At 31.6% G+C, this 72089-nt stretch overlaps 1 protein-coding gene, 1 long non-coding RNA gene and 1 other non-coding gene across 11 annotated transcripts; 1 reads left to right on the forward strand and 2 right to left on the reverse strand.

Annotated features, from left to right (window-relative positions):
- Nucleotides 1-25872: 25872 nt before the first annotated feature.
- LOC139856397 (small nucleolar RNA R71) lies at nucleotides 25873-25979 on the forward strand. The gene has a single exon (XR_011761880.1). It is a non-coding gene; the product is annotated as a small nucleolar RNA R71 (small nucleolar RNA).
- A 17756-nt stretch (nucleotides 25980-43735) lies between these two features.
- Nucleotides 43736-47972, reverse strand: LOC139851650 (calmodulin-binding protein 60 B-like). Of its 2 annotated transcripts, none has more exons than XM_071840746.1 (8): nucleotides 47811-47972; nucleotides 47447-47522; nucleotides 47172-47224; nucleotides 46602-47056; nucleotides 46053-46213; nucleotides 44981-45181; nucleotides 44698-44863; nucleotides 43736-44579 (listed from the first exon to the last, which is right to left on the reverse strand). In XM_071840746.1, exons 1-8 carry the CDS (start codon nucleotides 47897-47899, stop codon nucleotides 44155-44157), a joined length of 1626 nt encoding a protein of 541 aa, XP_071696847.1. In that variant the 5' UTR covers nucleotides 47900-47972; the 3' UTR covers nucleotides 43736-44154. The 2 variants fall into 2 exon arrangements, with proteins under 2 accessions (XP_071696847.1, XP_071696846.1); XM_071840745.1 differs by having other exon boundaries at nucleotides 46602-47086.
- An 8763-nt stretch (nucleotides 47973-56735) lies between these two features.
- On the reverse strand, nucleotides 56736-59101 carry LOC139852077 (uncharacterized). 8 transcript variants are annotated; one of them, XR_011760918.1, is made up of 5 exons: nucleotides 58862-59101; nucleotides 57544-58647; nucleotides 57369-57460; nucleotides 57182-57277; nucleotides 56736-56989 (listed from the first exon to the last, which is right to left on the reverse strand). It is a non-coding gene; the product is annotated as an uncharacterized lncRNA (long non-coding RNA). The 8 variants fall into 8 exon arrangements; XR_011760915.1 differs by having other exon boundaries at nucleotides 57186-57449; XR_011760912.1 differs by having other exon boundaries at nucleotides 57182-57449.
- Nucleotides 59102-72089: the final 12988 nt, after the last annotated feature.

Raw genomic sequence — 72089 nt, forward strand, 5'->3', positions numbered from 1 at the left:
ATTATTATTATTATTATTATTATTATAATTATTATTATTATTATTATTATTATTATTATTATTATTATTATTATTATTTCTTAAAATATTTTTATTTCAAATCGAATAATTACTTAAAAATAAATTGCAAAGCCATTATGCAATTATTTGAAATTGCATTTTCAAAATCGAAGAATTACTTAAAAAAATTACAAAGCTATTATGCCATTTTTTGAAATTGCATAATTATTATTCAAAATTTAATAGTTATATTTTGAAAAGAAAAGGAGGGAAATAGTCAAATTGACTCCTACGAAAAAACATTTCTTGCACATATTTTTTTATAATAATAATATTATCCATTTATCACTTTGTTAAAATAACTAAATTCCGCCGCATCATGCGAACGTTTTAACTAGTTTTTTTTTGTAAGTGAGAAAACCCTCATATGAACGAGCACATTGGATCTCCCATAGAAGGTAAAACCTCGGGTAATCAAGCCCCCCGAGCGCGAGACCTGGTACAGGGTGAATTGCGCATTATGCGCACCCTCTAGTCACACTCCCTTTTTGAACAATTTGGTATAGCCAGGAATTGAACCCGGGTGGTGTGCTTCATTGGACAACTCAGTGGCCACTCAGGTAAGCCTGAATGGTTTCATGCGAATGTTTTAACTAGTTTTTTTGGGTAAGAGATATCAAGCATTGTATTGTATCACATATATTATACATATAAATAGTTTTTATCAACTAATTTAACGTACTACATATTTATACTGTTAACAACATGTTAGAAGTCATCAACATGGGTCAGAGCCCACTCACTCAATCATATCTAGACCAAGTGTCTCATTTATTGTATATTTATCTATTAAACTTTTTGATATTACAGAATAGATGTTAATGACATGTACTATTGATGTTATGCGAGGTGTATACGAAATAGTTATATTTTTATTGCGAAATACTATTAAATACGATACAATTTTACACAAGTTATTTATTTATTTATAGAGTGGATATACCTAAACCTTGCTACAACACTATAGGTAGTGTACCTAATCGTACAGTAGTGTAGTTTTTAGTAAGTCCGGTTCGTTCCACAGGGAGCTAGTCAAGTTTAACGCTATATTTATTTTAAACTATATTTGTATAAAAATATATATATAAGTAATATTATTATTGTTATAAAAAGGGGGTTTTACCGTTTAATGACCGGTTTGTCGATTTTATGTCTTAAGTCACAATTAAAACCTAATATAAAATATTAAAAATAAATATAACTTAATTTAAAGCGTAAAGTAAATGACGATAATTAAAGTGCGATAAATTAAAGTGCGTTAAATAAAATGACGATAAATAAAATTGCGATGATTAAAAAGTACGATAATTAAAAGTGCGATAAGATATAAAATAAAGAAATTATGCTTATTTAAACTTCCGTAATCATGATGTTCGACGTGTTGATTTAAGTTTATTACCATGGGTTAATTGTCCTTTGTCCTGGATTATTCAATATGTCCATACGGCTTTTGTCCATAACAGTCCATCAGTCATAAATATAAAGTGCGAGTGTCCTCATCAAATTATCCTTATATCCGAAGTCAAATATTTCAACTAATTGGGGATTTAAACTGTAATAAGGTTTAATACATTGTTAATGATTACACCAGGTTATCGACTGTGTGCAATCCAAGGTTTTAATACTTTATTAACAATTACGCCAAGTGTCCTTGTATGTAATCCACCCTGTTTTAATGAGTCCATTGACTATTAATCCATTCCCGTGTACGGTTAAATGAGCGATTATTAGTATTTATAAATATCCCGCCCATCATGTCCGATCGAGTGTATATGGTTATTTTTAGATACGTCAAATTGTAAATCTCTATATTAAATTAACAAATTATCATTCAATTAAACAAATATAAAGCTCATTAATAGTCCATAGTCCAATTTCCACAAGTGTCGGTCTTTTGTCCAAACCCCAATTATGGTACAAAGCCCAATAACCCCGTCTTTAATATTTAGTCTAACATCATGATTACTTCAATTTAAATAAGCATAATAATAACTTAGCTACGAGACATTAATTTAAAAAGGTTGAACATAACTTACAATGAGTATTAATAGCGTAGCGTTACACGGACAGAATTTCGACTTACAAACTTAAAACATTCGCCACTATAACCTTATTATTATTAACTTAAAATTAAAATTATAATTAAATTATAAATATATATATATATATATTGAGAGATAGAGAGTAGATAGAAAAAGATGTATATAACTCGTCGAGCAAACTGACTTTTTATAGAACCTGGCCAACTACAGTAGCTCATGTGATCGGATGAGTTTTGTTCTTCCGGGCCATGCGATTGCATGGCCAGCTGGATCCAGCCCACATGCTTTTGTTTGCTAGTTTGTCGACGTTATATAATAATATATAATTATATATATATAATTTTATATAATTTTATATATATTATATTATATTCTTGTACATAGTAGACTTGTAATTTTAGGTCCGTTGCGTCGCGCGTTGATAGTTGGTTCATGTCTCGGTTCCGGATTTTCGAACATCCTTTCGTACGATTTAATATCTTGTACTTTGCGTTTCGCGGCTCGTACTCTTGTAACTTTTAGACGTTTCTCATCAATAAATTGAACCTCTTGGATTGTACTTTGTACTTTTTAGCGTTTTGGTCATTTGCGTCTTCAAATCATCGAATCTGTCTTTTGTCTTCACTTTTTATTATTTAAACGAATATCACTTGTAAATAGAACAATTGCAACCAAAAGCTTGTCTTTCTTGAAGGATAATGCTATGAAATATATGTTCGTTTTTAGCATTATCAAATATTCCCACACTTGAGCGTTGCTTGTCCTCAAGCAATATAGAACTTGAATATAACTTTACTAGAATCACTTCTTTATTCTTCATACTTTGTACATCAGTGATTTTAATACGGCGGTATGAACAATGGAAGTAACGATGTGGTTTACAGTCCCACATGACTAAAAAAATTAAGATCCTTTAGGAAATTGGATCTTTATGAAAACATTTGATCTTTTTGAAAATTCAATCTAGCTTTTACCCTAGATAAGTTTTCAGGAATAACCCTTTACCGGTGTTTGCAAAATGTTTGTGTGGGTTTTGTGGGTTTCAGATTTTAAAATCTTAGCTTAAAACTTATGATTTTGTGTTACCCACTTGCTAACCTTGTATTGGAAAAGCAACACGTCCAGTATACTTGCTCCGTATATTACCTTTCGGTAAACTATCGTCCGGTTGTAAAGGAAAGCGTTGAACAAGCAACTGTTAAGGCAATGTCCCGTGACATGCTTTTGATTATGGTCTATATCGTGTCGGATGCAATTACTATCCTTTGTAGGAGCAACAGTAAAGATCACCCTATAGTTTTTCGGTCTGACACAAGGTCCTGTCTTCGACCATGCTATGCAATGTAGTGACCCGAACTTTTCCATGTTTATATATATTAAATGAAATTGATATTTATATGATTAAGTGTTTCCAATATGTTAAGTAATCAAACTTGTTAAGACTTGATTAATTGAAATAGGTTTCATATAGACAATTGACCACCCAAGTTGACCGGTGATTCACGAACGTTAAAACTTGTAAAAACTATATGATGACATATATATGATTATATATATAGTTAACATGATATTATGATAATTAAGCATCTCATTAGGTATTTTAACAATGAGTTATATACATAAAATTGAGTTTATTGAATTAAGAACCTCGAAACGATATATATAACGATTATCGTTATAACAACGTCTTACTAAATAAATATGAATCATATTAAGATATTGATACACTATGTTTAATCATGATAAATGATAAGTAAACATGTCATTAAGTGTATTAACAATGAACTACATATGTAAAAACAAGACTACTAACTTAATGATTTCGAAACGAGACATATATGTAATGATTATCATTGTAACAACATTTAACTGTATCTATATCATACTAAGATATATTAATATATCATAATATCATGATAATGTAATAATTTACATCTCTTTAGATATAATAAATAATGGGTTAACAACATTTAACAAGATCGTTAACCTAAAGGTTTCAAAACAACATTTACATGTAACGACTAACGATGACTTAACGACTCAGTTAAAATGTATATACATGTAGTGTTTTAATATGTATTCATACACTTTTGAAAGACTTCAAGACACTTATCAAAATACTTCTACTTAACAAAAATGCTTACAATTACATCCTCGTTCAGTTTCATCAACAATTCTACTCGTATGCACCCGTATTCGTACAATACACAGCTTTTAGATGTATGTACTATTGGTATATACACTCCAATGATCAGATCTTAGCAGCTCATGTGAGTAACCTAACACATGTGGGAACCATCATTTAGCAACTAGCATGAAATATCTCATAAAATTACAAAAATATTAGTAATCATTCATGACTTATTTACATGTAAACAAAATTACACATCCTTTATATCTAATCCATATACCAAAAACCAAAAACACCTACAAACACTTTCATTTTTTAATTTTCTTCATCTAATTGATCTCTCTCAAGTTCTATCTTCAAGTTCTAAGTTTTCTTCATAAATTCTATAAGTTATAGTTTCATAAAATCAAGAATATTTCCAAGTTTGCTAGCTTACTTCCAATCTTGTAAAGTGATCATCCAACCTCAAGAAATCTTTCTTATTTACAGTAAGATATATTTCTAATACAAAGTAATACTCATATTCAAACTTTGATTCAATTTCTATAACTATAACAATCTTATTTCGAGTGGAAATCTTACTTGAACTTGTTTTCGTGTCATGATTCTGCTTCAAGAACTTTCAAGCCATCCAAGGATCCTTTGAAGCTAGATCTATTTTTCTCATTTCTAGTAGGTTTATCCACAAAACATTAGGTAGTAATGATGTTCATAACATCATTCGATTCATATATATAAAACTACTTTATTCGAAGGTTTAAACTTGAAATCACTAGAACATAGTTTAGTTAATTCTAAACTTGTTCGCAAACAAAAGTTAATCCTTCTAACTTGACTTTTAAAATCAACTAAACACATTTTCTATATCTATATGATATGCTAACTTAATGATTTAAAACCTGAAAACACGAAAAACACCGTAAAACCGGACATACGCCGTCGTAGTAACACCGCGGGCTGTTTTGGGTTTGATAATTAAAAACTATGATAAACTTTGATTTAAAAGTTGTTCTTCTGAGAAAATGATTTTTCTTATGAACATGAAACTATATCCAAAAATGTTTTTCAAAATGGTCATCAAGACGTCGTTCTTTCGACTGAAATGACTACCTCTTACAAAAATGACTTGTAACTTATATTTCAGACTATAAACCTATACTTTTTCTGTTTAGATTCATAAAATAGAGTTCAATATGAAACTATAGCAATTTGATTCACTCAAAACGGATTTAAAACGAAGAAGTTATGGGTAAAACAAGATTGGATATTTTTTGATTGTTGTAGCTACGGGAAATATTGTAACAATTCTATACAAATCATATCCTAGCTAACTTATATTGTATTATACATGTATTCTAATATATTATGTAATCTTGGGATACCATAGACACATATGCAAATATTTTGACATATCATATCGACCCATGTATATATATTATTTGGAACAACCATAGACACTCTATATGCAGTAATGTTTGAGTTAGCTATATAGGGTTGAGGTTGATTCCAAAAATATATATACTTTGAGTTATGATCTAGCCTGAGACGTGTATACGCTGGGTCGTGGATTGATTCAAGATAATATATATCAATTTATTTCAGTACATCTAACTATGGACAACTAGTTGTAAGTTACTAACGAGGACAACTGACTTAATAAACTTAAAACATCAAAATGTATTAAAAATGTTGTAAATATATTTTGAACATACTTTGATATATATATGTATATATTTGTTATAGGTTTGTGAATCGACCAGTGGTCAAGTCTTACTCCTGACGAAGTAAAAATCCGTGAAAGTGAGTTATAGTCCCACTTTTAAAAATCTAATATTTTGGGATGAGAGTACATGCAGTTTTATAAATGTTTTACGAAATAGACACAAGTAATTGAAACTACATTATATGGGTGAATGATCGAAGCCGAATATGCCCCTTTTGCTTGGTAACCTAAGAATTAGTAAACCGATCTACTAATTGACGCGAATCCTAAAGATAGATCTATTGGGTCTAACGAACCCCATCCAAAGTACCGGATGCTTTAGTACTTCGAATTCGTTTTTATCATGTCTGAAGGATTTCCCGGAATGATCGGGGATATTTTTATATGCATCTTGTTAATGTCGGTTACCAGATGTTCACCATATGAATGATTTTTTATCTCTATGTATGGGATGTATATTGAAATATGAAATCTTGTGGTCTATTATTTCGATTGATAAATATATAGGTTAAACCTATAACTCACCAACATTTTTGTTGACGTTTAATGCATGTTTATTCTCAGGTGATTATTAAGAGCTTTCGCTGTTGCATACTAAAATAAGGACAAGATTTGGAGTCCATGCTTGTATGATATTATGTAAAAACTGCATTCAAGAAACTTATTTTTGATGTAATATATTCTTATTGTAAACCATTATATAATGGTCGTGTGTAAACGGTATATTTTAGATTATCATTATTTGATAATCTACGTAATGCTTTTTAAACCTTTATCGATAAAATAAAGGTTATGGTTGTTTTAAAAATGAATGCAGTCTTTGAAAAACGTCTCATATATTGAGGTCAAAACCTCGTGACGAAATCAATTAATATGGAACGTTTATAATCAATATGAACGGGACATTTCAGTTGGTATCCGAGCGTTGGTCTTAGAGAACCAGAAATTTGCATTAGTGTGTCTTATCGAGTTTGTTAGAATACATTAGTGAGTCTGGACTTCGACCGTATTTTCTTTAAAAACGATTGCTTAACACTTTTGCTGGAAACTATATATTATTAACATGTAAATATTATGTGATATATTAACCTCTTAATGTATTTGATATTGTATGATAGATGTCTACCACTAGTACAAATCCAATCGATTCACCTAATAATAATGAAGAGTCGATTATATTTTGGGAAGATTCACAAATTCCCGAAGAGGAACCGGAAGAAGAGGAACCGGAAGAGGAGGAACCGAAAGAGGAGGAACCGGAAGAGGAGGAACCGGAAGAGGAGGAACTGGAAGAAGAAGAGGTTTCGGAGGAAGAAATATTGATACCTATAGTAAATCGATTAAATAAAAGAAAATCCTCAACCAACAGACCAAAGTTAATAATGGTCAATGGTGTTTCCGCCGATGAAGCAAAATATTGGGAAGATTATCAATTTTCCGATGAATCGGATCCCGATGAGGATTCCGATGATGTTATAGAAATTACCTCGACCAAATTTAATAAAGCAAAAGAAAATAATAAGGGAAAAGGTATAAAAATAGTGAAACCCAATTCCAACCCCGATGAACTTTATATGTATCGGCAACATTCGTATTTCCTAAAATGTAACAATGACCCGGGAACCTCTAAACCACCAAGTTTTTCTAAATCATTGTGGAAAATGACGGCTCTTATTAGAGGAACACCATATATTCCTAGAAAATTAGGAAAACGAACCAAGTCCGAAGAAGAAGAAGAAACCAGTGATTCAGATTAGAGGGTTGTAATCATGTTGTGTATTATATGTATTGTAGTGTGCTTGTACTTTTATGTTCTATGTAAAAATTGCGTGTATTGTTTGTTAATTATCTTTTACGAATCTAATCCTTGTCTATTTTACAGTATAAAAACAAAATGGACGTTAAGGGTAGACAACCAAATATTTTAGAAGATCTACCAGAGGATATGATTGAGAAAATCTTGTCTAGAGTCGGTCAGAATTCATCAGCACAATTAATTATGGCAAAATTAACTTGTCAAACATTTGAAAGACTTTCCAGAAATGCCTTAGTTTATAAAAGGCTTTCCTTTGATAGGTGGGGTATATCACATTGGGGAGACCGTAAGTTACGACGTGTTTTCTTTAAAGCATTAAATGCGGGGAACTCAAATGCAATTTTACGCTACGGGTTAAGAACCTATTTTGACTCAACATATCCCAACATAGGATTTCGTGAATTAGAAAGAGCTTCTAACATGCAACATAAAGAAGCATGTTATGCTTACGGGTTAGTGATGTTCGCTTCTTACCAAAGTGATAAAAAGAACATCGGATTGCAGCTTTTAAATAAAACCTTCCCACAAGTGACGGATTCAGTAGTTGGGGTGAGAAACAAGGTTTTTAGATTATTACGGGGCTGTTGGACATTACGAAACCCTCGTCCTTTTGACGACATTACAACATGCTGCCTAGCCAATGGTCATAACGGTTATTTTCCACAAGACCAAGGATGGGAAGTCGTCTTAGTATGTGACGACCCGTCCAAATCCACTTGGACGAATACATCATTCATTGATTTCATAGTGAGGTTTTGACCTCTATATGATACGTTTTGTAAACATTGCATTCTTTTTAAAAGGTACACAATAAATGAATATCAATTTCTAAGGTTTTCAATGTTTGATGATTTCTACATATAGACAATCACCATAAATAATAGTTTACCATAATACATCCGTTGACAATGCAGTCAAAATAAGATACACGGTGACGATTTTGTGAATGCAAAGTTTTCTTGAATAAAGCATGTATGACTCCATGCACATAGCTTGTATCACATATAAGCAAACAGCAGAAGACTTCTAGAAACCTGAGAATAAACATGCTTAAAAGTGTCAACACAAAGGTTGGTGAGTTCATAGTTTTAATGTTGCGCATAATAAAGGTGGATCACAAGATTTCAGTTGTTCAATCCAGAAACGTTTATCAAAATATTCTACGAAATTGAGCACCCTGGTAACTAAACTTAACGTATATATAATTTGTACCCTTTGTATAATCATCTTAATAATACACGCAAACCAACGTATACGCTTCTCAAATAGCATACGTCCATTAAAAGGCTAGTGCTCTAGCTCGGACGGGGATATCAAGCCCTATGGATCCATATACTACTACTCGCGCCCACCAGTTCTTATAACTGGCAGTTAACAGTTACCAAAGCTAAGGGATTTTCGGTTCAAACTCAGTGTAGAATTTAGTATGTACTTGTATCCATTGCGTTTAAAATAAAGTGCATGTATTCTCAACCCAAAAATATATATTGCAAAAGCAATTAAAAAGGGATCAATGAAACTCACCTTAGCAGCATATAAAGTTGTTCACCAAAATGTGACCGAAACTCGGATTACCAAATAATCGTAGATCTCAACGTATCAGTATTGAGATTCAATATTGTAGGAAAGTACGTAGATGTAACGGAGATGATAAACACTAGGTTTGATTCACAAATATACCCCCGAACATTACCCATAACCTCCTTGGCAATAACCCATAATTTCCTTAGCTCTATCCCGCTTGAAAACCATTTTGAAAGTGACATGCTCATAACCTCGTCGTAGTATTTATGTATAAATGGTAATAATACTAATAATGATAATAAGATTAACAATAATATTAATCTTTAATACTAATAATAATAATAATAATAATAATAATAATAATAATAATAATAATAATAATAATAATAATATATGATAATAAAATAAATAACAGAGGGAGTAATATAAATTTTATGTGTGTGTTTCCCTCGAGCCAAGACTGTCGAAATATATAGATGTGGCCAGGATTTTTATCCCATGCGATCGCATGGTTATTGTGAGGGGAGGCCATGCGATCGCATGGCTCCTTTTTTCAGCCCACATGCATTTGTTTGTTACCTCGTCGACATAATAAATATTACGTAAATCGAATATTAAAATTTTAAAAAGTCGTATTTATTAAATACTTCAGGGGTATTCTATGTAACTTATAATTAATAATTTCTATCATGTCGTTTTCATGTGAATAGTAAATGAATTAATTTAAATTCAACTATTTAAGCTACACGTTGTACGTTGTGCTTTACAAATTGTACATTATTAATTTAACTTCGTTTCTTAAAAAAAATTACAAAAATTATATCATAAAAATAAAATGACTTAATACGTAAAAAATTTAATTTGAAATAGCATCGTTTAATAGTAAATTTTTAATCATTTCGTATATAAATATTTTTCGCATGATTCCGTATATATCGAAAACTCTTATATTTATTAAAATATGTATATAATACATGTTATGACATTCGTGAATCGTTGGACAAACAGGGTGGTCAACCGTTATATATAAAAAAATCATTTTTAAAAGTTTTAAAACTTGTCAAAATTCATTGCTTATCATGTCGAAAATATTAAATCATATAGAGAATTGGTTTAAATAAGTCAAAATTTTCCGGGTCATCACAGTACCTCCCCGTTAAAGAAATTTCGTCCCGAAATTTGAGTGAGGTCGTCATGGTTAACAATAAAAATGTTTTTATGACTAATATGAGTTGATAAATAGAATTTCTATCACCGTTGAATAATATGAATAAAACAATCCAATTACTCGAAGCGTATGAGGGAAGTTATCGTAAAATAGTGAAATGTAGAATAGAGATGCGTCTTATCTCTTGACGTAGTAACGATTGATTTTCGAAATTTAAAGAATAGAAAATCTTCATAATCTAAATAAGATTTGATTCTTCAGTAATTGCGGAAATTAGGATTTCCTTTGATTAAATGCGTAATCTGCCTCGATTGCTATGTCTGATATTTCGCTATAAATTAACCACTTCCGTTTCATTATTTTCACCACTCCTCCATCTTCTTCCTTATTTCATACTTCCAAAAGATTGTGAAATGCTTAATCCTGTTCTGATTCTTGATATACTCCTAACTTTTATATCTGTCATTCTTCTTTTTCATCTAGCACCAGAGGAAGTTATTTTCTTCTACCATTACCTTGGGGTTATAGTGTTTTTCATTCTCCCGTGTCTTTATATTGCTATACGCATTGATATATATGGTTTGTAATTTCGGGGTTGTTATCGGGCTTTATATTCTCCATTATATTTCGGACCTTCATGCTTTCGTTTTCTCTTCCCGACCTTAAGTCAAGCGAATAATGGTTCAGAATTCGTAGGTATGGAGTTTTGGATGAACATAGTTAATGTTCTGAGAAGGTAATCGTAATGGCACGATCTTGATTTGTCAAATTACCAGAATATACGAAAAAGACCGAATCATCAAGAAATATATTTTCTTGATATATTTAGAGATTATATAGAATAAAAGAGTTATGTAACATGGTTCATGATGAGGGTGGGATCTGTGAACCTTTATCACGTTCCATTAGAAACTCAGCATGACTTACTGTAATATAATCACGTTAATCAAGTGTCATTATATTATACTAACTCATGCTTCAATTCCCAACATTACTTCAAAACATCTATTTTTCGAATTTTTCAGATTTTAGAAACTAAAATAGTTTCTTTTATGATGTAACACTGATAGCGCGAAGAGATGAATGATTTTAGATAAGAATGGTTATAAAAAATATCTTCAGAAATATGGAGGATATTTATAATGGAAGATACGATAATATCATAGAATATTCAAGATAAGATGATGATGAAGAATATTGTCCGCAAAGGTTTTAGAGTAAGGAGCAAGGTATTTGCTAAGGATTTCAGCAGACACTGAATCATTTGTATTCTTTGAAGGTAGATTTCGTTTATGTGATTTGTCCACAGCCTCCTTCATGGTCTGCTCAATCCGTTTTCCAGTTCCAAACCTTCTCTTTTTCTCAGCTTTACCACCATACTATTCTTTATCATCAAACTTTTGACTGTTAAGATCGTTTACAGTTTTTGCTATTTCATCAGCATTTTTCCAAAATTCGGAGAACTAGTTTCGTAGTTTGGAGTATTTTTCAGAAACTTCACATTCGAAGTATGTAAGTCTATAAGATATACATTATATGTATATATATAACTGTTGGCGTAGAATTGCTGCAAAATTCGAAATACTGATTGCTAATTCCCGGTAGTTGGTATAGCAATTATTGTTACAAGATGTAGGTGAGTACATGATGGGGTTTCAATGAGAATAATGATTTTTCGGAAGGTCACAGATCAATGAAGTTGTTGGTAAATTTACTGCTAATGTGGTGGGACATGAAAGGTTCCCCAGTAACAAGAACGTATATGTCAAGGTTATAATAAGGTTAATCTAAAAAGTCGAAGTTGACTGGTTGAAAGTGTGGTAAAACTGGATACTTTGAAAATGGATTGCAATATTATTTTCAGTAATAACAATGCTAAAGGATCTTTCACATTTTTGAAGTCAAAGTATAGCTTTGAAAGATGTAGAGATCTGAGAATGATTTCACCGGTTCAGAGTTATGACTTGGATTCTGATCTGTCAATATCAGAATATGTAATTGAGTTTGTATGAAAACGATTGTATATCGTTGTGAGCATTGTTAATAATTTTTGAATCAAAGTTGAAGAATGTACAGTGTAACATATTAATTGTGAACTTATATATTTTCCGAGTATTACCTACCCGTTAAAGATTTCACAAGTAATATTTTGTACAAAAGAATTTTTATTACCGTCTTTATGAAAATATATGTATGTATATTTTCTTCAGATGTAACACAGATTTAATGAGTTAATATCATATTAAGCTCATTTAATTTTTGGCTGGATTAGAAATGAATAATCTCTGAAACATTAAAGATTTCATAATCTTCGTGGAGTATTTTACTAATGTAATCAATACTTCGTTATTCAGTTTTATTGATATTTCCTCAGTGAATCATGTTGGTGCTTATGGAACTCTTGCTAACTTCGCAAGGTACAAATGATATTTTCTGGAAAGTTTCGAGTATATCGAAAATGAAAATGTAAAATTAATTATGTAATTGAATAATACACCTGGTTTATTATGAAATGGAATTCATTGGGTTAAAACGGAGATTGTAGTTAATAATGGTTAAGTTGTTAAGGAATGATGTACATCATTGCATATTAGTAATATGAACTAACCGAGTAGTACCTACCAGTTAAGTTTCACACGTAATAGCTTAGTACGAAAAGATTTATTTTGATTTCAAAATTCATATATACTAAATATACATAAAATTTCTTCAGGGAAAATGAGTTAATACTTCATCGGTTATTGTTGCTGGTATTTCTTGGTAACTACTGTGCGTATGACGTTGATGCTCATGGAACAGATTGTGAAGTTGAGGTTTGTGATGCGGATGTTGTTGGTGGTGGTAATGGTACTGTTGGTGTTGTTGTCGATGGTACTGTTGATGCCGGTGATGATGCTGGTGCTTGTAACATTTGCACCGTATTCTCCAAAGCCACTACCCGAGTGCGAAGCTCGTTGACTTCTTCTACTACACCGGGATGATTGGCGGTTCGGACGAGCGGATGAATAAGATCCAGAATTTGAGAGACTATATGATCATGACGAGATATTCTGGAGATGAGAGAGAAAATGGTATTACGAACAGGTTCGCCGGTAAGTGCTTCAGGTTCTTCGCCAAGAGGGCAATGTGGTGGATGGAAGGGATCGCCTTCTTCTTGTCTCCAATAATTAAGTAGACTACGAACCCATCCCCAATTCATCCAGAATAGATGATGGCTAATTGGTTGATCCATTCCGTTTACACTGTCTTCGGAATTCAGGTGAATATCCATATCGGAATAGCTGTCAGAGTTTAAGGAATTTAAACTAGATACGGGATCCATCTTGTATAATTAGGGAGATAATTTTTGATATGAATTAGATTATAGAATTTAGTTTGGTACTCTTCAATACATAATTTACATATGTATATATAATACCAAAATTCCGTAAATTACGGAGAAATTTTCGGAAGATGGCAGTCAAAGTTTATAGTAACAGATACGCTAAGATATGAATTTTGTCTATACACTATTCATGCAATCAATGCAGTAAAACTTGTCTAGACTTAAGAATGATAAGCATGTAATTTCCGACAAGAAATGATAAGCAAAACTTTTAACATGCAGACACGATCGAAGTCCAGACTTACTGATGCATCCTAACAACTATCAGTTAGACACACTCATGCAAGACCTGGTTCACTAGGACCAACGCTCTGATACCAACTGTGACGACCCGTCCAAATCCACTTGGACGAATACATCATTCATTGATTTCATAGTGAGGTTTTGACCTCTATATGATACGTTTTGTAAACATTGCATTCTTTTTAAAAGGTACACAATAAATGAATATCAATTTCTAAGGTTTTCAATGTTTGATGATTTCTACATATAGACAATCACCATAAATAATAGTTTACCATAATACATCCGTTGACAATGCAGTCAAAATAAGATACACGGTGACGATTTTGTGAATGCAAAGTTTTCTTGAATAAAGCATGTATGACTCCATGCACATAGCTTGTATCACATATAAGCAAACAGCAGAAGACTTCTAGAAACCTGAGAATAAACATGCTTAAAAGTGTCAACACAAAGGTTGGTGAGTTCATAGTTTTAATGTTGCGCATAATAAAGGTGGATCACAAGATTTCAGTTGTTCAATCCAGAAACGTTTATCAAAATATTCTACGAAATTGAGCACCCTGGTAACTAAACTTAACGTATATATAATTTGTACCCTTTGTATAATCATCTTAATAATACACGCAAACCAACGTGTACGCTTCTCAAATAGCATACGTCCATTAAAAGGCTAGTGCTCTAGCTCGGACGGGGATATCAAGCCCTATGGATCCATATACTACTACTCGCGCCCACCAGTTCTTATAACTGGCAGTTAACAGTTACCAAAGCTAAGGGATTTTCGGTTCAAACTCAGTGTAGAATTTAGTATGTACTTGTATCCATTGCGTTTAAAATAAAGTGCATGTATTCTCAACCCAAAAATATATATTGCAAAAGCAATTAAAAAGGGATCAATGAAACTCACCTTAGCAGCATATAAAGTTGTTCACCAAAATGTGACCGAAACTCGGATTACCAAATAATCGTAGATCTCAACGTATCAGTATTGAGATTCAATATTGTAGGAAAGTACGTAGATGTAACGGAGATGATAAACACTAGGTTTGATTCACAAATATACCCTCGAACATTACCCATAACCTCCTTGGCAATAACCCATAATTTCCTTAGCTCTATCCCGCTTGAAAACCATTTTGAAAGTGACATGCTCATAACCTCGTCGTAGTATTTATGTATAAATGGTAATAATACTAATAATGATAATAAGATTAACAATAATATTAATCTTTAATACTAATAATAATAATAATAATAATAATAATAATAATAATAATAATAATAATAATAATAATAATAATAATATATGATAATAAAATAAATAACAGAGGGAGTAATATAAATTTTATGTGTGTGTTTCCCTCGAGCCAAGACTGTCGAAATATATAGATGTGGCCAAGATTTTTATCCCATGCGATCGCATGGTTATTGTGAGGGGAGGCCATGCGATCGCATGGCTCCTTTTTTCAGCCCACATGCATTTTTTTGTTACCTCGTCGACATATTAAATATTACGTAAATCGAATATTAAAATTTTAAAAAGTCGTATTTATTAAATACTTCAGGGGTATTCTATGTAACTTATAATTAATAATTTCTATCATGTCGTTTTAATGTGAATAGTAAATGAATTAATTTAAATTCAACTATTTAAGCTACACGTTGTACGTTGTGCTTTACAAATTGTACATTATTAATTTAACTTCGTTTCTTAAAAAAAATTACAAAAATTATATCATAAAAATAAAATGACTTAATACGTAAAAAATTTAATTTGAAATAGCATCGTTTAATAGTAAATTTTTAATCATTTCGTATATAAATATTTTTCGCATGATTCCGTATATATCGAAAACTCTTATATTTATTAAAATATGTATATAATACATGTTATGACATTCGTGAATCGTTGGACAAACAGGGTGGTCAACCGTTATATATAAAAAAATCATTTTTAAAAGTTTTAAAACTTGTCAAAATTCATTGCTTATCATGTCGAAAATATTAAATCATATAGAGAATTGGTTTAAATAAGTCAAAATTTTCCGGGTCATCACAGTACCTCCCCGTTAAAGAAATTTCGTCCCGAAATTTGAGTGAGGTCGTCATGGTTAACAATAAAAATGTTTTTATGACTAATATGAGTTGATAAATAGAATTTCTATCACCGTTGAATAATATGGATAAAACAATCCAATTACTCGAAGCGTATGAGGGAAGTTATCGTAAAATAGTGAAATGTAGAATAGAGATGCGTCTTATCTCTTGACGTAGTAACGATTGATTTTCGGAATTTAAAGAATAGAAAATCTTCATAATCTAAATAAGATTTGATTCTTCAGTAATTGCGAAAATTAGGATTTCCTTTGATTAAATGCGTAATCTGCCTCGATTGCTATGTCTGATATTTCGCTATAAATTAACCACTTCCGTTTGGGTGTTAACACCTAGTTTTATCGTTCATAAATATGTATAAACATGATTTTGAATTCATTTATTTGAAAATTTTTAAATTTTTTTTACTAGAATTGGGTAGTCAGTATATAAGACTAGGGTTGTTCTTTATTATCAGAGAGCACTAGATTCTAATACAACTACTGTGTTACTAGTATTTTTAATGGTAACCAAGTGTTTAAATTAAAATTTTAAAACCCGAAAGAATTTAACCCCTTCCCACACTTAAGATCTTGCAATGCCCTCATTTGCAAGAAATCAGTAACGATTTAAATTATTGAGGGTGGTTAGCATAGAAAAATGATTAAATTTTACCAAAGTTTCCAAACATATTGTTGTTTATGTTGAATGATAAATGGTGCACATCATTTGTTCATTCCGTCTGTTGTTACATCACACTTGTTTTTTCGTTTTGTCGTCAAAATTAATAGCTTTTGCTGAACTTAATGCCAGTTGTGTACATGAGATAAAATACATACAATACATATATAAACATGCATGGTAATTTGAAATGGAACTTAATATCCCACTTTCAAATTACAAAAATAAAATATTAGTACAAAATAATAAAAATATTAAACATTACATTAAAGTATCAAAATGTTAAATGTTTAACATAAATAAAAATAATAAAAGAGAAGACATCACCAATGGAACACTATTGATTTGGATAGGGGTTCCAGTTCATATCGTCGTTCGGGTTCCATGGTTGGTGATAGGTGTTCTGGTATGCTTGATTGGGGTCGTACAAGTCATAGGGTGGTCGCATATCGGGCTGATGTGGAGGATAAAAAGCAGGCCGTGTCGGGATGTAGTTATTTGGTACCAGATATGATAGCTGGCTCATGATTTGGTGCTGATGAACTTCCTAGCTATCGTGTTGGCGTCGCCTAGAAGTCTCATACTCATTCGCAGCTTGCCACTGCTCATACCGACGATGCCTATCCTCATTAGTCATTTCTACCTCATCTATACGCTGGAAAACGTCAGTAGCACTATCCCTAATGACATCCCTAATGTCATCCACCTCCTCCATCTCATCATCCGAACCCCTCTCTACCTGTGGATGGTGGCCCTGATATTGTACTGCCTGATTGCGTCTCCTAGTCAATACCTTTGCCCCTTGATAGACTTATAAACTTAAAGTCTCGTCATGTTCCCTACATACCATCATCGGACCCCCTTGATCCCTATCTACACCCAAATACTCTCCAATGAGAGTAACAAAAATACCTCCTCCTATTATTCCCCCTTCCTGTATTCCTTCCACCATTTTGGACAGATAAAAACCAACACAGTAGGGGATATTAACAAAGCTTCTAATGTTTCGAATACACTTAAGGTAAAATAAATCGTGTAAGGTCATTTTTTCCTTGTTGTTACCTCTTTGTGTAATCGAATTTGCTAAGAATCTATGTATTATACGAAGCTCGGCTTTATTAATATCTAAATAGGAGTGTCTTCCTCCCCGCGTAAACACATTAAAATTTGACATACGCCTCCAGATGGCGTTTGCGTCAAAATTTCTATCTACCCGCTCACCATGATAAATCAAATTTGTACAATCAGGTGATAGTAATTCAGCGGGAGTGTAAATCTGTAAAGCCCTGGCCATGTCCAGCATGGACATCCTGTACATTCTATGGCCAAGTAAAAATCTAAGAAAACTCTTATCGTCTAGCCTATCTACATCCTTATTAAAAGCTATAGTACTCATTAGCTCAACACACTACTCTTTATATACAACCCTACGAGTGGTAAATAAACGTTCCCAATCAGTAAAAGAAGAGCTGCCATACCTTTGGATTAGATGCTGCCTAAATGGGTTAGCTAGGTGGACCCTTTCCAAAGGCTCCCAATCTATTACCCTTGGAACTTCTACATTTTTGGTCCAAAGCTTAAATTTGTTACTTTGGTACGTCGGGTAATCTCTCCAACTTCTATCAATCCTTAAATTGGGATGCAACTATTCTTCATGAATTGTTGGGTGTTCTATTATATGGTGAACAGGAAATACAACGTAGGCAATAAAAAATTGTGGGTCTGGTTCATAGTATGGTACGTGTTGATCATAATGTTGTTGTTGTTCAGGTTGATGTTCCGGTTCGTGATATTGCATCTCTGGCTGTAGTTCCGAAGTAGGTTGCCTAGATGATGATGATGCACCATCAGTATCGGTATTTTTCTGCAAGACACATTAAACACAAAATTTGTGCATCCAAATATGCATTAATGTTAGTAAAATAACAAATTAAAACAATCACAATAACATGTTTAATCCATATTAAACTTATACTCATTTTCATATTTTTTATCAATTCTACACTTTTTCAAATAAGCATATATGAAAATGTTTACAAAGTTTATAAGCATTCAACTCAAATAACATGTTAAAATAACCATTACTAGCAATTAAAAAAGTTTCAAATAGCATTTACATCAATTTAATTAATTTCATGAATTTTAGACTTAAAAAGTCTACTTTAATTCTCAAAAATCATGTTTAGGATCAATGTTTGGATCATTTAGCTACCTAAACATGTTACACTACTTAATTTAGCAATAATTCATGACAAAAATCGGCCATAACCTGTTTATATCAAAAAGCCCCAAATTGCTCAAGAACACAAACCCTAGATTTCTAAAAATTTTGAAGTTTTTGGCTTCAAATCATGTTAAATAGCATCAATCTAGGTTATACATGCATAATATACTAACAATTTAACTCTAATTACAATAGAAATTAACAAAATCAAATTAGGTAAAAATTAGTTCAAGAACACTAAAATTCGAATTTAAAGAGTTTTAGGGGTGAAATCTTTATCTTCCTGCCTCCCCATCTGAATATAGGCATGATTATAGCGAATTATTGCAAGAAATTTGGTTGATTATGGTGAAAAAATGAAAATTTTCGGGGTGTTTTTGAGAGTGTTTTCGTGTTTGTGTGTGTGTATGTTGTGTTAACAGAACTGCTCGCTGGGATTTTTAATCCTGACCAGTTTTTAAGGTCCATGCGACCGCATGGTTTTGAAGGCCAAACCCCATGCGATCGCAAGGGGTGTATTTTCTTTTTCTTTTTTTTCTTTTTTTTTTATATAAAATCTTTAACTTATAAAACAAATAATTAATTAAAAATTTGTTTCTTTCTAGAATGAGGGCATTTCGATACGTTGATCTAGTCCGTCCCTCGACAAAATTTTAAAATTTATCATTTTAAAGCGATTGTTTTAAAAGCAAAGATTTTTTAGTTTTTTTTAATGTTTTCGGCATACTTTAAATCAATAAGATTAATAATAATGATAATAAAATTTCTCGTCCCGCCCTCGGGTAAAGCAATTTCGGTTCAACGACCTAGTCTTCAACTCACGACGAATTTTTAGAAATCACATTTTTAACTTAATGAAATAAAGTACATTTTTGTTTTTAAATTCACACCAAACTTAAATTTAAAATGCATAAAATTAAAAATTCATATTATTAATATTTTTATACATTAATTTTACAAACTTATATTGAAAATATTAATTTTTTAAAATATTTAAAAACTTAAATATATTGGTTTTAAAAATTTACAATAATAATTTAATATTTAAATAAAAACAAGGTAAAAATTAAAATTAAAAATCTTTTTGGTCTTTTATCCCACTTTAATCAATCAAATATTAACAAAAATATACGTCCCTCTTTTTGGGTAAAGTAATTTCGGCTATTTTACCTAGTTTTACTCCTGACGAATTTTTGAAATATTTTGGATTGATTGATTAAAGTTATTTATACCTTACGAATAAACGGTAAATTTCGCAGTGATGTAATAAATTTTTGTATGATATCAATAATTTCGGTTTCGCATACCTAATTTTATAAAATATCAATTTAATAATTTATAACGAACGATTCAGCATTTATTATCAAAAGGTTAAAAGCAATAAAATAAAAACAAATAAAAACTGTACATACTTACATGTGAGATAGAATTCTCAGAGACCTGCTTTAGCCGACTCATAGGAGAGTCGTGTGATTTGGTTTTCCATAGCTACATAAGCGTAACCTCGATTCTTCAATAACTTTTCTTCTAAACATATGAACGGTCCTTCTCTGCATAGAGTAACAAATTCGGTATTTGAATATGTTTGATTGTTCGAACATTTACCTTCGTGTGACCATTTTCCGCATTTATGACATCTTTCAAGGTGTCGTGCTCTTCTTTTTATTGCGGATTTTGATTTTCCTTTACTAAAATGTGTCTTATGATGATCTTTCCTGAGTTCTTTCATCACTTCGTCCATTTTGACTCTTATGAAGGATACCAGTTCACTCGGGAAGATGTTATTATTACGTTTAGTAATCATAGTGTGTAGTAGTAGACCATGGTTCAGATCAAAGGAATTCTTCATCTCGTAAAACCTAAAAGAAATAAAAATTCAGAATGGAGGAGAAGACTAGTTCTTTAGGGTCTGCTAGGGAAAGACCATTCGGATTCCATTCTCGAGAACTACACGAAAACAGAATATCTAACTCTAACAGAAATACTTATTACCCTTAAAAGGTTCGAATCTTCCCACACTTAGTTAGCTGTGGTGTCGAAATTGTGATTAACTTCATCTTCAACTTCCATTGGATTATCTATGTAATGTTTAACTCTGTGACCATTAACTTTAAATTCAATCCTGTTTGAATTTATTAATTTTACTATTCCATATGGGAAAACTCTTTTGACTATGAATGGTCCAGACCATCTTGATTTCAATTTTCCAGAAAATAGCTTGAATCGTGAATTGAAAAAAAGAACTCTGTCTCCTTCTTTAAATTCTTTTGAACTTCTGATTCTTTTATCATGCCATTTCTTCGTTCTTTCTTTATAGATTAACGAATTTCTATATGCATCATGTCTTAATTCTTCTAATTCGTTTAGTTGACTTAACCGTAGACGTCCGGCTTCATGTAAATCAAGATTACATGTCTTCAAAGCCCAAAATTCTTTGTGCTCAATTTCTACTGGAAGGCGACATGCTTTTCCGTAAACGAGTTTAAAAGGTGTGGTACCAATTGGAGTTTTGTAAGCTGTTCTAAAAGCCTAGAGTGCATCCTCCAATTTCATGGACCATTCCTTCGGATTTGATCCTACGATTTTCTCTAGAATACGTTTTAATGCTCGGTTGGTATTTTCAACTTGTCCACTTGTTTGTGGATGATAAGCTGTTGAGATTTTATGAGTTACTCCATATCTTTTGAGAACTTTCTCAAGTTGATTATTACAAAAATGAGTACCCCGATCACTTATTAAAGCTTTCGGTGTTCCGAACCTAGCAAAAAGACATTTTAAGAAATTGACTACAACCCGTGCATCGTTAGTTGGGAGAGCTTGTGCTTCCGCCCATTTAGATACATAGTCAATGGCAACGAGAATGTAGAGATTATTATGAGATTTTGGAAATGGACCCATAAAGTCAATACCCCAAACGTCAAATACTTCACATACTTGAATGACATTTTGTGGCATTTCATCACGTTGACATATTTTTTCGGCCCTTTGACAAGCATCACAGGATTTACAAAAAAGGTGTGCGTCTTTGAAAATTGTAGGCCAATAGAATCCAGCGTCATAGACTTTTCTTGCTGTAAGTTGAGGCCCATAATGTCCTCCTGTTGGTCCTATGTGACAATGGTTTAAGATTTGACTAGCTTCATCTCCGAATACACATCGTCGTATTATTCCATCGGGACAACTTTTAAACAAATGTGGATCTTCCCAAAAATAGTATTTTATATCACTAAAGAATTTCTTTCGTTTTTGGTAAGACAACCCTTTTTCAAGGAATCCACATACTAAATAGTTTGCATAGTCTGCAAACCATGTAATTTCATTATAATCTATCTTCAATAGATATTCATCAGGAAAGTTATCTTGTATGGCCGATTCATTTAGAATTTCTAATTCGGGATTTTCAAGACGAGAAAGATGATCAGCGGCGAGATTTTCTGCTCCCTTTTTATCTCGGATTTCAATATCGAACTCTTGTAAGAGTAAGATCTAACAGATTAATCGTGGTTTAGCATCTTGTTTTGAAAATAGATATCTAAGAGCAGAATGGTCGGTATAGACCACCGTTTTTGCTAGAACGAGATATGAACGAAATTTGTCAAAAGCAAAGACAATAGCAAGGAGTTCTTTTTCAGTAGTTGTGTAATTCATTTGTGCTCCTTGTAATGTCTTACTAGCGTAATAAATAGGTTGAAATCGTTTTCAATCCTTTGTCCTAAAACGGCTCTCATTGCAAAATTACTTGCATCGCACATGAGTTCAAATGGTAGATTCCAATTTGAAGTTATCATGATCGGCGCATTAGTGAGTTTTTCTTTAAGAATATTAAAAGATTTGATGCATTCATCTGAAAAGATGAATGGAGCATCCTTTTATATGAGTTTATTCATAGGAGTGGCAATTTTAGAAAAGTCTTTTATGAAACGTCGGTAAAAACCAGCATGCCCTAGAAAACTCCTAACTCCTCTAACATTGATGGGATGTGGAAGTTTAGCAATTACATCTACTTTAGCTCTATCCACTTCAATTCCTTCCTTTGAAATTTTATGACCAAGAACGTTGCCTTCTTTAACCATGAAATGGCATTTCTCCCAATTAAGAACTAGATTTGATTGCTCGCATCTAATAAGCATTCGTTCAAGATTAACTAGACATGATTCAAGAAAACTTCCATGCATTCTTCTATCATGTCGTGAAAAATCGCCATCATGCAACTTTGAAAGGTTGCAGGGGCGTTGCAAAGTCCAAATGGCATGCGTTTATAAGAAAAAGTACCATAAGGGCACGTGAACGTGGTTTTCTCTTGGTCCTCGGGTGCGATTGGAATTTGAAAATATCCGGAGAAACCGTCAAGAAAACAATAGTAACTATTCCCGGCTAATCTTTCTAACATTTGATCAATGAAAGGTAAGGGAAAGTGATCTTTTCTGGTGGCGTCATTTAATTTTCTATAATCAATACAGACACGCCATCCTGTTACAGTCCTAGTAGGAATAAGCTCATTTTTTTCATTTGTGATGACAGTCATGCCACCCTTCTTAAGTACGCATTGAACTGGGCTTACCCATGAACTATCAAAAATTGAATAAATTAAACCTGCATCTAGCAGTTTAATAATTTCTTTCTTAACAACATCTTGCATATTAGGATTTAGTCTTCGTTGGTGTTGCACATACGTTTTATGGCCTTCTTCCATAAGGATTTTATGTGTGCAATACGAAGGACTTGTGCCTTTAATGTCATGAATCTTCCATGCAATAGCTGGTTTATGAGCTTTTAGCACAGAAATGAGTTGAGATTTTTCATTTTCCGTAAGAGAAGACGATATTATTATAGGTAATTCAGCTTCACCATGTAAATAAGCGTATTCCAAATGGTTTGGAAGTGGCTTTAACTCTAATGTCGGTGGTTCTTCTATCGATGATTTGTATCGATATCTGTCTTCTTCTTTTAGCATTTGAAGTTCTTCTGTTGTTGGTTCATATTCATTAGCCATGAGTGCGGCTAACATTTCAGTTTCATCAATTGGTTCAGTTCCTTCTCCTAAAGAACATTCTCATGTTCCTTGTAATTCTGGAAATTCTTCTAACAATTCTGCATGTGAATCTATAGTTTGAATATAATAACATGTATCATCTGCAGATTGCGGTTGTTGCATGGCTCTATTCACATAAAAGGTAACACTCTCGTCCTCTATACTTAGGGTCAATTTCTTACCAAACACGTCTATTATTGCTTTAGCCGTGTTTAAGAATGGTCTTCCTAATATGAGAGGAACTCGAGAATCTTCTTCCATGTCCAGAATAACAAAATCTACTGGAAATACTAAAGTACCAACTTTAACTAGCATGTTCTCCATTATTCCTCTAGGATATTTTACTGATCGATCGGCTAGTTGTATGCTTATTCTTTTGGTTTTAATTCTCTAATGTCTAGTTTAGCGTATAGTGAATACGGCATTAAATTTATACTAGCACCTAAGTCTGCCAATGCTTCTATTGAACTAAGACTACCCAGAAAATATGGAATTGTGAAACTTCCTGGATCTGAAAGTTTTTCTGGTATCTTATTCAACAGCACTGCAGAACAATTAGCATTCATAGTAACAACCGAGAGTTCTTCCATTTTTTTTCTATTTGTGATTAGGTCTTTCAAGAATTTGGCATACCTAGGCATTCCTGAAATCACATCAATGAAAGGAAGATTGACATTTATTTGTTTAAACATATCCAAGAATTTGGATTGCTCGACTTCAAGTCTTTCTTTTCTCATTTTACTTGGGTAAGGAAGTAGTGGTTGGTATGGTTTAACATAAGGTTTAGCCTTAACTGTGTTATCTTCATTAACTTTTTCAACTACCGGTTCTGTTTCCTTCTCTTGCTCAGGCTGTGGTGCCTTTGTAGTAGGAATAACGTCATCAAAAATTACAGGTATTTCAGGTGGTTTAAGTGTAATACCACTTCTCGTGGTAATGGCTTTGGCTGTTTCATTCCGGGGGTTAGCATTTTTATCGCTAGGTAAACTTCCCGGTTTTCTTTCACCTATCAACCTTGCTAGGTTGCTTACTTCTTGTTCCAGATTTTGAATAGAAGCTTGTTGATTTCTAAATGCTTGAGCATTTTGTTCATTGGTTTGTTTCTGAAATGTAAAAAACTGCGTTTGAGATTCAACTAGTTTTGACATCATGTCTTCTAAATTTGGATTTTTATCATCGGTTTGTGGTGGTTTAATTGGAAAAATAGGTCTTTGCTGATTGTAAGTATTATTGGATACTTGTTGATTACTAAGACCTTGTTAGTTGTTGTATGGAACATTTCGGTTATAATTCTGATTTTGATTGTAGTTTGGTCTTGGCGGTTGATAATTATTCTGATAATTATTTCCAGGCCTTTGGTTCATGTATGAAACATTCTCTCTTTGTTCCATTGTTTGTTCAATACTAAGACAATCTTTTGTCAAATGTGGTCCTCCACACTACTCACAACTAATTCGTATTGAGTGAATATCTTTAGTCATCTTTTCCATTCGTCTCTTGAAAGCATCTATCTTTGCGGACATGGAATCAAAGTCATGGCTAGAATCGGCTCTAGCCGCTTTAGATGATCTAACGATATCTTTTTCTTGGTGCCACTCATGTGAGTGGGAAGAAGTGTTATCAATAATTTTGTAAGCTTCAGTTGCGGTTTTCTTCATAATGGAACCACCAGCTGCTATGTCGATGTCTTTTCGTGTAGTGATGTCGCATCCTTGGTAGAATATTTGTACTATTTGATAAGTGTCTAAACCATGTTGCGGACATCAGCTCAACAACTTTCCAAATCTTGTCCATGCCTCATATAGAGTTTCATTTGGCTTTTGTGTGAACGTAACAATTTCTCCTTGAAGTCTCAAGGCTTTAGATGCCGGAAAGAATTGTTTAAGAAAATTTTCAACTAAAACATCCCATGTATCAATCGCCCCTTCAGGTAACGATTCTAACCAATCTTTGGCTTCTCCCTTTAAAGTCCAGGGAAATAACATGAGATAGATCTGTTCATCCTCAACTTCTATGATCTTAAATAGAGTACAAATCCTATTAAAGGTTCAAAGATGTTCGTTTGGATCTTCCTTCGGCGCACCACTAAATTGGCATTGATTAGTTACCATGTGTAGGATTTGTCCTTTGATTTCATAATCTGGCACATTAATGCCTGGTTGAGTAATGGCATGACCTTGGCCAGTGCGTTTAGCTCTCATTCGATCTTCCATACTTAGAGGTTTCAGATTTTCCGTGATTGAATTTGTTGAATCTGAATCACTAGAGGATTCTGATTTAATGGTTTCTTCCTCGACAATCTCTGGATGAGTGATTTGTGGTTCAGGAGGAATGATTAGTGGTTCAGGATCTCTAAATTGTCCCTGAATATCCTCCGGATTCTCAATTGTGAGGTCGGGTTCAAAAAATGGATTATCGGAAATTTGAATTGGAGTATTTGGTCGACTAGATGACGATTCTAAAGAAAAATCAACGGCGACAATGTTGGCTAGATGTCTTGATCGAGTTACAGGTGGTGAACGTATGAAAGGTGCTGAACGTATGAAAGGTGGTGAACGTTTTGCTCGGTGCATTCACAGAATATCCTATTAGTTATAAAGATAAAAATTATATAAGCTATCAAATTAATAGACTTTTCTGATTTTGCCCACGTTTCGAATAGCCAATAAATGCAGCAGGTAGCCAGGACCCTTTAAATCGGAAGCCCACAACTTGCCACTAACAAATCCAACTATTACTAAGAACCAGAAAATTATGGATGTCTATCAATTTAACCGCTTAAAATAATTTTTCGTCGAAATTTTGAAGGAAAAAAATCTATGTCCTAAAAACTAGAGCGTCGAGAAATAAGAAAGAAAAAGAGTGCGTCGAAAAACGTCGAAAAATAAAAGGTCGAAAAATAAGCGTCGAAAAATAATAAAATGCAGCGTCGAAACTTAAAAGCCTAAAAACTAAGAATTAAAATTTATGTCTAAAGGTATTAAAGCTTAAAGGAATTCTATATCCAAAATGGCAATAACTTAATTAGTACTAAAATCTTAAAACGGTGTCGCAAAATTCTAAAACACCTAAATCTTAGTCTAAAGAAAAAGCACTTAAGGGATTTTACGGCAAAGCCTAAGAATTTAGAAATAAAAATAACTACGGCAAAATACTAAGTTTAAAACTAATTACGAACGATAAATATATAAATTACAAATTAAACTATAAAAATACGAAATATAGAAATAAAACTTAAAGTTATAAAAATAGAATTTTTATAAAAATATTATTTTTATATTATTATTTTATAAAATTATTAATTTATTTTATTAATAAAATAATTAAAACTTAAATATACAAAAAATAAATTAAAACTAGATTTAATTATAAAAACTTAACTAGGTTAAATAATAATACTAATGATTAATTAAAACCCTAGTTGATAGTAATAGTAATTAATTAACCTTAACCTTAATCGTAATTATGGCGTACCAGGTCAGATCTGTCAGATCACACCATGCGTGTGATGACCCGAGAATTTCCGACCAAATTTAAACTTTAATCTTAATCTTTATATGTTTCCGACACGATAAGCAAAATCTGTAATGTTGCGTCTCGAAAATTTTGGAACTATGTTCATATATTCAAATACCCTTTGACTACTCTCGATGATTCACGAACTTTTAACTGAAAACATGTATAAATAATCATAAATGTAAATAATTATATATAATAAACTAAATATATTAATGTACTAGTATATGATTTAGTTATTATGAACGATAACTTAAAATGACTAAAACTTATTATTTTAAATATAGAAAGTAGATTGAATATATATATAATTTATCAATGATAACAAAGTAATTAAATGTTATACTCAGATATTATTTATTCAATATATATATTATTAAGATGATTAACTATTTAATACTTAAAACATAATTGTATATATGATAGTATATATATGTATATATGAAATTGATATATTTGATTTATTACATTATTATTAATATTATTATCATTGTTAATAACATTATTATTATAACCAATAGTGAAATTATAATGTTAGTTATTATTATGATTATCTAAAAGTAAAAATAAAAATGATAAATATAAATATGATTATAAGAATGATTGAAAATATAATTTTAATTATTATTACCTTTATCAAAATTATCAACAATATTATTAATATCAGTTATATTATTAGAATTATTTGATAGTAATAAGATTATTAATAGCAATTATATTATCATTATTATTCTTATTAATCACTTTCAAAGATTTATGGATTTAATTATTACAAACTTAATCTAATAAATATGTATATGTATATACTGATAATTAAACAGATTTAAATAAATAAATACCGATATTTATGATTTCATACATATATATAGAATATAGATATACATATAAATAAATACATGTCCAAATATATATATATATATATATATATATATATATATATATATATATATATATATATATATAAACACAGTGGATAACCTATATAAATACAAATAAATACATGTAGATATGTAAGTAGCATTCTGTTTGCTTTCATTATCAAACCATGCTGTAAGTTGTCCTATAACAGCAATTTAGTACGATTCAAACCCAATTAATTTTAGTAACAAACAAAAACAGTTGGGTGTAACTATCTGTTTAAACTTTTTCTTATTTCTTGATATATAATACTTGTACCTTCTGTCGACATCTTGTTACACGTCCCCATCCAGCTTCCTTGCAAACAAAATAAGGTCAATTATATGTATATCATTCGTTCAGCAACTCAGGGAAACCCATATTCAACTGCAAATCAAAAACAGAAAGTTTAAAAGCTTGATAAAACTCTGTTCGTGGTCATTTTGTCAAAAACTCAATTTTATAATTAATTTAAAAATGTAACAAAGCCATTTCGTTAGGAATCTGATAAGGAAACTATCCACAAATTTTCAAATACCAATTCGTAATATCAATTGCTAATTGTTGAGTCAAAGTTCAAAAATCCAAAAGTCAAACGGGTGTTCTTCGAATCAATTCGAGTTTTCTGTTTTAAATAAAGATCAATTGATGATCACAGCAGTTTCTAGGAATGATTTCCAATATAATTCGTTCTATAATCTTTGTTCAAAACTTTCTCAATCTTAAAATCAATATTTTTTTTTTTAAAGGTCTCGAAGCAGCAGTCGCTGCATTTTTATTTTTATTTTTTTTATTTCTCGTTTATTAATCTGATACCTCATATATAAGAACGTTTATGAATTATTTTCCTATTCTAAAACAATCAAAATAACTCACTGTGTATTAAATTGATGTTCTGGGTCGAGTTTGAAACTGAGAAGGAGAAGAGAAGATGGAAACCGTAATTTTCGGGTTAAATGTTCATGGGTTTTGTATTAATTCAGAAAAACGGATTTGGTGGAGTGGTATTGGGTGTTTGCGTGTAACAAGAGGTCGGGGGTTCGAGTCCGGTCTCCGACAATTCTTTTTAGAAAAAGGATTCTAAGGGGTACACACTTTTATATATTTTTATTACTATTTATCAATTATTATTATTATTATGTTTATTATTGTTGTTGTTATTATTGTAAATATTATTGTTATTTCTATTATTAGTATTATCCTATAATAGTATGATTATTATTATTGTTAGTAAGATAAGTAATAGTTATCAGTTATTATTATTAAGATTATTATTAATATCATTTTTATTAAAACGAATACATGTACCATATTATGATTATTAGTATTATCATTACTACAAATATTATTGTTATTATTAGTATTATTATCATTATATTATTATTGTTAGTATTATTATTATTATGATTTCAAGGTTATTAAACAGGTTAATAACACAAGTATATAGTAAAGGTTGTTATATTAAAGATTATAGAAATTTGTTATAATTATATGATACATGTAAAATTATAATTTTGATACAAATTAAGGTTATGAGAAGCCATAGTTATTAACTACGAAGATTATGATTATTATGACCATAAAAATAAAGGCTTTCAAAATATTATTAAAATAAAATATAGAAATTTTGATATAAATATTATTATTAAGAAAATGACTAGAACTTTAATCAAGATATGATTTAATAGAATTAGTAAAATTATTATAACTATTCTTATCATATTTATTATAATTATGATACAATTTAGTATTATTATCATTATTAATATCAATATTTTATTAACATTATTATTATTATTATCACTTTTATCATTATTATTATAAAATAACATTGTTATTATTAATATTGATGTTATCATAATAAATAATTTAACAAATAAATAGAAATATACTTAATACACATACTTAAAGTATATTAATATTTTATTTATTAAAATATATAAAATGAATAAACCTAATTAAATAATGAAATATATAAGTATTAATATAAAAACTATATCACTAATAATATATTTATATATATATTTGTTCGGTTACAAGTATATGTTTTAATAAAAATATGAATGATCTAGGTTCGTGAATCCGAGGCCAACCCTGCATTGTTAGATGTCGTCTTATGTATTTTTACTACAAAATACATTAGGTGAGTTTATTTGATTCCCTTTTACTCTTTACATTTTTGGGACTGAGAATACATGCGCTGCTTTTATAACTGTTTTACAAAATAGACACGAGTAAATGAAACTACATTCTATGGTTGGATTATTAAACTGAATATGCCCCTTTATAGTCTGGTAATCTAAGAATTAGGGAACATACACCCTAATTGACGCGAATCCTAAAGATAGATCTATCGGGCCCAACAAGCCCCATCCAAAGTACCGGATGCTTTAGTACTTCGAAATGTATATCATGTCCGATGGAGGATCCCGGAATGATGGGGATATTCTTATATGCATATTGTGAATGTCGGTTACCAGGTGTTCAATCCATATGAATGATTATTTTTGTCTCTATGCATGGGACGTATATTTATGAGAAATGAAAATCTTGTGGTCTATTAAAATTATGAAAAGATTATTTATGTTAAACTAATGAACTCACCAACCTTTTGGTTGACACTTGAAAGCATGTTTATTCTCAGGTATAAAAGAAATCTTCCACTGTGCATTTGCTCATTTTAGAGATATTACTTGGAGTCATTCATGACATATTTCAAAAGACGTTGCATTCGAATCGTCGCGTTCATCAAGATTATTATTAAGTCAATTATAGTTACATGTATTATGAAATAGTATGCCTGCCGTCAACTTTTGATGTAATGAAAGATTGTTTTTTCAAAAACGAATGCAATGTTTGTAAAATGTATCATATAGAGGTCAAGTACCTCGCGATGTAATCAACTGTTGTGAATCATTTATAATCGATATGGACTTCGTCCGGATGGATTAGGATGGGTCCTTTCAGTTGGTATCAGAGCGGTGGTCTTAGCGAACCATGTCTGCATTAGTGTGTCTAACTGATAAGTCGTTAGGATGCATTATTGAGTCTAGACTTCGACCGTGTCTGCATACCAAAAGTTTTGCTTATCATTTTGTGTCAAAAATTACCTGCTTATCATTCTTAGGGAATCACTTGCTTATCAATCTTAGTCTAGACACGTTTTACTGCATTGACTGCATGAATAGTGTATAGACAAAATTCATATCTTAGCGTATCTGATACTTTATATCTTAGCGTATCGGTTACTGTAACTTTACCTGACAACTTCCGTAGATTCCTTCGTAACTTATGGGATTTTAGTATTATGTATGCATATGTAAATTATGTATTGCAGGGTACTAATCTACATCCTATAACCTATTTCTTATCGAAAATCCTCCATCTGATCGTACGAGATGAATCCTGCAACCAGTTCGAGTCCCTCAGATTCCGATAGCTATTTCGATAGTTATTACGACAGCTATTGCGACATAGATGTTCACCTGAGCTCCGAAAACAGCGTCATCGGCATGAATCAACCAATCAGCCATTATCAATTCATCTGATGGGTTCGTAGTCGACTTAATTAATGGAAATGCGCAGAAGGCAATCCCTTCCACCAACCGAATTCACCTCTTGACAATGAACCTGAAGCGTTTACCGGCGAACCTGTTCGAGACACCATTTTCAGTCTCATTTTCAGGGTAACTCGACAAGATTATACTCTATCCACAATTCTGAACCTTATTCATCCGCTCGTTCCGACCGACAATCATCCTGAAGTATTAAGTCAACGGACTTCGCGCTCGAATAATCAATTCGAAGAATATGGTGCAAAATGTACCAGCTTCAACAACATCACCGGCACCAATAGTACCATCAATAACAGCACCAGTACCATCAACAATCCATGCTTCAATATCATCATCTATACTTTGAGTATGATCTTCGTTCTACGTATCGTTCTACCTCATTTATCTTCATTCGACATGACGAATATGTAACCTCTAAAGTTTTAGAGATTAGTTATTCTAGTTCCAACCGAAAAGCAAATGAGTTTAATATCATATTAACTCATTAAATCCATGAATACATCTGAAGAAAATATATATATACGTATATATGTTTTCATAAAGATTGTAATTAAAAATTCTTTCGTACAAACTGTTAATGGTGAAAATATTTTAACGGGTAGGTAATACCCGAGGAATATTTAGATTTCACATTAATAAGTTAAACTGTACATTCTTCGAATCTGATTCAACAATAATTTACTATCATATTTACATCCACCGATATACAAATCCGTTCACCACTGAATAACCAAATTCATCCAATTTCAAATTTGGATTTTGATTTATCAGAATCCAACAAGTGGCATAATGAAGAAATAATGGACACAATAAAAAAAAAATTGATTAGAAACAGACTAATTAACAATATGAAATTTTGTTAAGAAACCACGCTAACAAGATCCTAGCTAACTGTTCCTAGCTAACTGGTTACATTTTATTTATTGCAATTTAATTATCGCAATTTACATTCTCGCAATTTTATTTATCGTCATTTAATTTCTGTTATTTATTTTACGCACTTTATTTATCGTCATTCTGTTATTTACGCATTTTAAATATCGGGACACGTATACAATGTTTTGACATATCATATCGACCCATATATATATATATATATATATATATATATATATATATATATATATATATATATAGTTTGAGTTGTGATCGAGTCTGAGACGTATACGGGTCACGATACGTATTAATTAATTCAAATATTATATATTAAATTATATATGAATTATTGAACTGTCAACTGTGGACTATCGACCGTGGACTAATAACATTGAACAATTAAAATGAATTAAAATATTGATTAAAACATATGAAACTAAACAATTTTTCAAGTCTGCCACTTGATTTCATCTTAAACTTCATTTGTATCTTGACGATTATAAACCGCGTTCAAACCTTTCATGATTCTCGAAAAACACCTCAATCGAGAGGATAAATACACCGCACATCATCTACGGGAAAAAAAGATTGATGCATATAGTTATGCACCTGAGAAACTCTCGACAACTGAGTAAAAGTTTAACACGTAGCCGCGTCAGATCCTTTGGCATTTATTAGCAAAAATAACTTTGCGATCCCTTTTCAAAGTAGCCAATTTTATCACAGCTCCAGCAAGTCAACTTCGACTTTTCATTCGAAACAACCTTATTATAACCTTGATATATATATGTGTGCTCTTTTATTGTTACCGGGGAACCTTTCATATTCCATCATGTTACCATTAGCGTTTAATCATCTAAAAACACAATTCTCTTGAAACCACTTCTGAATGATAACCGATGATTCAGATATCGTAGCATTAAATGCAGAGGAAACAGAAAAGTTATAGATGGTCTAAACGGTTAAAAGTTTGATGATAAAGAATAGTATGTTGGAAAAGCTCAGAAAATTTGGAACTGGAAAACAGATTGAGCTAACCATGAAGGAGTCTCTGAACAAATCACAAGAACTAAACTTGTACATTAAAAATCTTGATGATTCTATATCTGATGAAATCCTTAGCCAACATCGTGCTTCAGAATCTAAACCCTTAAGGATAAATCTTCTTCATCATCCTTAGATATTAGAAATTCCAAGATATCATCGTATCTTTCATTATAAATATCCTCCATATTTCTGAAGATATTTTCGTAACTATTCTTATCTGAAATCATTAATCTATTAGTGCTATCAGTGTTACATCATATAGAAACTGTTAGTTTCTATATTCTGTAAACTTTCGAGCTTAAAATATGAATGTTATTGAAGTAATGTTAGGAGCTGATGCATGAGTTAGTATAATATAATGACATTTGATCAACGTGATTATATTACAGTAAGTCATGCTGAGTTTCTAATGGGACGTGATGATTCACAGATCCTAACGTCATCACGTGCCATGTTACATAACTCTTTCATTCTACATAACTTCTGAACATATCAAGAAAATATATTCTTGATAGTTCTATTTTCAGTGATTCTGATAATTTGATAAATCAAATCGTGTTAATACATTAGTTCTTATTTAAAACACGATGTTTATTCGAAATTCCATACTTACGAATTCTGGACCGTTACTCGCTTTACTAGAGGTCGGGAGGATAATAAAAAGGCAAAGAGCTCAAAAATATAAGAGAAAATATAAAGCCCAATAACAACACGGAGGTTACAAACCGTGAATATTAATATGAAAAGCAATATAAAGACACGGTATAATTAAGAATAGTATCACCCCAAGGTAAAAGCAGAAGTAGACAGATTCTTCTGGTGGAAGATTGAAAGAAGGATGACAGAAATGATAATTAGGAAAATATCAAGGATTAGAACTGGATTAAGCAGTTCACAATCTTTGGACGTATGAACTAAGAAAGAAAATATAGGAATGATGAGGATAATGGAACGGAAGAAGCTTAATTTATAATGAAAATATCAGACAGAGTAATCAAGGCAGATCTTCGTATTTAATTATAGAGATCTTAATTTCCTTATTCGCCGAAGAATAAAATCTTGTAGATTTCAAAAATTTTCTTTATATCCCTTGAATTCCGGAATTCAACCCTGACACTGTCAAAAGCTAAGGCAAATCTTTATCCTTTCATTTCACTATTTTGTGATAGCTTTACTCATACGCTCCGTATAATCGAATCGTTTTATCTATATTAATCAATAATTATAAAACGATATTTATCAACTCATATTTGTCATGAAAACATTTTTATTGTTAGCCATGACCACCTCACTCAAATTTCGGGACGAAATTTCTTTAACGGGTAGGTACTGTGATGACCCGAGAATTTCTGACCAAATTTAAACTTTAATCTTAATCTTTATATGTTTCCGACACGATAAGCAAAATCTGTAATGTTGCGTCTCGAAAATTTTGGAACTATGTTCATATATTCAAATACCCTTTGACTACTCTCGATGATTCACGAACTTTTAACTGAAAACATGTATAAATAATCATAAATGTAAATAATTATATATAATAAACTAAATATATTAATGTACTAGTATATGATTTAGTTATTATGAACGATAACCTAAAATGACTAAAATTTATTATTTTAAATATAGAAAGTAGATTGAATATATATATAATTTATCAATGATAACAAAGTAATTAAATGTTATACTCAGATATTATTTATTCAATATATATATTATTAAGATGATTAACTATTTAATACTTAAAACATAATTGTATATATGATAGTATATATATGTATATATGAAATTGATATATTTGATTTATTACATTATTATTAATATTATTATCATTGTTAATAACATTATTATTATAACCAATAGTGAAATTATAATGTTAGTTATTATTATGATTATCTAAAAGTAAAAATAAAAATGATAAATATAAATATGATTATAAGAATGATTGAAAATATAATTTTAATTATTATTACCTTTATCAAAATTATCAACAATATTATTAATATCAGTTATATTATTAGAATTATTTGATAGTAATAAGATTATTAATAGCAATTATATTATCATTATTATTCTTATTAATCACTTTCAAAGATTTATGGATTTAATTATTACAAACTTAATCTAATAAATATGTATATGTATATACTGATAATTAAACAGATTTAAATAAATAAATACCGATATTTATGATTTCATACATATATATAGAATATAGATATACATATAAATAAATACATGTCCAAATATATATATATATATATATATATATATATAAACACAGTGGATAACCTATATAAATACAAATAAATACATGTAGATATGTAAGTAGCATTCTGTTTGCTTTCATTATCAAACCATGCTGTAAGTTGTCCTATAACAGCAATTTAGTACGATTCAAACCCAATTAATTTTAGTAACAAACAAAAACAGTTGGGTGTAACTATCTGTTTAAACTTTTTCTTATTTCTTGATATATAATACTTGTACCTTCTGTCGACATCTTGTTACACGTCCCCATCCAGCTTCCTTGCAAACAAAATAAGGTCAATTATATGTATATCATTCGTTCAGCAACTCAGGGAAACCCATATTCAACTGCAAATCAAAAACAGAAAGTTTAAAAGCTTGATAAAACTCTGTTCGTGGTCATTTTGTCAAAAACTCAATTTTATAATTAATTTAAAAATGTAACAAAGCCATTTCGTTAGGAATCTGATAAGGAAACTATCCACAAATTTTCAAATACCAATTCGTAATATCAATTGCTAATTGTTGAGTCAAAGTTCAAAAATCCAAAAGTCAAACGGGTGTTCTTCGAATCAATTCGAGTTTTCTGTTTTAAATAAAGATCAATTGATGATCACAGCAGTTTCTAGGAATGATTTCCAATATAATTCGTTCTATAATCTTTGTTCAAAACTTTCTCAATCTTAAAATCAATATTTTTTTTTAAAAAAGGTCTCGAAGCAGCAGTCGCTGCATTTTTATTTTTATTTTTTTTATTTCGCGTTTATTAATCTGATACCTCATATATAAGAACGTTTATGAATTATTTTCCTATTCTAAAACAATCAAAATAACTCACTGTGTATTAAATTGATGTTCTGGGTCGAGTTTGAAACTGAGAAGGAGAAGAGAAGATGGAAACCGTAATTTTCGGGTTAAATGTTCATGGGTTTTGTATTAATTCAGAAAAACGGATTTGGTGGAGTGGTATTGGGTGTTTGCGTGTAACAAGAGGTCGGGGGTTCGAGTCCGGTCTCCGACAATTCTTTTTAGAAAAAGGATTCTAAGGGGTACACACTTTTATATATTTTTATTACTATTTATCAATTATTATTATTATTATGTTTATTATTATTGTTGTTATTATTGTAAATATTATTGTTATTTCTATTATTAGTATTATCCTATAATAGTATGATTATTATTATTGTTAGTAAGATAAGTAATAGTTATCAGTTATTATTATTAAGATTATTATTAATATCATTTTTATTAAAACGAATACATGTACCATATTATGATTATTAGTATTATCATTACTACAAATATTATTGTTATTATTAGTATTATTATCATTATATTATTATTGTTAGTATTATTATTATTATGATTTCAAGGTTATTAAACAGGTTAATAACACAAGTATATAGTAAAGGTTGTTATATTAAAGATTATAGAAATTTGTTATAATTATATGATACATGTAAAATTATAATTTTGATACAAATTAAGGTTATGAGAAGCCATAGTTATTAACTACGAAGATTATGATTATTATGACCATAAAAATAAAGGCTTTCAAAATATTATTAAAATAAAATATAGAAATTTTGATATAAATATTATTATTATGAAAATGACTAGAACTTTAATCAAGATATGATTTAATGGAATTAGTAAAATTATTATAACTATTCTTATCATATTTATTATAATTATGATACAATTTAGTATTATTATCATTATTAATATCAATATTTTATTAACATTATTATTATTATCACTTTTATCATTATTATTATAAAATAACATTGTTATTATTAATATTGATGTTATCATAATAAATAATTTAACAAATAAATAGAAATATACTTAATACACATACTTAAAGTATATTAATATTTTATTTATTAAAATATATAAAATGAATAAACCTAATTAAATAATGAAATATATAAGTATTAATATAAAAACTATATCACTAATAATATATTTATATATATATTTGTTCGGTTGCAAGTATATGTTTTAATAAAAATATGAATGATCTAGGTTCGTGAATCCGAGGCCAACCCTGCATTGTTAGATGTCGTCTTATGTATTTTTACTACAAAATACATTAGGTGAGTTTATTTGATTCCCTTTTACTCTTTACATTTTTGGGACTGAGAATACATGCGCTGCTTTTATAACTGTTTTACAAAATAGACACGAGTAAATGAAACTACATTCTATGGTTGGATTATTAAACTGAATATGCCCCTTTATAGTATGGTAATCTAAGAATTAGGGAACAGACACCCTAATTGACGCGAATCCTAAAGATAGATCTATCGGGCCCAACAAGCCCTATCCAAAGTACCGGATGCTTTAGTACTTCGAAATGTATATCATGTCCGATGGAGGATCCCAGAATGATGGGGATATTCTTATATGCATATTGTGAATGTCGGTTACCAGGTGTTCAATCCATATGAATGATTATTTTTGTCTCTATGCATGGGACGTATATTTATGAGAAATGAAAATCTTGTGGTCTATTAAAATTATGAAAAGATTATTTATGTTAAACTAATGAACTCACCAACCTTTTGGTTGACACTTGAAAGCATGTTTATTCTCAGGTATAAAAGAAATCTTCCGCTATGCATTTGCTCATTTTAGAGATATTACTTGGAGTCATTCATGACATATTTCAAAAGACGTTGCATTCGAATCGTCGGGTTCATCAAGATTATTATTAAGTCAATTATAGTTACATGTATTATGAAATAGTATGCCTGCCGTCAACTTTCGATGTAATGAAAGATTGTCTTTTCAAAAACGAATGCAATGTTTGTAAAATGTATCATATAGAGGTCAAGTACCTCGCGATGTAATCAACTGTTGTGAATCGTTTATAATCGATATGGACTTCGTCCGGATGGATTAGGACGGGTCCTTTCAATGCGATCGCATGGGGTTAAGGCAGAGAAACCATGCGGTCGCATGGCTATGCATAGCCAGGAATTGAACCCAGGTGGTGTGCTTCATTGGACAACTCGGTGGCCACTCAGGTAAGCCTGAATGGTTTCATGCGAACGTTTTAACTAGTTTTTTTGGGTAAGCGATATCAAGCATTGTATTGTATCACATATATTATACATATAAATAGTTTTTACAACCAATTTAACGTACTACATATTTATACTGTTAACAACATGTTAGAAGTCATTGACATGGGTCAGAGCCCACTCACTCAATCATATCTAGACCAAGTGTCTCATTTATTGTATATTTATGTATTAAACTTTTTGATATTACAGAAGAGATGTTAATGACATGTACTATTGATGTTATGCGAGGTGTATATGAAATAGTTATATTTTTATTGCGAAATACTATTAAATACGATACAATTTTACACAAGTTATTTATTTATCTATAGAGTGGATATACCTAAACCTTGCTACAACACTATATGCAGTGTACCTAATCGTACAGTAGTGTAGTTTTTAGTAAGTCCGGTTCGTTCCACAGGGAGCTAGCCAAGTTTAACGCTATATTTATTTTAAACTATATTTGTATAAAAATATATATATAAGTAATATTATTATTGTTATAAAAAGGGGTTTTTACCGTTTAATGACCGGTTTGTCGATTTTATGTCTTAAGTCACAATTAAAACCTAATGTAAAATATTAAAAATAAATATAACTTAATTTAAAGCGTAAAGTAAATGACGATAATTAAAGTGCGTTAAATAAAATGACGATAAATAAAATTACATGATTAAAAAGTACGATAATTAAAAGTGCGATAAGATATAAAATAAAGAAATTATGCTTATTTAAACTTCCGTAATAATGATGTTCGACGTGTTGATTTTAGTTTATTACCATGGGTTAATTGTCTTTTGTCCTGAATTATTCAATATGTCCATACGGTTTTTGTCCATAACAGTCCATCAGTCATAAATATAAAGTGCCAGTGTCCTCGTCAAATTATCCTTATATCCGAAGTCAAATATTCCAACTAATTGGGGATTTAAACTGTAATAAGGTTAATACATTGTTAATGATTACACCAGGTTATCAACTGTGTGCAATCTAAGGTTTTAATACTTTATTAAGAAATAATTGTGCCGTTGGTCCCTCCATTTTACCCCAAAAAGCTAACAGCATCCCTCAAGTTTTTTTTTGGCTTTCAGCGTCCCTCTATTATCACATTTTTTGATTACGCGTCCCTCCGTCAACTTTCCGTTAAAAAATTCCGTTAAGGCATGCCATGTGCCTTGCATGTGAGGGTAAATTCGTCTTTTTACTCTTTTTCTTCCTCTTCTTCACTCGTAACCCCATCAAAATCAACTAAAAAAACTCAAAAAGCTGATCGAATTAGCAGGCATCCTTGTACATAATTCTCACATCATCATTCGTGTCTATTGAATCTCTTATATAACCATATCATCATTTAATATCATCATCATATTACCTGATTCAAATCAACTTCATCTTTATCATTGTTCATCATCTTTATTTCTCTTTTTAGGGGTTTCTTGTTTTGAAGATTAAACACCAATCTGAATACAAATGTGAGTTCCTTATCATCATATTAACCTTCTTTTCTCATCAGATCGAATTGAAAATCATCACAAAATTCCGGATCTGAAAGTCAAACTTAGCAACTTTATGGTCAACAATTTAATTGGTTTGATTTCGAGAATTTCAGGTTAAGATGTTGATTTTCTAGTGTTAGTTGGATGATTTGGAGACATTTTTATGAAGAAATAAAAATCTAAATCGCTCTTATTCAGAAAAATCAAATAATTGATACTCATAAAGTTTCGCTATCTGTTCAACCTTGATTTTGAAATTCGAAGTTGTTGCAGGTGTAATTTCTTCACGGAAATAGATGATTAAAGGTGCAGGAAGATATTTGAACAATTTGTGATTCATAATTTGTACATAATTTGTATATAATCTGGAATCATCGAAGTTCAAGTTTGTGATTCATATTTTTTATATACATCTCATTTCGAATACTGAGATTAATAAAAAAAATTAATCAGGTAATCCCACATGAAGTTGTCCAGGGTCTTCTCGCAGCTTGTAAAAGTGGTTCATTTGACTCTGCAAACAAAGAAGTCAACAACGTTATTGCCGAGGGATATCCAGTCAGTCAGATGCTTTCACAGGCCTGTCCTATAATCGTAATCTGAAAAAGACCCAAATCGTATTCAAATATTGATATCATAATATGTCACTGCCGTTGTTTGATATTGTGGTTGAATCTGATGATGCAACTGATGAACAAAAAGCAAGAATATGCAAGAAACTGGGTGAAGCTGATAACGTATTCATTTGATCCTATTTCATTTTTTGATAGTTTTCATTCATTATTATCAGTATTAGTATCCTTATTTTGAAGCATGAAATAGAAAATTGGTATAAATCTTTATACTACTGTGGCCTGTTCCAAAAAATGCAACATATGACTAGGTCCTTTTGACAGTTTGACTAGTAATCAAAACTTAAAAATGCATTATCCAGACTTGATGTTTAGAGTTCATAAAGTTTAGTCCATGAATTAATTTGTTGCTTTTATTTACTACTGTGCAGGTAGGATTTTTTTTTTTTTTTTTTTAAAAAAATTGATAAATATTTTAGTGGGATCGAAATGATGGTTAGGCTTTATGGTTCCTTAATAATTGTTAAAACTCTTTAAAATTTGCGATTGTCTCTGTGTAATTGTTTAGCCATGGTGGATCTTTGTTAACATGGAACTAGGATCTACTATCTTTTAGGGTTTGGTTAAGATTCAGATGAAGAAGAAGGTAAAAAAGACGAATTTACCCTCACATGCAAGGCACATGGCATGCCTTAACGGACTTTTTTAACGGAAAGTTGACGGAGGGACGCATAATCAAAAAATGTGATAATAGAGGGACGCTGAAAGTCAAAAAAAAAACTTGAGGGACTCTGTTAGCTTTTTGGGGTAAAATGGAGGGACCAACGGCACAATTATTTTCTTTATTAACAATTACACCAAGTGTCCTTGTATGTAATCCACCCCTGTTTTAATGAGTCCATTGACTATTAATCCATTCCCGTGTCCGGTTAAATGAACGATTATTAGTATTTATAAATATTCCGCCCATCGTGTCCGATCGAGTGTATATGGTTATTTATAGATACGTCAAATTGTAAATCTCTATATTAAATTAACAAATTATCATTCAATTAAACAAATATAAAGCTCATTAATAGTCCATAGTCCAATTTCCACAAGTGTCGGTCTTTTGTCCAAACCCCAATTATGGTACAAAGTCCAATAACCCCGTCTTTAATATTTAGTCTAACATCATGATTACTTCGATTTAAATAAGCATAATAATAACTTAGCTACGAGACATTAATTTAAAAAGATTGAACATAACTTACAATGAGTATTAATAGCGTAGCGTTACACGGACAGGATTATGACTTACAAACTTAAAACATTCGACACTATAACCTTATTATTATTAACTTAAAATTAAAATTATAATTAAATTATAAATATATATATATATTGAGAGATAGAGAGTAGATAGAAAAAGATGTATATAACTCGTCGAGCAAACTGACTTTTTATAGAACCTGGCCAGCTACAGTAGCTCATGCGATGACATGAGTTTTGTTCTTCCAGGCCATGCGATCGCATGGCCAGCTGGATCCAGCCCACATGCTTTTGTTTGCTAGTTTGTCGACGTTATATAATAATATATAATATAATATAATATATATAATTTTATATAATTATATATATATATATATATATATATATATATATATATATATATATATATATATATATATATATATATATATATATTATATTATATTCTTGTACATAGTAGACTTGTAATTTTAGGTCCGTTGCGTCGCGCGTTGATAGTTGGTTCATGTCCCGGTTCCGGATTTTCGAATGTCCTTTCGTACGATTTAATATCTTGTACTTTGCGTTTCGCGGCTCGTACTCTTGTAACTTTTAGACGTTTCTCATCAATAAATTGAACCTCTTGGATTGTACTTTGTACTTTTTAGCGTTTTGGTCATTTGCGTCTTCAAATCGTCGAATCTGTCTTTTGTCTTCACCTTTTATTATTTAAACGAATATCACTTGTAAATAGAACAATTGCAACCAAAAGTTTGTCTTTCTTGAAGGATAATGCTATGAAATATAGGTTCGTTTTTAGCATTATCAACTATTGTAAACATGAGTATATTGTAGACTATAATCAAAGTATTGAAGTATAAAACTTGAGTATTTTAACTTAAATGGAAGTGTTGATGTACAAATTTTTTTATTTAGGTTATGATGTTTATTTTTGCAGTATCTGCAATACATGCATCAGTCAACAATGCTGCATACGATTGAACAAGTTTGGCCAATTTACTATCCATGTATTCAAGTAACTATCTACTCTCAAATACAAATATGTTATAACATTCACATAAAAATCAAAGCTTTATTAAAAATACTATTAGCACATCAAGATCATAATAGATTTTACATCAAGCAAAAGCATAAAACAATGGCGATCGCAGCGACACAGATCCAGCCACAAAAACATACCGATAGGAGAAACCTTACCTCCTAAACTTCGGTACAACTGCTTTTACACATACTTAACAAACTTTCATATATTTTACAAACAGAGCCCGTTTAGGGGAAAAAAAATTAAGATATAAAGAACCAAGGAACATATTAAGTAGTCAATCTAACCCATTTAAGATTAGAAATCAAGATAAGGATATAAGTTTGCCATTCGTCTTTCAGCCACATCTCGCATCACTAAAACCCATTTCACAGCAGCCCGTATTTTGCACCACCTTCCCTTGGATGACCCGTTCTAACCTGTTTAAGACTAGATGTTAAGATATGGATATAAGTTTGCCATTCGTCTTTCAGCTACATCCCGCATCACTAAAACCCATTTCACAGCAGCCCGAATCTTGCACCACCTTCCCCTGGGCGATCCGTTTCTTGAGTAACGGATATTAAAGTCAGAGGAAACCATATTTACAAGTTGGTTACAACGGCCACTGCACACTTCATTTCCTTCCCATATTGATGGCCTGTGTTGAAAATCAAAATCAGCGGCCACCTGACCCGATAACATACTTGGGCCTGAAGTACTTCCTTCACCATATGGCCCGTTGCCAAAATCTCTTAACATATAATTATTCCTTAAATCAGGAGAATACATTTGCATAGAAGACCCCTCAGCTATGTATTGACTATTATTACCAATTCCGTACAAATATGGCTCTGAGGCCAACTGCACTTGGTCTGCACAAAACAACAGTTTATTGAGTGCGTCGAACAAAAGGGAACTAATTTTAAATTATTGATTCATTTATATATGAAATATGTAATGTTCATTAATAATTTATATATACATATATACCTGGGTTTATTGCAGGCATATTAACATCCTGCAGACCTAAATTGACAACATTCCTAAGAGGGAAACTTGCTGTTAACATTGAGCCTCCGAAAACTGAAAAGTCATCCATTGGTAACATTCCGTTTAAATTCTTGTAAAACTGCTGTTTTAAAGATTCCACCCTAGGCTGCAACATCACAAAAGTGGAATATAATTAATAATAATAATAATAATTAATTAAGTATTAAGTATCATAATTATAAAAGAACAAATAAATCTAAGTAAGTAGGAGTAGAATACAAACCATCTGAAATTTAGGAATGTTATCTAGAGACAAGTAATCTTGGCCATCAAAAATCACACCTACAATCTTGAAAATGCAATTGAACAAAAGTGTGGCCCCTTCGGTCCCACAGTTGTACATAAACAAATTGTCGTCTATAATACAATCTTTGGCATGTTTTATGATCGCGTCCCATATTTTGATACATGACTCACCAAGTATCTATGTTTCACAAGCGAAATCTAATCATTTAGTACATGAAAACTATATATATATATATATATATATATATATATATATATATATATATATATATATATATATATATATATAGGGGCAGGATCAATGGGTAAGTAACCAATCGGGGGGAAGCGGGGGAAGCAAAAAAATTTTTTTTCGTTTTTTTGAATTTTTTTTTTCCCGGCATCAAGATCACACGAAAATATGAACATTTAGAAGAGACACTTCGTGATGAATGCTATTATTTAGGCGGGAAAACGATCGACAAAAATAACATTCAAGATAATATTGTTCGTGAAGAATATATGAACGTTTTTTTTTCATGTTTTGTGAAGTAAAATTTAGCCCGATTTAGAGTTTAGGGTTTAGGGTTTTGGGTTTATTCCATAAACCCAAAACACCAAACCCTAAACCCTAAACTCTAAACCGTTCGTGTTAAAAACTCAATCTAAATCCTAAATCTAAACCCTAAATCTAAACCCTAAACCCTAAATTTCTAAACCCTAATATCTAAACCCTATAAACCCTAATATCTAAACCCTAATATCTAAACCCCAATAGCTAAAACCTCAAAATACGCTCGAAAAACACGATAATTGTTATATATTACTTCTTCGAGCGTTTTTCCGCCAAAATAAAAACATTTATCACAAAGTGTCTCTACTAAATGTTCATATTTTCATCTCATCTATAATGTTCGTGAACAAAGTTTTTTCAAAAATCGAAAAAAAAAAAAAGTTTTTGCTTCCCCCGCTTCCCCCCGAATGGTTACTTCCCTCTTGATCCTACCACTATATATATATATATATATATATATATATACTGTGAAATAAAGTATAAACTTTTTCCTTACCTTGCGTAGTGACGACTCGTTAGTAACATACATTTGTAAGAAATGCTTTACAGTGCGTATCCCTTTTTCCGCCAATCGTTTGCGAAAAGCACCATCTTTTGATATCTTTTCCAAACGCCATATGTCATCATCCAAAGATGGGGGATGGTGCTTCTTATATGCTGCACAATAATATTATAAAACTGATAAATTTGATATTAGGGAAATTTCAACCCCGTATACATAAAAGTGGGTCGGTTTTGGTTATGTATTATCTCTAACGGGTCATATACGGTTGGTTAAATATTTAAGTTAAAAATGAGTCAATCCTGATTTAAGCCATCATCCCGAAGTGACATACAGCTACAGAAACCTTTCTTAATCACTTAAGACAGATTAGCTTCTTTAATAGTATAGTCTTTCTAACCATTTTGACGCTTACTTCAAATTACCCATTGTTGACCTGTCACCCGACCCGCCCAATTTTCCACCTTCCAAATTTCTAGAAAGTTTGACTCAGAGAGTCAAACATAATAAATAAGATATAAGAGACAGAGAAAAGGGACTAACATTCACCGCGATGATCTTTAACTACAAAAGGCTCGCTTCTCGCTTCTTTAATTCTCACATCAGAAACAACGGCCTGTGCACCTAACCTGAACGTCCGACTTCGTATCCAGCTCGAGTTATCCGTAAAGTAAACTTCACCTAAATCTCCAACTCCATCTTTCAAAACCACCACTAAATCTCCAGTCACTAATGGCCTTTTCCCATCTCTTGCATATATAATTTTGGCCTCAAAATCCTTCTTTGACCAATCTTCATCATCATCAACTGAAAATTCACCATCAAGTGGAACAATTTGTATCTTTAACGAAGATAACGGTCCAGATGTCACGACTTGATTGGTTTCAGTATCAAACAGTACTATTTGGACAACACCATTGTTCTCAGATTCCACCCTACTGCCTGTAAACAGCTTCTGAGAGAACCTTGTTGCGAAACGAAGCTGTAAGGACGTCTTACTACATGGTTCAAGTGCGTTAAACGGAGATCTGAGACTCAGAATTTTTTTTTATAAATGGTTAGATCATGTATGTATGCTAAATAATGAATAAAATTATATAATTAATTATTGACCTTGGTGATGAACAACAAAATCTTTGACACGCAAGTTGCACCTCTTCGCGTACCTATCAAGCAAAAGTTTAAAAAATGTCTACTTATTCACCATTTTTAGATCTTGTGCATCAGCTTAAAAAATGTGCAGAAAAAGTGTAAAAACTAGTGCAGCATGACATGTGTCAACAACATCAGAACTCTAATTAAACATTCTTATCTAACAAGAATGTTTTGATCAGCAAAAATATACAAGAAAACATCCATTCAAGTACTCGAAAATGATATAATCTTACCCATCGTCGAATTAATGGTTCCAACGTCGAAGCTAGTTCTTGAGTGGAATGTCCATACATAACATCTCTAGCAAAACTGGGTACAAAACAAATCCAATGTTATAAAAACTTATAAATACAATTTATGTTAATTAAACTAAACAGGTAAACTGATAAGGTATTCTCTATTCAGGCTACTGGGGGAGGAAGAGTATTATCTGTTACACATATGACATATGTAAGTAGTCTAACCGGGTCATCTTGATCATTTCTGACCCTTTTATATTGTCAGTGAGGTTTAAACATAAGAGTATAAGACCTTTTATGAAGTATAAGGTCCCAACAACTAAATTATATCTTGTACACAAAATCTTAATAAACTTACCTTGATGTGACAGTCCTTTGCTTAGTTCCACGATTACGAAATTCGTTACCATCCCCTTCACCTTCGCCTAAAAGTCGTTTCAGTACCATCAAACACACAACAAATGGCCAACTAAATAAAGATCAACAGACTAGGTACTAACAATAAAAAAGTTTAGATTAAGTAGTGCTACATAGATCAAATTCAACCGAATAACCAAACAAAGATATATATAGGGAACTGGTGAATGGGAAGTTCTTTGAAGGTTCCAAGTCAGTCTACTATTATATTAAAAAATCAACAACAAGTACACGTACCATTAGTGTGGGTGGGCGTGGTTTGTCCCTATAATCTACTTTTGGATATTCCTAAGTCTAAAAGTGCATTGGATACATGACCACCAAATCTAATAATTGGCAATTACTGTGTAATTTTAATTTATTAATTAAGTTTATTTGTTTTTTTTTTTTTTTTTAACAGTTTTACCCGATAAATACTATTAAAAAAATAATAAAAGAACACATAAGAACAACGACCACAAGCGCACCTTGCGGCTTCACAAACAACCACAAACAAACAGCTAGACCCTACACACCAAAAACAAGACTAGCACAATCTAACGAAAGACACAACCACATCGGAACTATGATCTTACAACCAGCCCGACTTCATTCCAAACGGGGTCGTTGCTTTAGAAGTGCTTTTTCCGGCCATGAAAGTGGCAGTTTTCCCTTCATCTGGTTCAATATCGCTTAGTTCATCTTCAAGATTAAGAGCTCCAAACGAATTATGAACCTCTACTTTTTTACCCTTGCTCGTCCTAGCTTTGCCAGCCTCATTAGTATCCATCCGACCTGTTTTAAATCCAGCCGCAGCATTTTTCTGTTTAGGCCTATACACAAATTTTTTTTTTTTTTTACTCATGTTCATCCCCTTGACCTGTTTCTTCTTCTCGTTTCAACCATACACTATTAACAAATGATAATAATTTGTAGAACACAATCTTCGATGTTTTCTACTTAATTAACGTCTAGTCGGTCATTTACTATTTAAATATGTTTGTATTTGACTTTATGTACATTTTTTGATAATTCAAGTCGTGAAAATACGAATTATGTCTTAATTTTTACAAAACTAGTGAAATAACTACCTTCAACTACCTATTCGTAATTTTTATAATTTTTTTTTTAACGACAAAATTTCATTACCCAACGTAGACGTCTAGAAACCACTAACAAATATTATAATGACTTAATTAGCCAATCGTTCCATTTTACAATACATATAATTTAGCCAATCGTAATTTTTATAATGTAATCGTCTCACATTAAACACAGACGACCATTATTTGTTTAAGACTTATTCATAGTAGAGATTATATACCGTGTCGGCCTGACATCAATAAGAACTCAATGAAAAAAACAGAAAAATAAACCGACAAGAAATATGATCTATGCAGTTCTACCCATACATTATAATACATGTTCGTAGTGTACGAATCTAGCATGTGTTTTAACAATTAATGTATGAATTTGTTTTCTATCTATAGACCGATAAATAATAAACGACGGACCACGGATATTTGAAAAGTCACCCGCCAATATACTTCCCCTTACTAGTCCTACTACCAACTACAAACGAAAATCATGCGTCTTTCCCTAAATACTAAAATTAATGTTGTCATTGTCGAATTAAAAATTAAAGTATCGACGACACACATGCTTTGAATTTAGTGGAGTTTAGGTGATCCAACCATCTAATGTTTGTGGTCTTACTTTTGAAAAAAAAAATGTACTAATGTACTTATATATTAATATTTGACAATTTGTCAATATGGAAACTTAAAGATCCTAAAGCTTAACTTCGAGTTACCTCAACTACAAAATATGCATCAATGTGAATATTAACATTAATTGTCTTTTTAACAATGAATTAAAGTTTTTATCAACCATTATGATACAACTACAATACTCAATATTACGCGTGTGGAGTACGACGAATACTAAATATGTTTTGGGATATATTTTTTTCCCTTTCCAACTAGCACAGTTGGATAAATCTTTGAATACAAAAATCAAGCTAACAACATGATACATTAAAAATCCTGAAATTCAATCAAGATTAATCAAACAATTAAAGCTACTTAAATAAATTTAAGAGTTTTTATATAGGATTGAAAGTTGCTATACGTTATTACTCAATTACTGATTATTAAAATCACTTAATAAAGTGAAAAAAAAGCAATGCGTAGAGGGTGAGTAGACTTTTGATGTTGATTTGCTTTACGTTGGGATTGTTTTTCTTAGGAGGAAGCTTGGTGGAAATCACAAATTAAAGATACGCGTAATGACTACCAATTTTTTAGGAGAATTAGAATACGTACATCCGATTTAATACATTAACAATTGTGTGAATTTATTTATGCTTATCGTATGTAATCAACGTATTATTTATGCTTAGGAGTATGTTCTAACTTTTGATGATATGAAACCTCTACGAATGTTATATGACATCTTAAACAAATGACATATTAACAAAATACATCAATAACATAATAGTTGGAAGTTAAACACACATACTAGAAATTAGAATAAGTTGAATACACAAACAAAGTTGATGCTTTATCAATTATCAGAAAATAAGTTGAATACTTGAACAAACCGTGTCAGATTTCATTACACATTTAGACGTAAAAAACGTTGGACAAAAATAAATACCTGGCGATATCAGCTACACCAATCAAAATGCTGACACATGGAACCAAAATACAAGTAGTCAAACCCTTTTTTTATGTCGTTAGGTTTAGACGTTTAGTACAAGTAGTCAAACTACGTACATTTACAACTTTGTTTTTATGGAGGAAAATATGGCAAGTGGTGACCGATGAAAAAGATTACGGGCCAATGATGACCGCCGTCCAAAATCTATTCATGAGGCCATTGTTGGCCTCGTTTACCGGCGGCTTAAAATGTAGTTATGAGTAATTTTACATGTCGCATGTTGGCTCTATGTGTTGCGTTTCGATTGATATAGCTTATACAATTATGAATTTCTCTTTGGTCGATGTTTTTTTTACGTCTAGATGTGTAAATTGAATCATGGTCCTTTCACGGTTTCACCATCTCTTATTAATAAATGAATAGTTGTTGACAATGATATGACTTGTGAGAGAGGGTGTAACCCCCTATAAATGAAACTTGTAGTTTTTGTGTTACCAACGTTTGGATTTTTGAATCAAATAAATCGTAGTTTGTATGAAGGCGATATGATTATTATGGTGAGGGCTCGCAGAATTTGCGAGATGTCACCATTTTGGTCATAAATTTTTTTGTACGAACTCGGGTTTAGTTAATTTAAAAGTCAAACACTCGTAACTTTAACAGCTACAAATTTCTATTGCACCGTTACCTTAAATTTAGAGCTTAGTATTCAGAAGAGGCTGTGGCGTTTCGGATTGACATCATTTATGGTCATTAGTCACCTTAACATGCGTAGAAATGTTCATTTTGATAATATTTGCATTTCTTCTTTTAATTAGTTTATGTCTAGATGTTACAAATCTTGTAATTTCAACTCTTGGCTTAATCATCCTTTTTATTCCCGATTTCGCTTTTAGCTAGTTCCCTTTATAATAATATTGTCGTTAAAAAAAATACCAAAAATTTATATTGTACGTTAACATTTGTTGTTCTTGTAATATTCGTCTTCCCTTATGATATTCTTCAAGCTTCGTCGATGATCGTTGATTATTTTGTCTTCATGAACAATATGAGACTAGTGGTACTAATTGGTGGGATGCAATAAATTAAAAAATATTTGACGACCAAGCATGGATTTAGGTGGATTCATGGAATACAAAAATTAAGGTTGAATTGTCATTGTCGATGTCATTTTAACATCTAGACAATGGAAGATTAAGTCACTTTCATGTGAATCTTCTACGAAAACCTCTTTGTTTTTGGTCAAAGTGATCCACATTAGGAGTAGTATACTTTTCTCTTTTTTATTTCATTTTTTCCAAAAACATGAATTAGATAAAAACAAATCTAACGGTCTAATATTGTTGCAAATTAATTTAGACTCGGTTTCTTATTGATAAATTATACGACCTATTTAACCCACTTATAATCACTTACATTGCATAAATAAAACACATTGAACACAAACTCGATATCATACAATTAAAACTACCTTAAAATCGTACTAGAAACAGTGGCGAAACATCTTCAAAGGCTCAGAAAGAACCAGAAAACTGAATGCATTCTAATATCACCAGCCACACCAAACTGCAACTAATATAGACAGTTTATTTGATACTACGTATAAAATAGAAAGTTAGTTTTTACAAAGGTTATATGAAAAATAAATGATATTTTTTTGTATATTTAATCTTGTGATTTAAGAATGTTAGAGCGTCATCATTCTTTAGTTATTTTAATGACTTTGATTGATAACTTAGTCAACTCTCATATTCTGCTCGGGCTAAAATTACATCAAATTCTCAATTTTCCAAGAAAATGCTCAATGACCCATCTAGAAATTCAAATCAGAGATTAGTTAAGAAATTCAAATATATTCAAAGAAAGACTATTCAAGAAATTCAATTAGAAAAGTCATTGGCAAAGACAAAAACTTTTAGATGAGTGATTTTGTCACACCCCTAAATGTGACCTGGGGTAACTGTGACTAACCAATACCATAACACAAGTATATGAGCGAGAACGATTCTAAATAAGACCTTTTTATTAAAAACCATATATTAAAGAAGCGGAATTAAATAATCATTACAATTGAAAATCCAAAATGTAAACTAATTGTTCAAATGCATAAATATAAATGATAATGCGGACTCCATAGCATCATTCAAGAGCACCAAATAGCAAGCTAATCATCACCTGAGACAAAACATGCTTAAAGTGTCAACTAAAAAGGTTGGTGAATTCATAGGTTTGTTGGTAACAACCAAAGTTTTTAGACCACAAGATTTAGTTATAAAACAATTGATATAGACATATCAGTTGAAAGTAGTGCTGAAATGTATGATATCGAGACTAAACAAATTTACCATATAACACTTTATTCGTTCGTGTCGTTAAATCATTATTGTGTATCCATTGACCAACGGTCACCTGGATAGAGACGTTGCTCTCAATAGGCCTACTCACAATAATTAAGTTTGCGCTTATACGTAACAACTAACGATATCATGGCAGGGATTTAGCATGAAACATAGCATGGCAACACAGTTATAGTTTGAGTACTTGTGTCTAAATCGTAAAACAGTATAAAAGCAAGCATGTGTCTCACCCAAAAGTTGTAAAACATTTATGAAATAGTAAAAAGCGGGGCTATGAAGTTCACCTTAACAGCAAGTGAAATTATTCCACGAAAGAAGAATGAACGGGAGTAAACGACCGGGATCTCAACCTAGAGATATAAGTTTGGTCATTAATTTGTTCAATCCGACAAGTAAGAGTTCATATGAATCTTATGAGTGATTAAGTTTGTTTTAACAAGTTTGTGTCCATTATAACCAAGTTTAGATGTTGTACAACTTTGCCCAAACCTCGGTGCTATCAAGTAAGTTAAAAGATGACAAGATGCGGGGGTCAGGAACTTTCGGCTAGACTTAGTCTACAACCTTTTGTTTAATCCAAAACCGTAATTCCATAATCAGCTGAGACATCATCCCGTGACAGTAAGTAGCGGTAAAGTTTGTATAAGTCATACGTTATCGGTATGATTATAGTTTCCACGTTTTATGTGCGTGTATTATTTATTATATGTATTATTATACTTATTAGTTATTCGTGTTTTTAATATTTTACTAATTAGTATAATACTATATTAAATAATATTTAGTTAAATTAAAATGTTATATATGGTTTATTATTATTATCATTATATATTATTATCACTTTTATTAAATCTTTTAATGATAAGTAAATTAGATAAATTTTTATTCACCATTAAATTATTTTATTATTATCTTTTATTTAATTTATATTCAATAAATATTAATTGAAATCTTATTAATCATCTTTATCCATAATTGACCAACATAATATTATTAACCACATTATTATGTTTATAATAATGATACATACATATATTAATAACCTCATAATCATAATTACCGTACTTATTTTATACATATACATGATACATATATAATAGTCTTCACCATGTTTTTTTTAAAGGCAAGCAAATTTTATTAAACCACGAGAATATTACATAGAGTTACATAGAGCTAATACTTAAAAATTATACAAATGCAAATACACGAAGTAAAGAAACAGAAAACCCGTTGTCGAGATCGCAACAAGCCTCAACACAAAAATGGAGTCTTCACCATGTTAACTATACTTATACTTATATATATATATATATATATATATATATATATATATATATATATATATATATATATATATATATATATATATATATATATATTTCATATACATACTTACAATACATATTCATATTCATACGTATACATTATATGCATGCATATACACACACGCATGCATGCAATTTTTTTAATTTTTAATTTTTATTTTTTAAACATAATCATATTCATGTTCCTTAATTTTCTTCAAGTGTTTATATTCATACATACTTATTTTAACTCATAAACTTCATTTTCTTTAACCATAACATACAATATAACTTCAAATAATTAAATGTATATATAAAATGTGATAAAAGCTTGAGTTTATAATATACCTTAAGTGTGTTTTAGTAAGAAAAATGTAACACCCTAGGCAAATCCCACATCGCCCACGAACATGAGTGATCATGGGATTATAAGATAATACTCACGCTTAAATGACACAACGCGTTTTGGGATCACAGGCTGAGTAGAAGTGCGAGTACGTTGTGGTTAAACGTGCTCGGGGGAGAGCACTAACAGGATGGGTGACCTCCTGGGAAAGTGCTTTTCGTGTGTGGTCGCCAAGAAAAAGCCGTGCGCCTGCGGACAAAGCGGATAATATTGTGGTCATGTTAAGCTGGGGTGTTACAGAATGGTATCAGAGCCACTCATGTGCCGTTGGGGGTGGTGGGGCAAACCTCATCGAGGACGATGAGTCCCTAGGGGGGGGTGAATGTAACACCCTAGGCAAATCCCACATCGCCCACGAACATGAGTGATCATGGGATTATAAGATAATACTCGCGCTTAAATGACACAACGCGTTTTGGGATCACAGGCTGAGTAGAAGTGCGAGTACGTTGTGGTTAAGCGTGCTCGGGCGAGAGCACTACCAGGATGGGTGACCTCCTGGGAAAGTGCTTCTCGTGTGTGGTCGCCAAGAAAAAGTCGTGCGCCTGCGGGCAAAGCGGACAATATTGTGGTCATGTTAAGCTGGGGTGTTACAAAAAAGGTGGCGGTTTCTGATGGTGACAGATCCGAACAGCAGCAGCCCGAACCGGAGCAAAAATCAACACAAAAGTGGTGGTTTTAATGGCGGACAACAGACAGAAAAACGCAGCAGCAGGGTGACGATTTGGGCGAGGTCTTGGTGATGTTCTGGACGCGCAGAAACAGCAAAAAGTGGGATGTTTTGGGGGGTCAAAAACAGCAGCACAGGCTGCCTTTGGATGGCGGTTTGGCTGCTAAAAATGGCAGCTAGGTGGCGGTTGTCTTGGACTGCAGAAAACAGCAAAAGGGTGGTGATGGTGTTCGGCGAGGGTGGCCAAAAGTGGTGGGTTGGGTGGTGTTGCTTGAGCCGAATGGGGAGAGCACAAATGAGAGTTTGGAGTGATTTGCTTGTGAATTTGTGAATGAAAGCTAGGAGCTAGGAGGTCCCTTTTATAGTGTGAATTTTAGAGTTAGGATCACAATCAAATTGCTCAAAGATGAACTAGGGAAGAGAGTAGGATTAGTTTAAAATTGGTTTGAAATTAGGATTAGGCTTGATTAGGATTAGGATAAAAGGATAAAAGTGAAGTTGTGATGTGGTCCAACGGTTGGTGGCCTGCCTCCTTTAGGGGAGGTAAGAAGTTCGACCCCTGTTGGCTACATATTAAAAAAAACACAATTTCATCCATGCCATGAAGTATCCACCAATGGCACCTTTCCCATATCAATTTGGGGGAGGGGGTTTTACTTGGTCGTGCCCTTGGATCGGTTTCAAGGTTTCCTCCCGGGCAGTGATGGGTCCGGGGTTATTATCGCTGCATCGGCATAGTCGAAACGGGAGATGATCGCAACGGGTGGTTTAGCCCCCCTCGGGTGTGACAACCCGGAAATTTTTGACCAAATTTAAACTTTATCTTTAAATGATTTAATGTTTTCGACACGATAAGCAAAGTCTGTAATGTTGAGTCACGAAAGTTTTGGAACTATATTCATGTAATCAATTATTCTTTGACTGTTCTCGAAGATTCACGAACAATATATATAACTTAATGTGCATATATATATATATATATATATATATATATATATATATATATATATATATATATATATATATATATATATATATATATATATATATATATATATATAATTTCAAGTTACACTACTACATTCTGGCACAAAAAGACGTGTGGAAAATGCTTTTTAGACGTGTTGAACAACACGTCTACATGTGACGGCTTCAATTGAGTGGTGACATTTAGTGCGGTTCAAGGAACCGCTCTAAATACTCTCAAGTAGACGTGTTGTCAAATCGTTAGATTAGGATGTTCCGTTATGTCTTTTAGACGTGTTCAGTTAGTTACAATTGGACGTGTTCCGTTAGGTCATTTAGACGTGTTCCGTGACTTCAATTAGACGTGGTCTAAACCCATTTAAACGTGTTTCGTTAGTAAAATTAGACGTGTTCCCGGTATCAATTAGACGTGTTCCTTGTAAATGCTAACCATGGTTAAAATCTCAAATATTTCAAATAATACCCCCGCCAAATACCAAATGCACCAAATATACCACATTAATTTACTAAAAAACTAAACTATATATATAAATATCATATAAATATCTTCACAATATTTACAAAAAAAATCATAAATGTAATTTACAATGGAGGAAACTCTAAAACTAAAAAAGGTAGTTAGCTCGTTCTTTGAGCACCCATATAACATATCATCCCTCTGCCAAAGCACCTATGTATGAAACTTCTGCCTTCTAATTGGCCTCGTCCCCATTAGTCCCCTCCTGCCGTCTTCCACCAACAACATTTTAATGCAAACTAACAACAACATATACAAATAAAATATCGATAAGCTTAAAAAAGGTAACTAAGATTATAAATCCAAACTTGAACATAAGAAATCGAAAACTAACATGAAACATCAATATGGTTTATAATGAGCAACAACGTAACCAGATTTTGGTTCAACAACAAAGCTACAAATTTTTTTTAACCGAGACGAAATCGTACTTACTCATATTAGTAATCGTTGCCTCCAAATCATCCCACGTTTCACCTCTTATTGCATCAATTGTATCTTTATAGCTAACCAACCTTCTTCGTTTTCTGAAATTGGAAACTAACTACGAACTAACAAAATACAAAATCATCGAGTGATCAAATAATGTTTTAATCATACTATCATCGCCTATAATACCTTATTATCGAGCCATTATTGCTCGTTGAACTCACTGGGTTTAGTACCATTGGGCAGAATAGCAGCTACTTTAGAAATCACCTGATCAAAAACTGTGGTTAAAGAATGGGTTACCAATAGACTTATTAATGAATAGAAAATTAAACAAACAACAAATGTGGTTAATAAGATATACCTTCAGCTATGGATGGAACAATAGAAACAGTTAATGGATGGAACAGCCCAAACCAAATCCGTTGACCCAAATCCATTTTGAAACAGCGAACAAACCATCCCACTTGCCCAATCTGTCACATCTATGATCTATCTACATAAAATTTACATGAAAATCCATGTATACGAAAATAAAGGCCAACACGCTAAGTTACTTATGAGTGCACCCATTAGACTAATCTGATATGAACAAAGGGTCGTATCATACTCATGACATCATTAGGAAGGTTCTTATATTGCATTTCGAAAGCTTTTGTAGAAATGGAACGGTTCTTATACTCCGTTAGGAAGGTTCTTATACTCTGATTTGAACAAAGCTTTCGTTAGGAAGTTTCTTTAGTTAGAAAGCTTTTGGCATCGTTAGCAGCTACTTTAGTTATTGATATGAACAAAGCTTTCGTTAGGAAGGTTCTTATACTCTGATATGAACAAAGGGTCGTATCATACTCTACCAAAAAAACATTTTTTATAGAATAGAAACGGTTCTTATACTCCATTTCTTTGTGACAACATTATATACACATTCAAACTCAGTTTTAATACCGTATATATAACTAACCAACCACGAATTTGTTACCGAAGGAATATCAAAGAAAAACAGTTGTGGAGCCCAAACCTTTAAAAGACAAACAAACCACCCACAATCAGTTTTTTGAACACCATAATTTTAATAATGAGAAAAGATAAATAAAATAATGAAGCAATTGAGTACACAAATGGAAAAATTAGACATCAATCGCCATTGCCATATACATCATAATGTAAGGAAGAAAAAAAAAAACGTACCCGTGAAGAAGACGAAACTATGCAGACAGAAAGAAATCACGATTCCACCTGCATGAAGCAAACCATAAAGTATGTTCATGATTGTGATCTGACTCGAGTATGATGTGAACAGGAAACCCCCAAACTGCTGCGCTAATCCAAACCCTAGGGTTAAGGCGAAACGACCTCCACAAAAATTAAACCCTAGGATCAATCACTACCATTTCTCACTGGTTCCAAACACTACCACAATTTCAAGCTATAATTAAATTTACACGATTTCAGTTTGCACCATTTCAACCTATAAATCATATTCCCATAAAATTCAGTTTACATATTTCTCCCCAATTTTTTTTATAAAAGCCAACTAGTTATATATAGATATATATATATATATATATATATATATATATATATATATATATATATATATATATATATATATATATATGAAGAATCGAATAGGTACAGAAGATACATGTGCAGCCACAAGCATACACAAAATATGAGCACACCTATATAAATCGTTGATTTCTCTCTAATTAGTGATGTTTGAACGGTGGTTACGGTAACCGTCGCTAACGTTGATTGATGCATCAACGAGAGATCTGGTACCGGCGATGTTCGATTGATGCAGCAACAAGAGCTCCGGATCTGATGTTTGATTTCGATACCAGCGATAACGATAAAGAATATATTTATTGTTTTTGTCCAATTAGCTATATCTCGTATACCTATAGGAAAAAGGAGTACCAATTTTGAGATAATGGGTATTCTAGAAAATTAACTAAGTGGATCTATTGAAAATAAAAGTGGAAATATCACTCCCATGTTAATTTGTTGCGGTAAAAGATGGGTTCCGTTAGTTTTTTTTATGATTAAATTAGACGTTCCTAGTAACATATTAGACGTGTTTGATTAATTAGAAGTGTGGCTGGTAACTTATTTAGACGTGTTCATCTAACTAATTGGACGTGTCTTGTAAATTAACTAGACGTGTTCTTGAAAACTTATTAGACGTGTTGTCAATTAGACGTGTTCCTGGTAAAACTTATTAGACGTGTTGTCAATTAGACGTGTTCCTGGTAATACTAATTAGACGTGGTTACCAGTTAGAGGTGTTACACTTATTTAGACGTGTTGCAAGTTTCAAATTAGACGTGTTCCTACTATTTTTTAGACGTGTTCGGCTTTTCTTTTTTTTTTTAAAAATTAATTAGACGTGTTCCTTTGATTTAATTAGACGTGTTAGTTGATGTACACGTCTAAATGAGGGGCACTAAATTAGCCGAAATGTAGTAGTGTTATTTAGTAAACGATAGTAACATTCGATTATTGATTCGATTGATATTTAGATAAGTTAACTAAAACGTTTAAGATGAACCAGTAAAACACTAATTTGCTACAGTATTTTCGAATTGCTACAGTACCCGAAAAGCTACAGTGTTTTCGAAAATCACTATTTGCTACAGTAAAAAAACCTTTGCTGCAGTAAAACACTATTTCAAAATGAAAATGTATATATGTATATGTATATACTACGAGACGATGATTTATAGAAGTAAATGACCAAAACACTCGAAAGTTTAAGATACACTTTGAGTGATATAGTTTATTGATAATTTAAGACTATATTTTAACAAATGTACGTGTCACGAAACGTAAAATGCAAGTTTTCTTAATGTACGAAAGGACGTTCGAAAAACCAGAACCGGGACATAAGTCGCGTGATGACGTACGACTTATCGGAACAAAAATTACAAGTCAACTATGCACGTGAATTTAATATAATATATAATTAATTATATAAATTATATATTATAAATATAATTAATAAATATGTCGACAAGCGTAGGACAAAAACATTTGTGAGCTGTCATACCTTCCCATGCGATCGCATGGGAAATGGCTTGGGAAGCCATGCGATCGCATGACACCCTTTTGCTGGCCACATCTATAAATTCGCGATTTCTGTTTCTGATTCATTCATATATCTATCTCTCGACTCTCTCTCTCTCTCTATATATATATATATATATATATATATATATATATATATATATATATATATATATATATATATATATATATATATATATATATATATATATATATTATTAATCTTATTATTAATAGTATTAGTATTATTATTTTTACGATACAAAAATAATAATATACGTAAAATATTACGACAGAGTGATGTCCAAATGATTTCAAAACGAGTTTTCGAGCAAGCTAGAGCTAAGGAAATTATGTGTAGTGACCCGAACTTTTCCATGTTTATATATATATTAAATGAAATTGTTATTTACATGATTAAATGTTTCTAACATGTTAAGCAATCAAACTTGTTAAGACTTGATTAATTGAAATATGTTTTATATAGACAATTGACCACCCAAGTTGACCGGTGATTCACGAACGTTAAAACTTGTAAAAACTATATGATGACATATATATGGATATATATATAGTTAACATGATACTATGATAAGTAAACATATCATTAAGTATATTAACAATGAACTACATATGTAAAAACAAGACTACTAACTTAATAATTTTTAAGCGAGACATATATGTAACGATTATCGTTGTAAAGACATTTAATGTATATATATCATATTAAGAGATATCCATACATGATAATATCATGATAATATAATAATTTAAAATCTCATTTGATATTATAAACATTGGGTTAACAACATTTAACAAGATCGTTAATCTAAAGGTTTCAAAACAACACTTACATGTAACGACTAACGATGACTTAACGACTCAGTTAAAATGTATATACATGTAGTGTTTTAATATGTATTTATACACTTTTGAAAGACTTCAATACACTTATCAAAATACTTCTACTTAACAAAAATGCTTACAATTACATTCTCGTTCAGTTTCATCAACAATTCTACTCGTATGCACCCGTATTCGTACTCGTATAATACACAGCTGTTAGATGTATGTACTATTGGTATATACACTCCAATGATCAGCTCTTAGCAGCCCATGTGAGTCACCTAACACATGTGGGAACCATCATTTGGCAACTAGCATGAAATATCTCATAAAATTACAAAAATATGAGTAATCATTCATGACTTATTTACATGAAAACAAAATTACATATCCTTTATATCTAATCCATACACCAACGATCAAAAACACCTACAAACACTTTCATTCTTCAATTTTCTTCATCTAATTGATCTCTCTCAAGTTCTATCTTCAAGTTCTAAGTGTTCTTCATATATTCTACAAGTTCTAGTTACATAAAATCAAGAATACTTTCAAGTTTGCTAGCTCACTTTCAATCTTGTAAGGTGATCATCCAACCTCAAGAAATCTTTGTTTCTTACAGTAGGTTATCATTCTAATACAAGGTAATAATCATATTCAAACTTTGGTTCAATTTCTATAACTATAACAATCTTATTTCAAGTGATGATCTTACTTGAACTTGTTTTCGTGTCATGATTCTGCTTCAAGAACTTCGAGCCATCCAAGGATCCGTTGAAGCTAGATCCATTTTTCTCTTTTCCAGTAGGTTTATCCAAGGAACTTAAGGTAGTCATGATGTTCATAACATCATTCGATTCATACATATAAAGCTATCTTATTCGAAGGTTAAAACTTGTAATCACTAGAACATAGTTTAGTTAATTCTAAACTTGTTCGCAAACAAAAGTTAATCCTTCTAACTTGACTTTTAAAATCAACTAAACACATGTTCTATATCTATATGATATGCTAACTTAATGATTTAAAACCTGGAAACACGAAAAACACCGTAAAACTGGATTTGCTCCGTCGTAGTAACACCGCTGGCTGTGTTGGGTTAGTTAATTAAAAACTATGATAAACTTTGCTTTAAAAGTTGTTATTCTGGAAAAATGATTTTTATTATGAACATGAAACTATATCCAAAAATTATGGTTAAACTCAAAGTGGAAGTATGTTTTCTAAAATGGTCATCTAGACGTCGTTCTTTCGACTGAAATGACTACCTTTACAAAAACGACTTGTAACTTATTTTTCCGACTATAAACCTATACTTTTTATGTTTAGATTCATAAAATAGAGTTCAATATGAAACCATAGCAATTTGATTAACTCAAAACGGATTTAAAATGAAGAAGTTATGGGTAAAACAAGATTGGATAATTTTTCTCATTTTAGCTACGTGAAAATTGGTAACAAATCTATTCCAACCATAACTTAATCAACTTGTATTGTATATTATGTAATCTTGAGATACCATAGACACGTATACAATGTTTCGACCTATCATGTCGACACATCTATATATATTTCGGAACAACCATAGACACTCTATATGTGAATGTTGGAGTTAGCTATACAGGGTTGAGGTTGATTCCAAAATATATATAGTTTGAGTTGTGATCAATACTGAGATACGTATACACTGGGTCGTGGATTGATTCAAGATAATATTTATCGATTTATTTATGTACATCTAACTGTGGACAACTAGTTGTAGGTTACTAACGAGGACATCTGACTTAATAAACTTAAAACATCAAAATATATTAAAAGTGTTGTAAATATATTTTGAACATACTTTGATATATATGTATATATTGTTATAGGTTCGTGAATCAACCAGTGGCCAAGTATTACTTCCCGACAAAGTAAAAATCTGTGAAAGTGAGTTATAGTCCTACTTTTAAAATCGGAACCGGATGAAGAAATAGAACCGGTGGGGGAAATAATAAAATGGTTAAGTAAAAGAAAATTCTCAACCAACCGATCAAGGTTAATTATGGTCAATGGTGTTTCCGCCAAGGAAGCAAAATATTGGGAGGATTACCAATTCTCCGATGAATCGGATTCCGACGAGAATTCCGATGATGTTATAGAAATTACCCCAACTGAATTTAAAAAGGCAAAAGAAAATAATAAGGGAAAGGGCATAAAAATAGAGAAATCTAATTTCAACCCCGATGAACTTTATATGTATCGTCAACCCCCGAAGTCCTTAAGTTGTAACAATGACCCGGGAACCTCTAAACCACCAGGTTTTTCTAAACCAATATGGAAAACGACGGCTCCTATTAGGGGAACATCATATATCCCTAGAAACTTGGCAAAACGAACCAAAACCGAAGAAGAAGAAACAAGCGAGTCGGAATAAGATAGTTGTATTCGTGTGGTGTAATATATGTAATATAGTGTGCTTATGCTTTATGATATATGTAAAAATTGCTTGTATTAATAAGTATTTTTTTTATGAATCTAACTCTTGTCTATTTTACAGTATAAAAACACAAAATGGATAGACAACCCAATATTTTAAGAGACCTACCCGGAGACATGATTGATGAAATCTTGTCTAGAGTCGGTCAGAATTCTTCGGCACAACTATTTAAGGCGAGATCAGTTTGTATGACATTCGAAGAACGTTCTAAGAATGCCTTGGTTTATAAAAGGCTTTCGTTCGAAAGATGGGGGATATCACATTGGGAAATCCATAAGTTACGATGTGTTTACTTTGACGCATATATTGCGGGGAACCGAAATGCTATTTTACGCAATGGGTTAAGAAATTATTTTGACTCAATATATCCGATTATTGGACTTCGTGATTTAGAAAAAGCGGCTAACATGCAACATAAAGAAGCATGTTATGCTTACGGATTAGTAATGTTCGCTTCTCACCAAAGTGAGAACAAGAACATCGGGCTACAACTATTAAACAAAACGTTCCCACAAGTGACGGAGTCGGTAATTGGGGTAAGAAATGAGGTTTTTAGATTGTTACGGGACTGTTGGACATTACGTAACCCCCGTCCCTTTGACGACGTTACAACACGCTGTCTTATCAACGGCCATAACGGTTATGTTCCACAAGACCAAGGATGGGAAGTAGTTCTAGTAAAACCAGAATGCATGACTTGTTTCTGGACGTATGAATTACGTGTCTTTATTGCCTTTGCTGAACGACTTGTGTACTAGCTAGAATTATCTTCACAACTATCTTGTATCAAAGTTATTGTGTGCTATATTTCATGCTTTATGTAAAATAAGCGGTATTGTAAGTTTGTAGAATATTGTGTAAAAGTTTGAACGCGAAATATTATTATAATCAGTTTTTCATATAGAATTGTAGTAGTTGAATTGTATATTAGCTACTAAGTATGAACTTAACGGGTAGGTACTACCCGAATTTAAACTTATAAAACGCTAATATGAAGAAAAGCTTTTATAAATGAGTTCATATTATGCTACGAAATACTATTAACTACTCTTAATATTCTGTATGATTAACTTGTTCCATTTGACTATTTTGAAGGAAATGGCACCGACTACTCGACACACCGTGAATATGAATGAAGAGGAATTCTGTACTTTTCTAGCTTCAAACATAGCCGCAGTACAGGCTGCGCTACATACCAACAATAACCTTGGATCTAGCAGTACAGGAAATCGTGTAGGATGCACCTACAAAGAATTCACTGCCTGCAAACCTTTGGAATTTGATGGAACCGAAGGACCGATCGGATTGAAACGGTGGACCGAGAAGGTCGAATCGGTGTTTGCCATAAGTAAGTGTACTGAAGAGGACAAAGTGAAGTACGCTACACATACCTTCACAGGTTCTGCGTTAACATGGTGGAATACCTATCTAGAGCAAGTGGGACAAGACGATGCGTACGCACTACCGTGGTCAGCATTCAAGCACTTGATGAACGAGAAGTACCGTCCCAGAACCGAGGTCAATAAGCTCAAGACAGAACTTAGAGGGTTACGAACCCAAGGATTTGATATTACCACGTACGAAAGACGATTCACAGAATTGTGCCTATTGTGTCCGGGAGCATTCGAAGATGAGGAATAGAAGATGTACAAGGATCTCAAGAAACATTTTTGGTGGCCGGGTATGAAAGCCGATGTTACTAAATACGTAGGAGAATGTTTGACGTGTTCTAAGGTCAAAGCTGAGCATCAGAAACCATCAGGTCTACTTCAACAACCCGAAATCCCGAAATGGAAATGGGAAAACATTACCATGGATTTCATCACTAAATTGCCAAGGACTGCAAGTAGTTTTGATACTATTTGGGTAATAGTTGATCGTCTCACCAAATCAGCACACTTCCTACCAATAAGAGAAGATGACAAGATGGAGAAGTTAGCACGACTGTATTTGAAGGAAGTCGTCTCCAGACATGGAATACCAATCTCTATTATCTCTGATAGGGATGGCAGATTTATTTCAAGATTCTGGCAGACATTACAGCAAGCATTAGGAACTCGTCTAGACATGAGTACTGCCTATCATCCACAAACTAATGGGCAGAGCAAAAGGACGATACAAACACTTGAAGACATGCTACGAGCATGTGTTATTGATTTCGAAAACAGTTGGGATCGACATCTACCGTTAGCAGAATTTTCCTACAACAACAGCTACCATTCAAGCATTGAGATGGCGCCGTTTGAAGCACTTTATGGTAGAAAGTGCAGGTCTCCAATTTGTTGGAGTGAAGTGGGGGATAGACAGATTACGGGTCCGGAGATTATACACGAAACTACCGAGAAGATCATCCAAATTCAACAACGGTTGAAAACCGCCCAAAGTCGACAAAAGAGCTACGCTGACATTAAAAGAAAAGATATAGAATTTGAAATTGGAGAGATGGTCATGCTTAAAGTTGCACCTTAGAAAGATGTTGTTCGATTTGGTAAACGAGGGAAATTAAATCCAAGGTATATTGGACCATTCAAGATTATTGATCGTGTCAGACCAGTAGCTTACCGACTTGAGTTACCTCAACAACTCGTGGCTGTACATAACACTTTCCACGTCTCGAATTTGAAGAAATGTTTTGCTAAAGAAGATCTCGCTATTCCGTTAGATGAAATCCAAATCAACGAAAAACTCCAATTCATCGAAGAACCCGTCGAAATAATGGATCGTGAGGTTAAAAGACTTAAGAAAAACAAGATACCAATTGTTAAGGTTCGATGGAATGCTCGTAGAGGACCCGAGTTCACCTGGGAGCGTGAAGATCAGATGAAGAAGAAATACCCGCATCTATTTCCAGAAGATTCGTCAACACCTTCAACAGCTTAAAATTTCGGGACGAAATTTATTTAACGGGTAGGTACTGTAGTGACCCGAACTTTTCCATGTTTATATATATATTAAATGAAATTGTTATTTACATGATTAAATGTTTCCAACATGTTAAGCAATCAAACTTGTTAAGACTTGATTAATTGAAATATGTTTCATATAGACAATTGACCACCCAAGTTGACCGGTGATTCACGAACGTTAAAACTTGTAAAAACTATATGATGACATATATATGGATATATATATAGTTAACATGATACTATGATAAGTAAACATATCATTAATTATATTAACAATGAACTACATATGTAAAAACAAGACTACTAACTTAATGATTTTTAAACGAGACATATATGTAACGATTATCGTTGTAAAGACATTTAATGTATATATATCATATTAAGAGATATCCATACATGATAATATCATGATAATATAATAATTTAAAATCTCATTTGATATTATAAACATTGGGTTAACAACATTTAACAAGATCGTTAATCTAAAGGTTTCAAAACAACACTTACATGTAACGACTAACGATGACTTAACGACTCAGTTAAAATGTATATACATGTAGTGTTTTAATATGTATTTATACACTTTTGAAAGACTTCAATACACTTATCAAAATACTTTTACTTAACAAAAATGCTTACAATTACATCCTCGTTCAGTTTCATCAACAATTCTACTCGTATGCACCCGTATTCGTACTCATACAATACACAGCTTTTAGATGTATGTACTATTAGTATATACACTCCAATGATCAGCTCTTCGCAGCCCATGTGAGTCACCTAACACATTTGGGAATCATCATTTGGCAACTAGCATGAAATATCTCATAAAATTACAAAAATATGAGTAATCATTCATGACTTATTTACATGAAAACAAAATTACATATCCTTTATATCTAATCCATACACCAACGACCAAAAACACCTACAAACACTTTCATTCTTCAATTTTCTTCATCTAATTGATCTCTCTCAAGTTCTATCTTCAAGTTCTAAGTGTTCTTCATATATTCTACAAGTTCTAGTTACATAAAATCAAGAATACTTTCAAGTTTGCTAGCTCACTTCCAATCTTGTAAGGTGATCATCCAACCTCAAGAAATCTTTGTTTCTTACAGTAGGTTATCATTCTAATACAAGGTAATAATCATATTCAAACTTTGGTTCAATTTCTATAACTATAACAATCTTATTTCAAGTGATGATCTTACTTGAACTTGTTTTCGTGTCATGATTCTGCTTCAAGAACTTCGAGCCATCCAAGGATCCGTTGAAGCTAGATCTATTTTTCTCTTTTCCAGTAGGTTTATCCAAGGAACTTAAGGTAGTCATGATGTTCATAACATCATTCGATTCATACATATAAAGCTATCTTATTCGAAGGTTAAAACTTGTAATCACTAGAACATAGTTTAGTTAATTCTAAACTTGTTCGCAAACAAAAGTTAATCCTTCTAACTTGACTTTTAAAATCAACTAAACACATGTTCTATATCTATATGATATGCTAACTTAATGATTTAAAACCTGGAAACACGAAAAACACCGTAAAACCGGATTTACGCCGTCGTAGTAACACCGCGGGCTGTTTTGGGTTAGTTAATTAAAAACTATGATAAACTTTGATTTAAAAGTTGTTATTCTGGGAAAATGATTTTTATTATGAACATGAAACTATATCCAAAAATTATGGTTAAACTCAAAGTGGAAGTATGTTTTCTAAAATGGTCATCTAGACGTCGTTCTTTCGACTGAAATGACTACCTTTACAAAAACGACTTGTAACTTATTTTTCCGACTATAAACCTATACTTTTTCTGTTTAGATTCATAAAATAGAGTTCAATATGAAACCATAGCAATTTGATTAACTCAAAACGGATTTAAAATGAAGAAGTTATGGGTAAAACAAGATTGGATAATTTTTCTCATTTTAGCTACGTGAAAATTGATAACAGATCTATTCCAACCATAACTTAATAGACTTGTATTGTATATTATGTAATCTTGAGATACCATAGACACGTATACAATATTTCGACCTATCATGTCGACACATCTATATATATTTCGGAACAACCATAGACACTCTATATGTGAATGTTGGAGTTAGCTATACAGGGTTGAGGTTGATTCCAAAATATATATAGTTTGAGTTGTGATCAATACTGAGATACGTATTGTAGTGACCCGGAAATTTCCGATCAAATTTAAACTTTAATCTTTATATGTATCCGACACGATAAGCAAAATCTGTAATGTTGAGTCTCAAAAAGTTTGAAAACTATATTCATGTAATCAATTACCCTTTGACCATGTCTGACGATTCACGAACAAAAATGTGTAAATAGAAATGTATGTGTATGTACATATGTGTATTTTTTTTAAGCTAAGAAATATTGATAAAACATTTAAGAGCTTGGTGATACAAAAATAGATTATGAGATTATTATGTGACTTGAAAGCATTGAACGAATTAGTTGATATGAATATAAGCTACGAGATCTATTTTATGAACATAGAAATGCTATCACAGTAGTTAGTGAATAATACTTTACTTGAACGTATTTGTTCGATGTAAGTTTATCAATGAGATTAAAAGATAATATCAAGTGATTGATTTATCAGGTACATTGAATTATAATTACGAGTCTTTGTTATGAGGTCCACTTGAATTAGAAAAATCTTACTTTTAACGGTATTCGGAATATTTAGTAAAGTGATTCCATGTAAGAACAAAAGTGTTATTATTGAGGATTAGACAGAGGTTAGCGGAGAGTCTCGTTTAATTATCAAAAGCGTACCTTGCAATGATTGACTTGTGTCACTTGGTAGGTTAATTATTTAGTTTTCTTAATATTGAAGACGTTTTACGATATAGATGAAACCTTTTAAAGAATGATTTTGAATATAACTAATTCTGGAAAACTAAATTATATTTATTCAATTTAGTACAAACACATTTTTTTTCGATATAATAGAATTTGATTATAAAATATTTTTATGGATTTTCAATGATATAAAAATAAAAATAAATATAAAATAAAGATTTCTAATGAGCACCAAAAGACTACAACATTTCATCACAAGATTGAAAGTTAAAATGTTGGAAATCACTAAACCTGCGCACTTGCACGAGAAAAATCATAACTAAATCATACTGACTCGAAAAAGGGTGATTCCGGTGTCCAAACGACCGTAACTCAAAAATCTACAACTTTCATGAAGACACCATACACGAATCGTGTACCTATCTACACGAAACGTGTAATCTTGTGCCGACATATTTTGGTGGCGGCTCACTATGCAACATGTTTTTAATTTTTATTAATATTATATTATATTATTATATTATTTATAAATCTATATATATATGATCGATCATAATTGTTTTCTAACTATCTATCTCTCACACTCTCTCTATAATTATATTTATTATTATTATTGTTAGTGTTATTATTATTATTATTATTAGTATTATTATACATAAAATACTACGACGAGGTCATGGGCGAGTTATTTCAAAACGGGTTTTATGAGCGGGATAGAGCTAAGGAAATTATGAGTTATGGTTATGGAGGTGATGGGTATTGTTCATGGGTATGCTTGTGAGGTTAAACTAGTGTTTGTCACCTCCATTGCGTCTACGTACCTTTCCTACAATATTGAACCTCAATATTGATACGTGAGTACTCCTAATTTAATTTTTACATACTAATAGTGTATCCCTGACTAGTGCTCGAGAAAATAGGATTATGCATGCTTGTAAATTTGATAGTGCCCTTAGATAGGTTATGCCGAATCTTAAAGGTTGTTATATTATAGTTGAAGGAAGATATAAGATTTGCATGTCCTTAAAAAGCTAGAAAAAAATTAAGAACTTTTCCTTTAGATGCCAAATAGATTTGATGGACGGATTAAAAGTTATAGTCAATTAAAATTTCGTAAAAATGATTATTATCGTCGTTAATATCGTTGTCTTAATTTTTTTTATCAAATTGTTATTATTCCAAAATAACACGACTGTTACTTATTATTATTATCAATACTATATTATTAACTAGAAATGTAATACAAATTATATAACTACCTTAATAGAATCTATCGCAGTATTTTTATGATATTAAATGAACTTTATAAGTTTTATTACTTAAGATATATAAAAGTATATTTTAATATAAAATTTTATTTATAAACGAATTATATTATTTACTTTATTAAATCTTTAAAAAAAAATATTTTAAAAATATAAAACGACGATATTTAAATTATATAATAAAACATTTATAAAGTTTTGAAATCATTTGGAGTTAAACTAATTTTTGTCGACCTTTGCATACTAGACTCGAGCATTAGGATTGTGGTACACTATGACTTAACTTAATGTATTAGACAAATATTGACAAATACATAATTATATATAAATAATTTAGGTTCGTGAATTCAAGGCCAACCTTACACTTGTTCAATGATGTTATATGTATTTTTACTACAAAATACAGTATGGTGAGTTTCATTTGCCTTTTTACCCTTTATATTTTTGGGCTGAGAATACATGCGCAATTTTTATAAATGTTTTACGAAATAGACACAAGTAATCGAAACTACATTATATGGTTGAATTATTGAAATTGAATATGCCCCTTTTTATTAAGTCTGGTAATCTAAGAATTAGGGAACAGACACCCTAATTGACGCGAATCCTAAAGATAGATCTATTGGGCCTAACAAACCCCATCCAAAGTACCGGATGCTTTAGTACTTCGAAATTTATATCATGTCCGAAGGAGGATCCCGGAATGATAGGGGATATTCTTATATGCATATTGTTAATGTCGGTTACCAGGTGTTCACCAATTGAATGATTATTTTTGTCTCTATGCATGGGACGTATATTTATGAGAACTGGAAATGAAATTCTTGTGGTCTATTAAAATGATGGAAATAAATGATTATGATAAACTAATGAACTCACCAACCTTTTGGTTGACACTTGAAAGCATGTTTATTCTCAGGTTTGAAAGAGATCTTCCGCTGTGCATTAGCTCATTTTAAAGATATTACTTGGAGTCATTCATGACATATTTCAAAAGACGTTGCATTCGAGTCGTTGAAGTTCATTAAAGATTATTATTAAGTAAATGACAGATTAGGTCATTTATAGTTTGGATATTATGAAATGGTATGCATACATGTCAATTTTCGATGTAAAGAAAGATTGTCTTTTAAAAACGAATGCAATGTTTGTAAAATGTATCATATAGAGGTCAAATACCTCGCAATGTAATCAACTATTGTGAATCGTTTATAATGTATATGAACGGGTCCTTTCAGTTGGTATCAGAGCGGTGGTCTTAGCGAACCAGGTCTGCATTAGTGTGTCTAACTGATAAGTCGTTAGGATACATTAGTGAGTCTGGACTTCGACCGTGTCTGCATGTCAAAAGTTTTGCTTATCATTTCGTGTCGAAAATTACCTGCTTATCATTTTTAAGTCTAGATGCGCTTTCCTGCATTTATTGCATAATAGTGTATAGACGAATTCTTATCTTAGCATATCTGATACTGTGAACTTTGACTGACATTTTTCAAAGATTCTCCGTAATTTATG

The sequence above is a fragment of the Rutidosis leptorrhynchoides genome, chromosome 6 (genome assembly GCF_046630445.1).
Source record: "Rutidosis leptorrhynchoides isolate AG116_Rl617_1_P2 chromosome 6, CSIRO_AGI_Rlap_v1, whole genome shotgun sequence".
Lineage (NCBI taxonomy): Eukaryota > Viridiplantae > Streptophyta > Magnoliopsida > Asterales > Asteraceae > Rutidosis > Rutidosis leptorrhynchoides.

Excerpts from the sequence above, each read along its gene's own strand:
- LOC139851650 (XM_071840745.1), bottom strand. The coding sequence starts at position 47,899 with ATGGTACTGAAACGACTTTTAGGCGAAGGTGAAGGGGATGGTAACGAA. Across the intron at positions 47,225-47,446 it reads AACCATTAATTCGACGATGG|GTACGCGAAGAGGTGCAACT; the intron begins GTAAGATTATAT and ends TTTGCTTGATAG. Across the intron at positions 44,864-44,980 it reads ACATTCCTAAATTTCAGATG|CCTAGGGTGGAATCTTTAAA; the intron begins GTTTGTATTCTA and ends GTGATGTTGCAG.